At 40.6% G+C, this 72,089-nt stretch overlaps 1 long non-coding RNA gene and 1 other non-coding gene across 2 annotated transcripts; one reads left to right on the top strand and one right to left on the bottom strand.

Moving 5' to 3' along the window:
- The first annotated feature begins 30,268 nt into the window (after window positions 1-30,268).
- Window positions 30,269-30,376, top strand: LOC118531650 (U6 spliceosomal RNA). Its single transcript, XR_004915310.2, has one exon. It is a non-coding gene; the product is annotated as a U6 spliceosomal RNA (small nuclear RNA).
- Window positions 30,377-56,001: 25,625 nt separating this feature from the next.
- On the bottom strand, window positions 56,002-71,748 carry LOC118531649 (uncharacterized). The gene is made up of 3 exons (XR_013447462.1): window positions 71,627-71,748; window positions 70,902-71,034; window positions 56,002-56,133 (listed from the first exon to the last, which is right to left on the bottom strand). It is a non-coding gene; the product is annotated as an uncharacterized LOC118531649 (long non-coding RNA).
- Between the last annotated feature and the right edge of the window lie 341 nt (window positions 71,749-72,089).

Here is a 72,089-nt window from a genome sequence, read left to right as displayed (position 1 = left end):
TGCTTTAAGACACATGAAACAGACAGGCAGCAGATAATTGGCTGTAAAAGGTAGACACGTAGCAGGTTTCCTTAATAACAATCCCCATAAATAAAGTGCAACAGGCAATGTTTAAAAACATTATCTGCAAGCTTGCTAGGAAATGAAATTTTTCATGAAGCCTATGGGCTTAAAGTGCCAATTGTAAGGACAGATAATTACCCACACTTAACTCAAGATGCTGAGTTCCATGAGGACAGGTCTAAGTACTGTCAGTTTATAGAGCTAGCACAGGGCCTGCCTCAGGGAGATGCATCATTAAAATAATCTGAACACATAAATGAAAGAATGAAAAATAGAATGGGATAGATTTTTACTCAAAGCAAATGTGCAGTTGACGTTCTGTCTTTTAGGTGGAGAGTGTATCATACCACCCACTAGGGTTGATAAATACATTTTAATTAACAGATGTATATGTATATACATGCACTTACCTTTCCTAGGGAACCGGGCTACTCAGAGTAATAAATTGAACAAAAAGACATTAAAAGTCAGAAGATGGTAAGAGGCAGATGTTCCAGACTCTTGGGACTAGCAGGAATAAGAAATTCCTGGATCAACGTTGCAATAAATGAGACCTACATGATGCCACACGCAAGGGAGTCATTAACCACCTCTTACATCTGTTGGATAACAAAGCTATTGATCATTAGAGAGTTGCCTAGAGGGAATTCAACCAGGAAAGATACTCTCTGATGAACAGAAGTGTTTGTAGAAATGACAATTCTAACGGGATTGGAATAGAAAATAAATCTCTTAGGCATATAGTACCCAGGATGGCAGAAATGTAGTCATTTATAGATGCTCATTACTATGAACACATGCATCTTCTACAGTCATGACTGGATTTCTTACACATATCTAATCCAGCTAATTATAGGATTCTGGGGTTTACAAGTATACAGAGAGAGCTAAAATGAGAATATAAGACATATGGATATGTAATAATCTTAAGAAATGTGTAACTTTGGCAACTTCTATTGGTGCACTGAAAAAAAACAAAAATAAGCTTCATCATGTTGACATATATGCATTCTGCTTCTTCTTTCAACTCTAAGTCTGCTAAAGAAGAGAAAACTTGAATTTCCTGAAAGGTAGGTAGTGCTATTATTTCGTATAGAAAGTAGACAAGTGTTTATCAGCATAGATATCTCTATCTCCCTACCTGGGATAGTGGAGAGGAGTACATGAAGGACTTTATGAGGTAAATAAGCCCTCTGGGAAACCTAGACACTGGACCAAACATAAAGAGAGGTTGACACCCAATGATCACATACAGCATACTGATAATGAGAACATCTGACATTGTGTTTCCAAGATGATGGGTTAAGATAATTGATTAGCCAAAAATCCCACAAGAAGAGATGACTGCTTCGATGCCATCTTTTCTTTCCTAGGACATGAACACTCTCATGAGATCCATTATAATTGGACACAATGATGACAGTAGTAAGTTGAGGCAGAAAATCCTGAAAGCCAAACTTGATGGGCACAGAGGTAGAGAAGAAGACATTAGGGGAAAAATTTGTGTTGGAGAAGCGAGAAAGACAGAGAGAGAGGGAGAGACGTCATTTCCCTTATATTTGTTATGAACTACACTGTTGAAGCTCTGCCATTCTTGACTTCTTAAGGACTTTCTTAAGAGAAAGACTCTTTTAGATGAGAAGATCACTTGCTTACTTCTATGTGTAGATTACAATTAAATTTCTGGTTTGACATAAATAATTTTAGCAGAATATTATTTAGCTTTGAGAAGGAAAAATTGGGGCAGATACAGTATGTCATTCACAGGTTTAAAGGGACTGAACTTGGAAAAAGAATTTGACATATTCTCCCTGGTCCCAGACAGTAGATCTTGCAGAGTGAAAGATCATGGGAAGACAGATGCTAATGAGATTTAAGAAAAATATCTCTCCATTTTTGTCATAAAGATAATACGAGGCCTCACAATATAAATGAAGAATGTCTCCTTATTTTTTTCTTTTCTCAAGTTATTTTTATGTCATAGAATGTTTAACAAAAATCACGTGTAAACTCATCTGCCATGCTAAAAATTTTGTTTGCATATTTTATGTAAGTGAACAGTTCACCTAGAGCTACCAGTTACTTTACAGTAGCATGATTGCACGTTTTCTTAGAAGGTTGGGACACTACTTGATTAGCTACAACTTCTAGTTGTCAAGTTCACTGAACTTTTCATATTTATTGGCAGGGCATTGCTCACAATATTTCTTTACCTTTTCAATTTCTGCCAATCTGCTCCAATGCCAGGTTTTATATTTCATTTTATGTTTATTTGTTCTCTGTTCATTTTTTCCTTGATCAATCTTAACAGGGATCTATTTCTTTCATCTTTTTAAAAATACAACTTTTGATTTTGTTCTCTTCTCTTTTACAATTTGGGTTTCTGTGTCACTAATTTCTGTTCTTAACTCTATTATTTCATTTTCCTATTTTGTATTTTATTTTGAATTATTTTTCTTAATTTTTAAAATTTGCATGTTTACTCATTCATAAGCCTTTCCTCTTGTTAATATAAGCATTTAGTTCCATACATTTCCCTCAAATGTTCAATTGAGCTGCATCCCACATTTTTAAAATGTATCCTTTCAGGGTGCCTGGATGGCTGAGTCAATTGAGCATCCAACTCCTGATTTCAGCTCAGGTCATGATCTCAGATTCCTCCCACCCCACCCCCGGCATGCATCAGTGCCAAGTCTGCTTGAGATTCTCTCTCTCCCTATGCCTCTGTCCCTCCCCCTGTTCTCACTTGATCTCTCTCCCTCTCAAATAAATAGAAAAATTTAAAAATAAATAATAAATAAATAAATAAATAAATAAAATGCATCCTCTCCTTAATACTTATCTACACTCAATAAATGGTTAGTATTTCTGGTTCATGCATAATTTATTTAGATTATTAATGGTTTTATATAGATACATGTTGATATATAATATATTGCAAGTGTTTAAAATATACGCTATGTTTTGACATGTGTATATACTCACAAATCAATCACCATAACAAGACAGTGAATATACCCATCACACTGAAAAGCGTCCTTGTGGCCCCTTTGTAATCTCTCCACCTGTCTGCTTTGCCACCCCCACTGGCAGGCAACCAGCAATCATCTTCCTATCACTATAGATTAGTTTGCATTTTCTAGGCATATATATAAATGAAATCGTACAAATATTTATGAACAGTTGCCTGGCTTCTTTTCCTCAGCACCATTATTTTGGGATACAACCTTATTGTTGCATAAGCAGTATTCCATTGTGTGAACACACTATAATTTGTTTATGCATTCACTTGTTTATGGACTTTGGGTTATATCCAATTGGGGGCTATTAGAAATAAAGATGTTATGAATATTTGTGTACAGATCTCCTTTTTAATGTATACAAACTTTATCTTGGATAAGTAGGAGTTGAATATGCCTTATAGAGTAGGTGGATGTTAACATTTTAAGAAACTAATATTTCCAAAATAGTTGTAACATTTAAAATTTCTACCAGCTGAAAATGAGAGTTCCCAGTGCTCCATGTACTTGTTAACACTTGGTACATTAGTCTTTTTAATTTTACACATTCTAATCAGTGTACAATGGTATTGATTGTGGATTTAATTTACATTTCCCCAATGACTAATGATATTAAGCATATATTCATGTGTTTATTTGCTATCACTCTTTTCTTTCAGCAAGTGCCTATTCAAATATTTTATTGGATTGTTTTCTTATTATTGAACTTTTGTATCCATTATAAATTCTGCTCCCAAGTCCATTATCAGATATATGCTTTGTAAATATTTTCTCCCAGTCTGTGCTTTTTCATTTCATTGTAACAGTGGTTTTAGAAAACAGAAATTTTATGTTTTTATTAGGTTCATTTTTTTTTTAATTTTATGAATCATGCTGTTGGGAGCATATCTAAGAAATCTTTGCCTAAAACAAGGTCACAAATACTTTCTCCAATATTTCTTCAGGGAGATTTATAATTTTGGATACTACATTTGGGTCTATATTTTGAAATAAATTTTAATATAGTGTGAGGTAAGGATCCAAGTTCATTTCTAAGATAGGGACATCCAACTGTCCCAGCATCACTTATTGAAAAAATTATCTTTCTCCATTAAGTTGAATTTACTTCTCCTGCTTCCTGCTTCCCTGTGCTTAAAATATAGGGTGGGAAGCCAGGATCAATGAATTTAAGGCTCTAATATTCACTTTCATGATTATGATAAGTGGCAAATCACCTGACCCCTCTGAGTCTGTTACAACATATTTAATGGAAAAGTGCACCTCAGGGACCTCAAAGCTACCTTTAATAGCTGAAATTTTCTTTCAACATCAGTTGATGTATTTAATGGTTATTGTGCTTAATTGGTCTCGTCCAAAACTTTGAGAAGCTCTAAGTTTCCTAGCCATCAGAGCCTCCTTATTTTTTTTTTCTTTAACTGTCTTGACTAGGTTAGCTCAATAATCACTTTCATAAAATTAATCATAAACATTCATGTCCATCTTGTGGGATTATAAAAAACTGGATATAATAGGAAATATGTCTTGATATGGTAGAAAAGTCTATATTTAGAACAAAACTTGCTTTATATTTTCAAAGAAATGTTCACATCAAAAAAAAAAATACAGATGTGCCTATTATTAGCCTTCCAATTTAGACAAAGCCAAAGGTACTGGTATTCTATCAGAGGACATAACACAGCACAAAATCTCCGCAACCACTTAATCTTGTTGCAGGCTCAAAGAGGAGCCAACAAGCTGCAGGAAGATCTCATAAGGAGAACACGTCATCAGTTCATGCTGCTACTCCGATCATTGTCCATGAATATAGGAGAGCAGGAGATTGTAAGAAATCACTTTTTTTTTTTTAAAGATTTTTTTATTTTATTTATTTGACACACAGAGAGAGAGACAGCTAGAGAGGGAACACAAGCAGGGGGAGTGGGAGAGGGAAAAGCAGGCTCCTGGCCGAGCAGGGAGCTCGATGCGGGGCTCGATCCCAGGAGACCTGAGCTGAAAGCAGACGCCTAATGACTGAGCCACCCAGGTACCCCAAGAAATCACTTTTAAAAGAAAATTAGCTCTCCTAGAGGGCAACTTAGGATCATCATTTCAGTAACTGTATCTATTGCACTCTTTCTCTGGGTTTGGGGGAAAAAAAAAAAAAAGGTCCAAAATGGTGGCAATTCAACAATCTAAGCCCCAGAGCCTGTTATGAAGTCATGGGCTTCTACTGTTTGACAGAAAGCTGGTGATCAATAGATTAAAATCCCAGCAATACACGGGGCATGGAAAACAAACCAAATGCTTAGCTGGGAATCAGAGAATGTGAGTTTTCCATCAAGCTCTGCCAAGTAATGGCAGCAAGAATGGAGGAGGAGAGGCACAGTGGAAATTAAGGCTTGGGAGCCCAACGATCTTAATTTATGGCCCCACTACTTACCATTGTGTGAGTGCAGGGAAAGTTCATGACAACTACTTGACCCTCAGTTTCTCCATCTATAAAAGAGAATAAATCATACCTGAGAGGGAATAATCAAAACCATTTTCAACCTTGATTCTGCCTTTAGATATGCTTTCAGCTCAAGTCTATATGGGTTGAGCTACTCTTGGTCCCTTCGTCCAAAACAAACCTTTGGTGGGACTCTCTATTTCCACAAGCACACATCAATAATTCCCCTAATTCAAATATCTGTTAAGGCACAGGGGTGGTGTGTTTAGTTAACCACACTAAATAACTATTCAGCAATATTTTTACTAATGGATAAAATCTTTATTGTGTGCCATCCCACAGTTTCAGAAGCTCAGATGGCAAAACAATGGCTGTCAATTATTATGTCTGAGAGTTATCCATTATTCAAAACAATCCAGTATGTAAACTTCCTGCTGAAACAAGTCAGATCAGCAGAAGACTGGATAGTTGACTCCCATAGCTTCCCCCTTCCTGTTTTCTGTTAATGTTGTTTTTGATGAATTGTACATTAATGACAAATCATCATCTTTTTCAAGAGACTCAGTTCCTACGAGAGGCAGTTGAAAGAACTGTGATCAATATTTTTAAAACTTTTTGATGATTGTTAAAAAAAATTAATAGACTTTATTTCTTAGAGCAGTTTCAGGGTTACAGAAAAAAAATGAACAGAAAGTCCAGAGAGTTCCCATAATACTCCTTCTCCTCTGTCCTTTCAATTTCCCCTACTATTAACATCTTGTCTTGATGTGACACATTTGTGACACATATATACATATCACATGTATGTGATACATATAATTAATTAAAAGTTGATACATTATTATCCATAGTTTACATTAGAGCTCTGTGTTGTACAGATCTGTGGGTTTTTCCAAATGCTAATGTCATGTATCCACCATTATTGCATCATAGAAGGGTTTTACTGATATAGAAATACTGTGGTTCCATCTAATCATCCCACCATCCCCCTTAACTCCTAGAACCACTGACTTTTGTACTGTCTCCATAGTTTTGCCTTTTCCAAAAAATTATATAATTGGAATCATACAGTATGTAGCCTTTTGAGATTGGCTTCTTTCACTTAATATTGTGCATTTCACATTCTTCCATATCTTTTCATGGCTTGATAGCACATTTCTCTCTAGTGCAGAATAAATTATATTCCATTGTATGAATGTACCACGGTTTATTTATTCATTTACCTACTGAAGGACATCTTGATTGCTTCCGTGTTTTGGGCAGTTATGAATAAAGCTGCTATAAATTTTGTGTGCAGATTTCTGTGTGGGCACATACTTTCAACTCATTTGGGCAAATGCATGGGAGTGTAATTGCTGGATAACTGTTTTCCTCCTAAAACATCTATATTGTCTAATCTATTAATCCCATCCAGTGTAGTTTCCCACTTAGATACTGTGTTTTCATCTCTAGTAGGTCTGATTTAGGCATTTCATATATTTGTCATGTCTCTACTTGGCATGCATAGTTTTGAGTCTACCTTCTGAACATGCCAGATCATGTTCCACAAGTTATACTGACAGTCTCAATGTCCTGGTCTGCTAATTCTGTCATCTGTGTCATTTCTGGGTTGGTTTCAACTGGCTGTTGTTTCCGTTCAGTGAGCCTCATATTTTCCTGCTCTTTCGCATAAATGGTATTTTTTTATTGGATGCCAGACATGGTGAGTTTTGCCTTGCTGTATGTTGGCTATTTTTGCATCCTAATAAATATTCTTGAACTTTGTTCTAGATTAGCTAATTTGTTGGAAATATTTCTGGGACTTGCTTTTAAGCTTCATTAGGGAGAGTACAATTGAGTCTAAGGCTAATCCTGCATCATTACTGAGACAAAACTTTTCAAAGTCCTCCACTTGATATACCATGAATTATGAATTGTTCCAATCTATGGTGGGAATAGTAACTCAATCCAGGACTGTTTGAGCCTAAGATTTGTCCTCTGTAATCCCTTCAATGGTTCTTTCACTGCCTTCTGATAGATTACTCATACACCTGTGTTACCTATGCTCAGGTGAAGATTCTAAAGAGATCTTCCCCTGGTATCTAGAACTTCCTCACCTCTCTTTAGCCCTCTCCTCTCTGATGCTCTGTCCTGTCCCCTCACACATGAAGACCACCAAGTTCCTTCTGGGTTCCTGTACCTATTTTATGATCTGGAAACTCTCCAGTCAATAAATTGGGGGCAACCATAGGGCTTACTTCATTTGTTTCTCATTCTTAAAGGACTACTGCCCTCCATTATCTGATGTCCAATACTTTAAAAGGCACAGTTTTACATATTTTTTTCACTTTCTCAGTTTGTGGTGTTTTGGTTTTGGTTTTGTTTTTTGGCAGGCTGGTAGACCTATTTCCTTTTATATCATCTTGGATGGAAGGAGAAATTGCAAGTTTTTTTCTTTTTTTTTTTAAAGATTTTATTTATTCATTTGACAGAAAGAGACACAGCGAGAGAGGGAACACAAGCAGGGGGAGTGGGGGAGGGAGAAGCAGGCTTCCAGCTGAGCAGGGAGCCCGATGCGGGGCTCGATCCCAGGACCCTGGGATCATGACCTGAGCCGAAGGCAGACGCTTAACGACTGAGCCACCCAGGCACCCCTGCAAGTTTTTTTCTTAAATAGAGTTCTAAGTGGCATGTTTCTGTAACAGACACAGCTATGTCGGGACAGAGGAGGCATTATGATTAACAGGTACCCAGGATCCCTGATGACGGAGCAGAGTCCGTTCTAGACCAGGTGCTGGGCGCCACAGTAGCAGGTGGTGGCTTGTGATTCTTTACATCACCCTCTCCGCCCCCTGACACTGCAACCCTTCGTGTTCTTACTCAAAACTGATGTGTTCTCATTGTTACATAAAAATAATATAAAATTTTCATTAGACATTTAGTATTTTCATATACCTAACTGGCAACATTAGTAAAGACACCATGCTGATTCAAACACAGCTTCGGTGCACATCTCCCGATACACTAAAAGCCAACGCTGTCACACACAAAAGTGCTGCTTTTAACCCCATTCCTATAGGAATCCTGGAGCCATTACCGTGTTGGTGTCTCTGAGCATTCCTATATTCTATCAGACTTCACCAAGATTTACTCCGGAGCTGGGCAAGGCTGAATCTGGCTGGTGAATCACCACAGTGAAGGCAGTGAAATGAGGTTTGCAAAGGCAGCAGGCAACATTGCAGGAAGATATGTTCACTTTCTTCTCAGTGCAAAGGGGAAAGCTTGCACAGTTCAGTATAAGCTATATAAAATTGTACAATTTATTCTGCTAGTGTTAAGACCCTTAGCACTGAGAATGTAGAAAACTGAAAAACTATGCTGAATACTTTAGAAATTTTTTTTTTTAAGATTTTATTTATTTGAGAGAAGAGCATGAGTGGGGGGTGGGGGAGCAGAGGGAGAGAGAGAAGCAGACTCTCCCCTGATCAGGGAGCCCAGTGCAGGGCTCCATCCCAGGACCCTGGGGTCATGACTGAGCAGAAATCAAGAGTCAGACGCTTAACCAATGGAGCCACCCAGGTGCCTCTACTTTAGAAATTTTATTTTTTTTAAAGATATTATTTATTTATTCATGAGAGACAGACAGAGAGAGAGAGAGAGAGGCAGGTTCCCTGTGAAACAGGGAGCCTGATGCGGGACTCGATCCCAGAACCCCAGGATCACAACCTGAGCCGAAGGCAGACACTTAACTGACTGAGCCACCCAGGTGCCTTCTACTTTAGAAATTTTAAAAGGCATTTTTCTTTGCTGGATTTACAGAAGAGAAAAGCACATGTGAGTCATTCAGCCCCCAAACTTCCAGTCATTGCTGGAGAATGGATCACAGTAACAATGACTATTCATCAACAAATGGAGTTTTTATTTTTATTATCATATTATGCAACCTAAATTATGCATTCCTACTCAGCTAGCACCACACTTCAAAAGACAGATTTTTATAGCTGTCAAGAAAACATGCAAAGAGAAGCCAAATTTGAAATAATCATTGCTTGTCTTTACTTTATAAGCAGGACAAAAGGAATAACAGATTGGGTAATTGATCAGAGTAATGGAATCTGGTACTTATTTAACCATGAAGGAAAGAAAAATGCTTACATGTAAAAGAAGAAATGTTAGACTCTTTGGTTTTCAATTGGAAAGATTAAAGATTCATCAACCAATTATGTACTATTGCTTGATAACATTTATTATTTCTGTAAACTGTGGAGCAAGTCTGTGCCAGTATCCCTTCTCTATACTAGGATCTGAGATGGGTCAAAATCATATGATACATTTAAAAATTTATTTTCAGAGCTGTCCAAAGATTAAATTGGCTACTCTAATTAGAAGCAAGTTCCTTATCCTTGGACATAAGAAAGTAGAGTCTGGATTATCATTTATTTTACAAAGCAAGAGAATAAATGCTTTAGAGACCCGTATCACGATAAAAATAAGAGATACAAGAAAGGCCTAAAAATCTTCTTCACTGATGCTTATTGTACTATCAAGGTTGTGGGGGAGAAGAAGAGAGAGAGGAAGAGAGGAGAAGGAGGAAGAAAAATAGAAGGAGGAGGAAGATGAAGAGAGACAGAACCAATTCAGGGAATGGCATATTTTGGCAAATGCAAATAACAATATACCCTTTCAATTATATCTATTTCAAGCTCAATAAAGCCACAGACACTGACAGTAAGGCTAAAATCTGGCACATTTAGAAAGATGTGAAGGCATCTGTAAACTTTAATTTTGTATTATGTCCTTTCAAAATTATAAAACCAAAAGCAACAAGCAGCATTTACTCATTTAAAAAGCCACCTAAAATATATTGAAATGGACATATAATAGATGATAAATAAATATTGTGTCCTATAAGAATAATTTTATTTAGGTTACATATTAGTATTTTTTTTTATCACTTTTAATTAAAAACTGCTCCAAAATCAATAGCGAAAGAACAGCCATTATTGAATGGAGGAGAAAGAATGAGAGAAGCATGCATGTTAATATTGGATGCAAGGAGAAAACACGTCCTGATCAATACACCATCTGGGGTCCACCTCCCTCTGTGCATATACCCTTCCTCACCTTGGTAATGACCAAACAGTCCACACAGGTATGCAGTTCCACTTGAAGGTTTACCGTCCTGCATGCCTAAGAAAATGAACTGGCCCATGATATATTAAGAGAAGTTATCTCATTGCAAATGGGGAAGATTTATCAGGCTTTTGAGAAGCTGTTTATTCTCAATGGCATTGCGGTGTTTATACCAGAAGAATGAAACATCCTGTCCAACCAATGAACGGCTCTCACACCACAAAGCAAGCCAAAGAATCATTCTGATCGTGGCCATGAGGAAGAGGTGTTAAAAGGGCAGATGATGGGATTCAGCCCAGCATGAGCACCCAGGTACAATCCTCAGTCAGTCACACATGTTATTTCCATGCACACGCACCGCAACGGTACCGGTAGGTCTCAATAAAGTGCCCAATTACCTTTGAGAAAAGTCAGGACACTCCACGTCCCAAGTCAAGACATTCAGGTGGCATGGATTCAAGTAGCCTTGAACACATTTAATTCAGTTTACATGATCTTGGGGGAAATAAAAGAAAACAATAGATACACACTGGAAGAAACACATGCTCATAGTAATGCATGGATCCATCACTTAACATGAATTATTTATAAACAATGTATATTTTCTGATGAATATAGACGTTTGTCAGGATCGAAAATACTAGCTCTGTCAAGAGTTACTTACTCCCTCCAATCACCTCGTTCTTGCCTGATGCAAATCCTGATCATTTTAGAAAAGTACAGAGGTAATTCACATAAGCAGTTAAGACTTGGGATTTATTTGGAGCATTACATTTTATTCTTGATTTTTTTTATGTTAGTGTCCCTTTTCCTGCTATACCTTGAAAGTTTCCACTTTAGGAGACACTCAAAACAGCAACTCAGCAAGTGATCTAAAAACAGCCCTGGCTCATGTGATGATACAGTTAAGACAAGTACACTTTAAGAAGTGCCCATAAAATAGGCTTTCCTTTCTCTCTCACTGGCTCTTTCACACACTCTCTATGATATCAAGGAAGTCAGTGTTGCTATCATATTTTATTATTCCAAACTTTTCAGCCTGCCACATTTTATAGTGTTAATTCTAATTCAATGAGGGGTTTTTTACAATACGCATGTCTCTCTTTGAAAGGCATTTCCTATCCTCATTCAAATATGCATGTTAGTAAAATTGGCATGGTTACTAACAAATTAATTCTTCACTCCGTTATGGTTCAGTTTATCCTTCATGCCTTATTAAAATGTTTCCCAACTTTATAAGGAGAATAGAAATAGTTTGATTTGAATACATTTGTGCCTATTATTCTAAATCACTTTGATTGAAATACAAAAAGAAAAAAATGTTACAATTTGAATTTGGTGGGTTTTAAATACAGAAGCAGTTTCCACAATGAGAAATAAAACAACTTTCTAGACTTTGATTAAAAATAATCCTCATCACTTTAAAAATAATAATCCTGATATCACACATGTAAATAATAATAGATATAATAAATTTGGGGGCAGGGGTTGTATGGACCCTGGCAGCAGAGTGTATTCCTCCAGTCCTTGTGTTGTCCTGGAATGGTTCACAAGGTGACTGGGTGCAGCATGAGGGACACAGGACCTGGCGGAGGAAATTCCAGGTACTGATCACGAATGAGCCACCTGCTGTCCGCATCACTCAGAGAGTTACCGTTAATTACCCTGAATCTCAAATTCCAGGAATAGAATGAAGATGGTGTGTTTGTTTTTGGTGTCACACAAGGCTTTGAGGAAGAGAGAAATTATTTAGGGCAATATAAATACTTTCTGTATTATTAAATAAAAGCTCAGTCTCTGTGTGCATTATCTCTGTATGTGTGCCCATGTGTGTGTGTATGTGTGTGTGTGTATGTGTGTGTGTGTGTATTTCTTGATGCTCAAAAGAAGCCTTCTGCAATTATTGAGACAGGGTCTCTCACTGGAAGGGAAGAAAACTGCAGCGGGGCATCATCATCTATTCATTTCTATTTCTAAGATAACCTTCTTTTTCTTCCTGAAGAATTAAGAGAAAGAAAGAAGGAGAGCAAGAGAGCGAGAGGAAGGAAGGAAGGAAGGAAGGAAAGGAAGGAAGGGAAGAAAGGGAAAACATTGTAAACCTTATTGACAGGCTCCTTCTTATGGGCCACTGTAGGAGATAACACATAAGGGGTGCTATTGGGGTCAGACAAGTCTTCAGGGAAGGACCAAAGTCTAAATAGGAATTTGTGGGGAAGGAACAGGCACAGGAAGTACTGGAACCAGCAGTCTGACTATTGGAGTGGGGGCTGTCCTGGAGCAGCCCCGGGCGGGACACTCTGCAAGGGGACAGTTTGAGTGCACATGCTGTGTTAGATGGTGACTCTGGCCAAGCACCATAACCCAGCATGCGACCACTGAGTGGCCACCTCACAGGAGTGTTTATCATATTAGTGGATCCATCCTCCCTTCCTGAGTATTGACATGTGTCCTTCCAGTCCCCAGATCGAAGAGATGATTCAGCACCGCAGTTCCTAGCTTGGTCTCTGGAGTCAGGTTGTTTGGGTTCAAATCCAAGCTCTGCCACTTATTATTTCTGCAACCTCGTGTGAGCATCTTATCTCTACGGCTCCACTTATGTAGCCCTTGTGACATAGGGCTCTTATGAGAATCAAGTGGGACAACTCACATAGAGTAGACAGTCACTGCCGGTTAAACAGCGTGATTTATTTGGATCAGAAAGCTGCATAGCAGCGTGTGTAAGAGTCATCCTCTCCAAGGTCATCCACCCCCTTCTTCCACTAATCAGCTGTGTGGGTGTGGGATTGCTGTTCAACTTCTTCCATGTGCCTCTGCTTCCTCGTTTGCAAATGGCAACAAAAATACTTGCCTTGTGGCGGTTCTTACCGGGATTAAATAAGACAACAGGCAGAGCAGGGTTTGGCATATAGTGAATGTCCACTGATTAGTAAGCATCCCTGTAACTCTTCCCAAGCAATACAGCAGACCATTTTAAAGTCCAAGTGCATGGCTTCTCAACTGGGTTTTTTGGCCACGTGACCTTAAGCAAGATACTTCGTCTCTCTTTATGCTCCTCAGTGTATTTTTATCTTATGGGACATGATAATAAGTACCTCAAAGGGTGTGGAATGAAATAAAACTATTCCATCAGTATCTGGCACAAAGTAAACATTTGAAAAATATTAGCCATCATTATCACTGTCGTAACGATGTCATAACGATGACGATGAGGATGAGGATGAGATGAGTAAAAACAATGGTATCCAATTGCTTCCAGTTCACACCAGGCACGTAATCTGGCCACCCCATTGGGACAGCTCCCCAAGACACTGCAGGACAGTTTTTAGCCTGCCAGCCACCCAGCAGGTGGGGAGGATGGAACGGTGAAGCCAGCATGGGGCAGGGAAGAAGGACACTTGTCACAGAGTAAAATAAACTACAGTGTGTTGTGACTAAAACCTCTGATCTCTCTAGTGGATCTTTAAGCTCCTAGAAATCAAGGGCTATCTTTTCTTGTCTTTACAGTGATGAGTGATATTGAAAAAAAATAAAAACCGTAAATGGTAGTTAAATATTAGACTGTAGGAAGGAAAGCACTATATTTGTACCTCAACAGGTACTGAAGAGTGGCACTATGTTTTCTCTCTTCTGATATTTATTTGTTAAGTATTTCCTATGTGTCTGGCTTTGCTAGGCTCTGGAGAAATAATCATGAATAAATTAGGCGCAGTCTCTATTTCCAGGAAGTTTAAAATTTGGTGGAAGTTAAGAAAAAATAAACAGAAAATCACTGTATTTGTATTATAATTTCTACCTCTCTCTCTCTCTGTGTCTTCTCTCTCCTAACCCCCTCCCCCCATCTCTCTCTCTCTCTCTCTCTCTCTCTCTCTCTCTCTCATTTCATAAATGATTTTCTCTGGGCACAAATGTAGAATTAGAGTATCTGTAAAAAAGGAATACAGTCCGACTTCTAATACTTTAAAGAAGTCTCTCTAACCAAAAAAAAGTATCTTACAAAACTATAGATATGGAATATACCTTCTAGGCTTAAATTTCTAGGTATCCATCTAGACTAGAAACATAAGATATCTAACAATCTTATGTACATGGGTTTGTGAATTTTGAATTCTAAGAAAGTAATGAAAACCAGAACAATTACTGGAAAACTGAACATTTTAAAGACCATTTTAAGAGATGGTAGGACAAGAGAGGAAAAGAAGCAAACCCACAAAGAGTGAATTAATAAAATCTGAAAAAGAAGTATGTGAATTTATCCCATATAAGATCCAGGAGTTTAGACAGAAAATTGAAAGCCTTTCCCAGGAAATAATAGTAGGTGATGGTGGCTTCATAGTGGCTCAGATATAGGGCTCAGCTTTTAAAGAGGAAATACACATTTTTAAAGAGGAAATATGGGGGCGCCTGGGTGGCTCAGTCAGTTAAGTGTCTGTCTGCCTTCCCCTCAGGTCATGGTCTCAGGGTCGGGAGTCTGCTTCTCCTTCTCCCTCTGTTCCCCCTACTTGTTCTCTCTCTCTCTCTGACAAATAAATAAATAAATAAATAAAATCTTAAAGAGGAAATACAATTATTTTTTAAAGAGAGAGAGAAAATAGATATGTCAATGAGAAAAAGGATGATGTCAGAAAAAATACATGTTAGTAAAAAACACTCATATGTATGTTTGATTCAGACAATGACTATATAGGTAAACTTAGAGAAAACAGAGTTGGAGAGACCCTATATTGGAGACTTCTCTTTCCATATTTACGTAAACTAACAATCAGAAAGATGAAATGACCCCGAGGTCCTGTGATGAGGCAAGAGCCAGCCTAGGACTGCCATCATTGTGCCCAGGTGCTATGCTCCCTGACTGAGATGCTCAGCCTCTATTCCCAACCCATTGGTATTATCTGCAAAGGGCCAAAGGAAACCATGATCTAATCTTGCTGAGACTGAGTCACAGTGGGTCTTAGAGATGGGCATGATGCAGCAAAAAACACCTGGGAGGAGCGGGTTTGGAGCTTCTTTGACATAGGTTGCTCAGTGTTGAACAGGCTTGGTGGACACACAGAAATACTTGGAGGCTCATGGCCATTCACTCAATGGCTTGGTACATGCCAACTTCACTTTTGAGGATAAAAATATAAATCAGCATCCTCAGTCCCTAAGGTATAAGGGATTCCCTGCTTCTCTGGCTACAGCACTAGGTTGAAGATGACAAATGGGCAGGTGGTTCCTGTGTGGCTAATCAGTGTTTCCACTCATTGGCCACAATGACTGCGATGGATATATGACCTAAGCATGGCTAATCTGAGCTCTTCTCCAGAATGATTCCAATTATACCTAAGCATAAGATACTTCATTTCCGGGCCCCTGGTTGTCTCAGTTGGTTAAGTGTCTGACTCTTGGTTTCAGCTCAGGTCATGATCTCATGGGTCGTGGGATTGAGCCCTGTGCTGGGCTCTGTGCTCATCAGGGAATCAGTTTGAACATTCTCTCCCTCTATCCTTCCCCCACTTGTGCTCTCTCTCTCTCAAATAAATAAATAAAATCTTAAAAAAAAAAAAAAAAAAGAAGAAGAAGCTTCATTTCTTTCTTTCTAGCTGTAAACCTTAAAGACCTGAGCCTGGAAGCTAGAAGTGGCCAAGTCCCTACCAAGTGGCAAAAGCAGTAACAGAAGAGAAAGCCAATGAAAGGAATGATGCAAAGATGAGACATGGATTAATTATTGCATGTGGCAGTGAGCCCCTTGATCAAATTGTCTCTTGCTGTGTCTTGCCCTTCACCATTACAAAGCTAACAGACTTCTCATTGTATCTAAGACATTTGAGCTTTGTTTTTTATCAACTTCAGACAATGTGCCTTGTTAAATAATATTGCTAAACCATTAAATAACTTCAATGATGATAATGATTATTATTTGTGAAATTTCTCTATTATTCTTACATTATGAAATGAAGTTTCTTATACTATTAACCTTGTAATTATACAATAAACAGCTACTAGTTATTGAGCACCTATACCATGAAAGTTATATTATCTATTTTATTCCTCACAAAAAGTCTTCAAACAGGGCATGATTTTCACCACTATTCAGATGACAGAACTGATGATTACAGAATATAAGAGGCCTACTCATTGGACTCTTGGCTCTTAAAAAGATCTGTATCCAAACACAAAGATCCCTTTGTTTAAGTCCCTTCAACTGTAAGGGAAGCTACACATGTCAAGAAAGGAGTTTAGTATTTATGCAGAAAGTTAAGGAGACATTATGGGGATTTTTGATACAACATAGACAAGATAAGATTTGATTCACTGTTGAGATTGAAGTAAATACCATTCTTTAATTATTATCATAGCTATCTCATTACATGCCTATGCCTCTAGAAATATCTCATAGAACATGTAGTCTAACCAGTTCAGTATATAGATTAGGGACCTGGGACCCAGAGACATTAAGTGTTCTTCCAAGGTTAAACAGAAAATCATTAATGTAGGGGAGACAAATCTGGTCTACTCGTTGAGTCTTGCCTTTGCTCTATGCGCATGTAATGTCTATTTCTGTTGGCAAGTCTGGACTCTCCCTTGCATTAGTTGATTAAACTTCTTGGCCTAATCATCTATTGTCAATTTATTTTAAATAATAGTATGTATTTTTGCACATCTTTTATGTCTTCAATAAGAACTTTAAAATTAAAAATTTATACCCCTGTCATTAATTTTCATTAACAAATGTTTGATTAAGCTACAACCTTAGAGAAACCGGTCTCTGCTGGAACCTGTCACCAAGAGGCTTAATGTTCTTTCAACAAAGCCAAGAGCTAACAGAACAATTTTCACTATTAAAAAAAATCTTGAAAACATGCACTGTTTCAGTTTAATGGTTGTGAATAGTAGTTTGTTACGGGATTTTAATGGTTCGATTATAACAGCCACTTCTAAAATGAATCACAGTTACTACGTTTTAAGGTATGACATAAATTGTAGATTGTAATTGCTTACAGACTTTTCTAAAACAATAATCCATCTACATCATATCCAGAGCATGTCATTGAAAATAATAATAAACTGGAGGAAGGGCTTTCACAAACCTAAAACAAAAGATGAAATGAAAGAGAAAGGCCGTTGTAATAATGAAGATCTCCCATTTGCTCAAAGTGAAATTTAAACTGACATTAAAATGAAAGAGTAAACAAGTAATTTTTACCTTCAAACTCATCATCTTTACCATATCTCTTTTTGGGTCTGTGAATATATTAAAGTAGAAAGGATGTTTAAAACTGCCTAGGCTAGGGATGCCTGGGTGGTTCAGTCGTTAAGCATCTGCCTTCAGCTCTGGTCATGATCCCAGTGTTCTGAGATCGAGCCCCACATCAGGCTCCCTGCTCGGTGGGAAGCCTGCTTCTCCCTCTCCCTCTGCCCCTACTTGTGTTCCCTCTCTCGCTGTCTCTCTCTCTGTCAAATAAATAAATAAAATCTTTTTAAAAAATTGCTTAGGCTAATGGATTTTAAATATGCTTTTGGCTATGGAGCACTCATGAACAAATTATCGATAGTGTCAACAGAAAAAATATATTAAGAATGGATTTTGATCTGGTTGAATCAAGAGCAAGGGTTTCAGAACTTGTGTCCCTCGATCCTCTTCCCCATCTCTTGAATTGGCTGTGCCTGAGTCACCAACGAACCATAGAGGCGAATCTGTCTACTCATTCAATGACACGATTGGAAAACATTAAAACCAGAAAATGAATATGAATTCCCCAATATCTCAAACCTAATTGGTGGAAAATCTGGGACAGGAAGATAGGTTTCCCGGATTGCTGTACAGAGGATATCCCATTGTCTTGCCTACTGTTCAAGGCTCTCAGGATTTCTCCTACTTTCTCAATGTTCTCCTTAAACTTGCAAGCTCCTACCCTTTTAAATGAATGGTTGGTGGCTCAACCATCCTTTTGCCAAAGAAATGGATTGTAGATAAACTTAAAATCTACCAAAAAGCACCGTTCTAACTAGAAAATAATTTGAAAAAAAAATAAGCATCAATTATTTTTTTACTAAAAAGACACAAAAGTCAAGGGAAATTAACATCTAAAATAGAAATGGCAAAATTCTTGGAAGAGCTATCACAGTACTTTGTTTTTGTTTGTTTGTTTGTTTGCTTGTTTTTTAAAGGTTTTATTTATTTGACAGAGAGAGACACAGCGAGAGAGGGAACACAAGCAGGGGGAGTGGGAGAGGGAGAAGCAGGCTTCCCGCTGAACAGGGAGCCCGATGCAGGGCTCGTCCTGGGATCACGACCTGAGCCGAAGGCAGACGCTTAACGACTGAGCCACCCAGGTGCCCCTATCACAGTACTTTGTAAACCAATATTTTATGACGTTAATAATCTTCACTTAATTAGTTCAAATTCTGGCCTTGTCTATCTATTTACTGAGCAATCACAGATTTGCGGCCCACCTCTGCAGGGTGGAACAGGGTTTTGGGGCTTGACTCTCACCTGAGTTGCCCACAGTTGGTGGTGAATAAAGGTGTCCTTAAGTAGCATAGATCCAGTGCGCATCTGTCTTCCTGAGATTCTGGGCTTTTAGAGGAGTAGTAACCTGCTCAGTAGCACATTTTTAATTACCTTCCTCCCCTTTCCTGTCTCATTTCTCAGCTCCCCTACTGAAGCTTCTTTTAATTCTTTAGATCACCTTACAAATCACCCCCTTGCACACAGATCCTTGTCAAAGGTTCTGCTTCCTAGCTGGGATGACAATATAACTCAGACATTACACACACACCCCCTACACCTCCATTGTCGTTTTAATGACTATATTTTATACACCCAAAATTACTTATTTAATCCAAATTTGTGAAAACGTGAAGTGGCTTTCAGTTTTCCATCTTACAGAATGTCTGTGATAAACACCACTCTGGTCTCTGTCAGTTCACCGTCACCTCAGCTCCCTGCAAGGTCCCTCTGCATCACACATGATTTTCCAGAACCTTCTGCCCACCGTGGCCCCCCACAAGGATCTGCCCATGAGGGGCCTGTGTGGTTTAAAAGGTGGAAGGGAGGAAAGTGGCTGTCCTCTGTTCTCTGCTCAGGCAGAGATGGAGGCAGCTAGGAGCTTTGAATCAGCTTCCGTGCAAACCCTGGAGAACCACCCACTTCACTCTTGTCCACTCGTGGAAACTTCCAAGAGGATAAATAATGCAGGGGTGAAGGAGGTATTATGATGCTGTTAGCTGAATGGACTGGTATCAACTTCCCTGATCTCTGTCCCCGGCTCCCATCAAGGAGGGCCTTATATCCACTCATAGTCCGCATTACATCCTACTGTAGTTGGGATAAATAACATGGCTTCTGCTTTCTTAAACAAACCATTTACTGAGCAGCATTTTGAAATCTATATCTATCTTTTTTCCTATCTATCTATCTATCTATCTATCATCTATCTTTCATCTATCTATCCCTATCACAATTTCCTTAAAGGGGAAAGCAATGAGTTAGATATGACGTGCTCTAAAATAATGTCAATAGATTTTCCTGATTCCTTTCACTGAACACTTGGGCTTCCCTTAGTATTTTCCATTTAAATCCTAATCTTTCTGACTGAATGACAGATTTGTGTTAGCAGTCCAATTATTCAATGGTCTTTGGTAGATGAAAAACAAGTTAGGGTAATAGCATATTCAAGGAAATTCTTTCACTATAATTTTAAACAATTTCCGCTAAGAAACCAGCTCTCCATACATTGCTTCTTCTCCTGGTCTCTATTTCTGATGGGCAACATTCTTGAGTCTCATGCCATTCAGATGTGCCTACCTGTAGTGCTCCCTTTATTAGCCTGTCCTTGATATCAAGGATCACTCTCTCTCTCTTTCTCTCTCTTTCTCTTTCCCTTCCTCCTTCCCTCCCTTCCTCTCCCTCTCCCCCCGCCCCCCGCCCCGCACTTTTCTTTCACTATTAAGAAAAAAACATCAACTAGTGAAAGGGAACTTAAAAACAAATTTGAAAAAGAACTTCTACTCATATACCTTCTGTTTCCCTGCCTGTTTGTTTGATTTGTTTTTGTTTTTGTTTTGGAGGAGGAAAAAGAGGAGGATTATCCAAATATTTCCCAGCCAAAGGCATTTACAAATGCTGGGTTGTGTTTTGTTTTGTTTTGTTTTGTTTTGTTTTGTTTTGTTTTTTTGAAGAAGATAGTGAAACCAATCGCAGCTGGATGAGGATGGCTACCCTCACAGCATGTCCTGACTTGTGACCACTGGCTCCTCAGACAAAGAGGTTTCTTATTTGGGGAGCTGGTGCCCCACTGTGGGCAGGTTCTCTGTCCCCCTGCTCCAGGAGGCTCCCTGCATGACATTCCCTGGGATGCCTTCATTCTTTCCTGACCAGAGAACTCAGGATTCCTGAGTGACAGCATCCCAAATGGAAGGCTTTTCTCTCTTTTATTACCTGCTTTTACTTTTAGCCTCAGCCCTAAGTTTAGGAAATATTTCTAGAATTTGTCAAAGTTTCCATTTACTTTCTACCAATTTCAATATACTCCTTGTAAGGAAAATTATGATTCAGGCTTTGCACCCCTTTCCCTCCTTTCTTTCCTTCCTGGTTTGATCTACGCTATTTCTGGATGTTCTGTTTTATGTGATGGTTGTTTCCCCAATCTCCCAGTGATGAAATTTGTTTATTTATTTTTTAAAGATTTTTATTTGCTTGTCAGGCAGGAGAAACCAAAGACATCTTTTGCCTTTTTTTTTTTTCTTAGAACTACTCATATGTCTTATTTGCCTAATTAGTTTTTCAGTACATTACAGCAAAGATTTAGGGCTGGAGAGAAAAGAGGATGCAGGAAGAAAGAAATTGGATGTCAGGATTTGGTGGCCACCATTAGGAATCTGATAGTCCTTAAAACAAATCTAACCCTCACATACAACATTCTCCAGAAAGTCCATGGAATCCAGCAAGGGCACCAGCCTACGCCTCAGGAATTTTCCAGACGTTCTCTTCCACTAGTCTGTTCGACATACTGTTCCCTGCTATCCCCTTCCTAGTTCGTCAGCCAGCTTTATGTGACTTCTCCTGCTATTTTTGTGAGATCCTTTTTTCTTCTGCTCTTCCTCCCCACTGCTGCCGGCCACAAGGAGGGAAGCTGAGCTGATCAGTCCATCCCAACCTAACATGTCAGACCTGCTGCCCCTGGAAGCAATGGGGATAGAATAGCTAAGCCCCTCACTGGGATGACAAGCCAAGGTTCCACCATCAGGTGACAACTCTGGCACCTGAGCTGGCAGAGCTAGGGCCAGCAGTGGCCTCTGCCAGGCACCACTGACCCCATGATGCCTGGCAGCAGCTGTTATTTTCCAAAGAGATTCCTTGGGGATTCTGCCCCCTTCCCGCTTCATGCTATAGGCAGAGAAATCTGAGTGAGCAGAACTTTCTCATGACTGATCATTTGAGGAGACTGTGTGATGGCTTATTACCCTCTTCCACCAATAAGCATTGTGAAAACAAATTTCCTGACCTCTTCTATCAAGGTGCAGTGAACAAAAATCATTTCCAATTTGGAGATGATTTGATTTGCCCTCAAGCTCAGTTACATGTATCATCTGATGAAAGAAAACATGGCAGAGGTGGACATAAATCCAGGAGACGCTGAGAACATGCTTCATAAGCCATCACCCATGCCCTTGCCTCTGACTGCAAGTTCTCCCACCATTGGTTGCTTCCTGGCTCTTGGCCCTTCAGCCCTTGTCTGTCCTCCCTCACAGGGGCGTTCTCTGAATGCTCAAATCCAGATGCCTTCCTCTGTTCTTTTTCATTTCGTGGCCAACCTCGTTCCTATGCTTGTCAACCCTTCCTGAAGTTTATAATTATTTTGTGTATTTTCTTGACAGCTTGGTCCTGGCTTTTATGCTCTGAAAGAATGCATGCTTCCTGAGAACTGGAGCTGAGTGTGTCTGTCTGTCTTACTCGTGACTTCATCCCCAGATTGTAGATTGTTCTACTTGGTAAGCAACAGGCAATATCTAGGACATCCTGACTGAATGAGTACATGCTACCCCAATCATTTCTTACTCCCTTTTCTCGAATCCCCTGCATATCAGCAACTGTTTGTGATGTAACTTGCTACCCTACCACTTGCTTTTCCTGCCTGGCCTATTCTCTATCAAACCCTCTACCTGGGGCTCCATTAAGTGGCTACCAAATCCTGGGGTGAATGTCAGTGTCCTTGCAGATCCTCTCCTTGTCTGAGCACGGCACCCTATTCTGAAAGCTGGCACTCATCCTGTTTAAAATGCAATTACTTCCTACCTACGGATTCTCTCCCCCTAGCATGGTCAAGCTCTATTGGTTCTTTATGGCTTCCTCTGTTACCATGGAGATAGATGGGTTTTTAGCTATTACTGTCTAGGATCCAGGAATATACAAATGGAAGAGGTGGGAATTAACTTGGACACTCTTTGTGCAATTAGCATCTAATGAATCCATCCTCAGAATAGATTGGCTGCAACCCCATTAGTCCAAAGTCATGGCTGGACAGACTTCATATAATAAGATGTTGAATGACAACGTGCAGCAGGGGGCTCTGAAAAGGGCTTCGAGGGAGAAAATGTTTACTGAATAAATAGTCTGGTCACCAGGGAGAGAATGACTCATTTGTGTTTCCTGTTTTAATGTGTGAAAATGTTTTTCCTCTTGAAAGGGGCTGCATTAAAGAGTTAGGAGGCATTTCACCAGACTCATTTGCGCCGGGGATTAGGATCTGTATAAGATGACAGAATTTCACGTCAAGCATAAAGGGGAGCATGAGTGGGGCAGACAGTTTCTCTTCACTTCTGTGATCATGGTACAAGACTTAGTTTTTATTCAGGTGGGGCAGAGTCCATCAGAGTCTTCCCTTTTACAAAAGAGGCTCAGAGGGGACAAGGGTAGACCAAGATCACGGGGCTAGCAAGTGGCAGAGTGAACCTAACCCTTGGGTATCCTGACTCCTGATGCTTCTCCCTGGTACAGGAAGAGGATAGCTCTCTCCATCTCATATACCCCACACAACCTCTCACACACGAAAAACTATACATCATGACAGGAGAGCCACCCTCTTGACTGAAGATGAAAGGAAAAGTACAGGACCCTCCAGCAGAAAGGGGAAATTACAACAAAGCCTATGGCCAGAAAACAGTATCAGATCAGATCACTGTGTGTCCCTGTTAATTTAAAAAAAAAAAAAAATCTTCCCATTTTTCATGCTTTCTCTATTTCCCCAAATTATGATCCTTTTGTGAGCCTTTTGATTCAAAAGGTGGTGCTTATTCCATTAAATCATATTTCTTTGGACAGAACTTGCATCACCCTAATGGGGTGTGATGGGAAACTTTTATATCCTGTCTCCTTCTGACCCATTCACCATGGCATTAAGCAGAAGTAAGTAAGTGTAGTCCAATGATCCCGGTGTCGAGTACACCATGCTGATCTCACTCTGACTACTCAACAGTGTGCAGCATGAGACAATATGCAGGGTTCTCAGCCCTGGCATGTCACCGACCAATGAGGCACGGGATCCAACACCTCTTCCACCACACCTCACGTAGGTCCTTTGGAGGCATGTTCTAAGCAATTTCTTACAGAGTCTAAGCAAAATTTAGTATAAGTGACCTTCACCAGTAACCAGCTCAATTCTTCATCCCTGGCTTGGCTTTTCTTGCAATCTTGTTTCATTCTTTCCAGATCACCCACTTTTATTCCATGGAATTACTTTCTAAAATAAACTACCTGTGTGCATGTGTTTGCATACACCCTGTCCCGTGAGAAGCTAAGACACAGGCTATTTCCTATGTATTAGTGGATGTATTAGTCTGGGTTCTCCAGAGAAACAGAATCAATACAAGATGATAGATGATAGATAGATAGATAGATAGATAGATAGATAGATAGATAGATGATAGATAAAAGAGAGCTAGAGATGGATAGAGAGATAGATACATACATACAGAGATATAGATGCAGATCATCTATCTATAGATAGATTCATAGATACATAGATAAATATAGAGATAGATACAGATTCAATAAAGATAAATACACATATAGATGAGTATTCATATACATCTATATATCTATAGATATTCTACTATTCAAGATTCAGTATAATTTCTAATTTACTTGCAGGGCTACACTTCCCCTGCTGCCATTTAGAGCTCCAGCTCAGGCAACAGCCAGATCTCCGGGGGATCGGCTATATCTGTTCTATTTCCCAGGAGTGCCACAGAAATCCTATAGTAGCTAAAGGCTCCTCATTATTTTATTTCATGACATATTTAAATAAGAAAATCCTTCCTCAAAGTGTTACCTCTCTCTTCCCTCTCTCTCTACATATCTGTTTCACTCTTTATCTGTCAAGAGATATATAATGAGGGATTGGCTGATGTGATTATGGAGGCTGAGAAGTCCCAATATCTATCTGCAGTCCACAAGTGGAGACCCAAGAGAGGCCACACTATAGTTCCAGCACAAGTTAGAAGGCCCAAGAAGCAGGAAAGACAATGGTGTAACTTCAAGTCTGAATCCAAGTCCAAAGGAGGAGAAGATCGATGCCCCTCACTCAAAGTGAGAGTTCCCTCTTGCTCAGCCTTTTCCTCCTATCCGGGCCTCCAGCTGATTGGATGAGGCCCACCACATTAGGAAGGACCTTCTGCCTGACTCAGTCCCTTGATTCAAATGTTAATCTCACCTCAAAACCCCCTCAGAGACACACCCAGAATAAAGTCTGATCAAAGTCTGGATACTCTGTGCCCTAGTCAAGTTGACACCTAAAATCAACCATCATGGTGGCTAAAATACTGTGCTAAACATAAAAGCAAAATGAATCAAGAACACACTATGTTCCAGAAAGCTTATGTACATTATATTATGAATCCTCAGACAGTCGTTTTTATTTTATTTTATAGAGACTGATGGATTAAATAAAATATCCAAGGTCACATGGCTAGTAACTGAGAAGGATGGATTGAAACCCAGATCAATATAACCCAAATCAAACACTGTCTTTCCAACGAGGTCACAAGATATGTCCCAGGTATTACAATTCCTTGATTTATTTGTTCCTTCAGAACCTAATCACCTTAGGATGTTATCTAAATCCATTAAGATTCAGACACTAATAATTCATCCTTCTTTTTTTCCATTGTTTATCAGAGATTCAGGACCCACAGAATACTCAAGCACATACAGACACACACACACATGTTTGAACACCCTTTACACTAGAGCAAATCCTTGAAGTTCCCCTAAGTATGCCATTTTTTTTGGTCATATTCCAAAGCATTTTACAGATGCTTTCGCAGAGAGAAAGGTGGTGCTGTGGTGTGTTGGCTAAGTCCCTCCTCCCTCAGGTGCCCTACCTTCCCACCTCTACCTGACAATAACTATGAATATTGAAGGTGTAATGTGTAAGCATGAATTTACATTCTTATCTCTGTCTGTCTCTAAGCCTCCATTGATATCCTCACCCATACCCATACCACCACTCCAGTTAACTTGAATATAGGAAAAATGACTACTGTGTTTTCTTTTCAGATGCTTCACTATGGAGTGATGTGATTTTTTTTGAAGGTTGCTTCAGTTTGGGAAGCTCTGAGGGTTGAAAAGTCACATACCTGGTATAGAAAGTGGAATAGGAATTAGATCTTCAATGAATAGGGGAGAATATTCCAGGGAAGATGAATAACAAAAGGTTAACAAAAGCCACTGGATGAGGGCACAGGTGGGAGTACAGAACAACTGAATCTTAGTGAATAAACAGGAACCGTGGGAAGAAAATCTGAAAAGACACGCTGGGCTAGATGGAGAAGAGTCCAGAGGGCCATTTCAAATATTTGTGTCCTATTCTAGATTTGGGTCTGCAGGAGGCTTTCGATCAGAGGGAGAGTGTAAAATACTCAAATCCATACTTTATAGGTCTCTGTAACTAGACAGGGTGATTTTACACCGAACAATCTTTTTTACCACTAATTTCTCATTCATCTATCCTTTTGGCAAGCACTGGGACCTCTTTTATACGCAAGACAAAGTCAAACACCTCTCAGATAGTTGCTGTACAACGAGAGATGAATGTGTTATAGGAGCATCAGGCACCAGCCGTCATTGGAAACACATCATGGTCCCTGCTCCATGCAGCTGAAAACTCAAACTTTGGAATACACCAGACTGAAGGGTGAGTCCTGGAAGGAGCAGGCCACTTCATTCCCTGAAGTTCAGTCTCCTTCTGTTGAATAAAGGTCATAGCATGCATGTCGTAAGCTCTGGAAAGGTTACCACGAGATACGGTATAGAGTTAGACACTTAGTACCATGAGAGCCTCTGTGCTCCCCCTTTCTCTTGCGTGTCTAAGTAATGGTGAACAAAAGGACACCACCTCAGGGCTGCTAACTGCTATCCACATTGGGAGACTGTATCTCTGTCTGGCTCCAGACCCAAATACACAACTGCCTAACAGACACATCCATCTCACTGTTTCTCAGCATACTCAAATTTGGTATGCCCCAACCTGCCAAAGCTCACTCTGTCCTCATGTTTCACTCTGTCCACAGCGGCGTTATTTACTCAGACACTCAAGCAAAATGCCTGAGTTCCACCAAGTTCCTTCCTCAGCCCTCTTCCCCCTAAAATGGCATTCTCACTCACACCCCTGCTTTGCTGTGTGTTCTCTCCCTGGGTGGCCAGACCGACGCTTCCAGGTAGCTCCCACTTGGAACACATCGAGTAAGGTGGCACAGGGTGCGCGCATCAGACATCTGTTCAATAAACAAACCTGTGGTTTTCACGGCTTGGTATGGAGAGTACTGGTAGGTTAAACACAAAGGAAATAAATTACGGTTTGTTGTTAGCCTCCAAAGAGGGAAAGACAGACCAATAGAAATACATTTGGGAAAAAAATAAATAAATAAAGGAGGGGGTGGGGCAGAGCTAAAGAAACCATTTATTCCACTCAAGGGTGATGTTTACAACAGGAATCATAGAACAGGTAATGCTCCTCTACATCTCCGGCGAATGATTTGAACAGAGCTAACTGCAAAGAGAGTGTGCTTCTTCTCCCAATAGGGCTTATGTACAAATTTTAATGAATTCTTTAATTCCAGTAATTCAACCTTAAAGCAGATCTATTCACTTTTCCCTTAACAGCACAATTAGTGCCCAGAAAGTGTATTCCCCTGGATGTTGCTAATGTTTTTAATGGACTAAAACTGGAGAACAGAAGCGAGCAATTCAGAACACACTGGTATGTAACAGAACTTCTTGGGCTCATTTGTTTTTCAGGATGTATAAAGATATATTTTCATTAATTTAAAAAAATGATTTTATCGAGGTATGATTGACACACAAGAACACTGTACGTATTTAATACATATGACTCCACAAAACCATCACCACAGTCTATGCCGTAAACATACCCATCCCCTCCAGAAGTTTCCTCCCACCTTCTTTATTGATTACTATTATTTTGTGTTTGTGAGAAGGTCACTTAACATGAGATCTACCTTCTTAGTGCATTTTTGTGTATACAATAGGATGTAATTAATTACTGGCAAAGTGTTGTACAATAGGTCTCAAGCACTTATTCATCTCATATGACTGAAACTTTGTACCCTTTGACTAATAACTTCCTGTTTCCCCTACCCGCCCCTGCAACCCCTGGCAACTATCATTCTACTCTCTGCTTGTATGAATTTGGCTATTTTAAACTCCCCATATAAGCGGTATCATGTAGTATTTGTCCTTCTCTGTGTGAGTAATTTGGCTTAGCAGAATGTCTTCCGGGTTCATCCATGTTGTCACAAATGGCCAGATTTCTTTCTTCTGTAAGGTTGACAAATATTCCATTGTATGTATATACCACATTTTCTTTGTCAATTCATTCCTTGATGGACATTGATGTTGTTTCTATATATCTCCCATCTTACACCTAACAAGTCCATCTCTTAAGATGATCCTATCTTCAACCTGGTCTTCACTTGATCTCTGCTCTTCCTATCTTATATCGGTGTTGGCCCATGTGATCAAACTATAAAACTGGAGAGGCTTTTTGACACCCCTCTGTTTTGTACCCCCATGCACAATCTTTACTTCAGTGTGCTGATTCTACCTTCCAAACTTGTCTTGGATTTACCCACTTACCTCTGCCTCTCCTGCCACCTCACTCAGTCTAAACCACCACCACCTCTTACCATTAGTACTGAAATACCCCACTCCTTTTCCTCTGCACCCTTGCTTTCACTCCGTTGTATCAATTCTATGCACAGCAGCCTAAATGATATTTTGAAATGTCACTCCTCTTAAGCCAATACTCTGCTTAAATTCCTTTAGGGTATAAACAAACCTGTTTGCACTTAAATTTCAGATCCTTGTGTGGGATCCATATGCCCCCATACCCCATGTATTGCCAACTTTTCCAATCACCTGTTCTCTGGCTTTCTCACTATGAGTCAGGAATAGGAGCTTCCTTCCCCACTGATGTCTTTACCAAATCGATGCATGCTGTTGTTCCAGACTCTTGATATCCTCCTTGCTGACTCCCTGTATGGCTAACCCTTCTCATCCATCCTGTCTCAGCCTATACATCACTTCCTCCAAGAATTCATCCACAACCACCGTATATAAGCAGGTATTTAGCAGAGGAACAATCTCTCCCACTTGTTTCCTTCATAGCATTTATCACAAGGTACATGCTTCCTGAATTTTTCCTTGCTGTCCCTTCTCCTTGGTAAATTGCAAGCTCCATCATGGCAATAAGTATGTGTGTTTCACTTACCAAAGTATATGACTTACAGAGTCTCTGCCATATGGGGGGTACTCAGCATATATCTCAAGAACTACTTACTGGCTTACTGGATGAATGAATAAATGTCTCCCATTAGTTTTGAGAGCTAGCTGCTCTTAAAAAAATTAAAGCCTTTATTCAATAAAAGTTTATTTCATGCTCATAATGTAGTTCAATGTGAGTATTCCAGGTCAAGAGATTGTCCTAGGAAACCCCTTTAGCAGAGGCTCAGTCTTTTTATCTTGTGCTTGCTCCAACCTTGATTCCCAGAGTCCTATCCATGCAGTTGTGTATGGGAAAGACAGCAGAGGTCCACATAGGAGGGCATTATGGGGTGGACCTGGAAATGTCCCCACTGCCCACATTCCTCTGAACACTCATATCAGATGAACCATCACATGTCCTTGCCTAACTGCAAAGGATGCTGGGAAATGTAGTTGAGCTCTGTGCCTGGGATATAGGTAAACAACTTGGTGACCAATCTATCCACCTTTGAAGAATAATCTTAATCTCAGGCATATGAATCCCTGTATTGCACCTCAAATTTTGCTACAATTTCTGAGCTACACTTAATCAATACCATATGAATTCATGGTGTGAAGTAAAATTGTCAGGGAATCATTTGGGTATTTCCAATCATTCATTTAAAAAAAAAGGGGGGGGTGGGGTCACTTGGGTGGCTCAGACAGTTAAGTGTCTGACCCTTGATCTCAGCTCAGGTCTTGATCTCAGGGTGGTGAGTTCAAGCCCTGCTTTGGCCTCTACACTGGGCATGGAACCTACTTAAATAAACAAACAAGCAAACAAATAACAAATAAATAAATAAAAATTAAAAAAATTTTTAAATTTAAAAAAGGGTGTGAGTGCTCGCTTTGGCAGCACAGATACTAAAATTGAAATGATACAGAGAAGATTAGCATAGCTCCTGTGTAAGGATGACACATAGGGGCGCCTAGGTGGCTCAGATGGTTAAGCGTCTGCCTTCGGCTCAGGTCATGATCTCAGGGTCCTAGGATCAAGCCCCGCATCGGGCTCCCTGCTCAGCAGGAGGCCTGCTTCTCTCTCTCCCTCTACTACTCCTCCCTGCTTGTACTCTCTCACTCTGTCGAATAAATAAATAAAATCTTTAAAAAAAAAAAAAAAGGATGACATAAATTCGTGAAGTGTTCCATATTTTTTAAAATAAATAAATAAATAAATAAATAAAATACATAAATTTAGAAAGGGTGTGAAGGACAAGTCATACAGGTATCCAAACACCTGGATGACAGAAAAAAGAAAAATTCTATTTACACTTTACATTTTGTTCTACAGAACACATAGTAAATGAGGAGAATCCTACCATTCTTATGTTCCCAACTCTGATCTGGATAATTTACTGACTGTCAATTATGTAACTCTGCAAATGCAAAGTCCCCTACATGCAAAGATTTCTGGTAATAATTTGAGATAATATCCCACAGTAAAAAGTCTTGACATTTAAAGGGGCAGTGGACAAGTGATTTTTTTTTTATTCTTTCTGGCAAGGGCAACGACTCTGAGCACTATGATGATAATTAAGACTCCCCCTTAAATTCAGAACAAATAGGAGTAATAAAAGGACAGGAGACAAGGGAAGCTAATGAAAGAGCGCATACGTGGAGCTCAGCAAGCATCCTCAGCAGAAGAGGTATGGGAGTGGCATATTAAGGAGGACCTGGAAACTGAGTAAAACGTAATAGAATTAATACTATGCTGGGGGAGATATTTGTGCTGGTAAGAGATTCGGGAAAATGTACTCAGACCTTGGAATGTCCCTTCAAGTTTGTGAAGGGCCAGACTGGAAGGGAGCTGAAGCCTCTGTCCACTCCGAGCATGAGCGAGGGCATGATAGGGATTAGTGAGGCCTGGTGGACGAGTCTGTTCCTCAGGGTCTTCTAATGTTTCGGAATGTTCTGGAAGGAGGTCAACACAGTGGTGCGACCGGGGGCCTGACCTCTGTAGATGTCCTCAGCAGTGCCCACTTAGCATAGCCATGAAGGAGTGTTCTGTCTCCACCTGGAGTGGCGTTCAGGCCAAGACTGTGGTGAGGGCGCTGGGGTGAGCAGGCGATCCCAGCCCAGGCAAGCAGGGGAGAGAACATGGTTGTGAGATGAAATATAAAACACCAGGAAAATCTGAATTCCAGATAAACAACAATTTTCTTTTTCAGTGTCCCCAGTGTTTCATGGAGCATACTTACACTAAAACACGAGCAAACAAAAACACGATGTGGGTTTGTATATATGTGTGATATGTATATATACATACATATGTATTGTGTGTGTGTTGTATTATTCTGTATATGTGTGTGTATTCTTGTTAATCTGAACTTCCGATTTTGGAGGTGTCCTGCACTTATATTGGCCGGATCCGCTAACCCTCAACTAGAAGATACAGAGGATAAGAATTGGACCGTGTCCCTAGAGAGGCCTTCTTCAGGTTAGAAAAACCAGACACAGTAGCAACACACAGAGCCTCACAAGGCTCTCAGCACCTAGACCTAGCGGACATTCCCTGACTTACCCGCACCGCCTAGGTGGCGGCAAGCACATCCTGGTCACAGGCACGGCTCAGAAGTATTCTCCCTCTTCGGGCTCTGCTCTGTGAGCATGTTGCTTCACCAGCAGTTACTGTGCGTGGACCAGACCCTTCCCACCCAGAAAACAGCACCAAATCCCTCCCTATTGGTAGCGGCCAAGGAATCAAAGGCAGAGATGTTTAAAAGAAGGAATCCATTTTATTTGGCGTGGTACTGTTAGCTGTTTCTTACAGGTAGTAAATGTTTCCCTTTCAAATTAAAAATATCACCTCTATAATACCATCTTGGTAGCTCTAATGATAGAGGTTGTGACCCCCTGGAGCCCCACATGCATCTGTGAAAGGTAATTCTCCACAGACACTGTGGGGTTTCATGGGGTGAAACCTTTGGGGTATGACTCGGTCCCTTTCATTAATAGTCTATTACAGACTTTCTTTGAGAGCTGAATTATAGGGATGCAGTTACTAAACTCACAAAATGGGTGGTGGCAGAAATTAACCCAAGAGCTTTAAATTATATCAATTTCTTGATGGATCACTAATCTACTTTTTGGACTTCTTATTGGAATTTAAAAATAGTCCCCTCTTTGGTCTTTTCCATAATCTCATATCAGCCACTTTCCCCCGACTGTGACTTCCTTACAGTAAAGTTATCAGGGTAAGACCCATTAACAACAAATGGATTGAAGCCGGACTCCTGGGTGTTCAATGAGATACACAACAGTAGCACAGAAATGAGAAGACTGGAGAAGGAATGAGTTGGCTTTGGTGGGCAGAGATGCTGTAGGGCAAGGCCATGCATGGTGGCTGCTGGTCCCGGGACTAACTGTGGAGAGAATTTGGAGCACATGAGCCCACAGGGGACATATAGAGACTTACAAGTGTGGGGTTTCCCGCAGGGTCAGTGAGGTCAGACTAAATTGTACAAAGATGAACCAATATTACAAACAACTGGAATCTGCTCAGATATGGTCTGAATATGTATCTAAATACAACATAAAATTTATCATAGGTTTGATCTCTATTTCTATATATTGATTGATAGACATATTGTGGCAGCTTCTGTGAATGCTCAACCTACGTCTCTTCAGCAAATATCATCCCGGACCTCTGAAGGAGTCCTAATGTAAGTACCTATCACCTTCCACATGGGGCTTTCTCTCACTGGGTACCAGCGAACTGGCAGTCCCCATTTCCCATTCCACCCACCTCCCCTCTGGCAACCACCAGTTTGTTCTCTGTAGTTAAGAGTCTGATTTTTTTGTTTGTTTGCCTGTTTTTGTTTGTTTTGTTTCTTAAATTCCACATATGAGTGAAATCATATAGTATTTGCATACATTATACCCTCTAGATCCATCTATGTTGTTGCAAATTATAAGATTTCCTTCTTTTTTATGACTGAGTAATATTCCTGTGTGTGTATACGGGTGTGTGTGTGCATGTGCGCGCGCACAAAAACCACATCTTCCTTATCCACTCATTTATGGATGGACTCTGGGTTTGAGGCATCTTTGATGCTGCTTCCCACAGGTTCCAACAGGGCTGACTGCAGCCCACATAGAGCTCTTGCTCATTAGCACCTGCATCGGCTTTCTCCTCTACCTGCTATCACTTCTCTCCTACCGATGTTTCCAGGGTCACCTTCCAAATAAATCGCTTGTCTAAATTCCTTGTTTAGGAATTGCTTTTGAGAATTCAAACACAGAAAACCATGCTCATGTCTATCTGTCTACCTGTCTCTTTTCTAGATTACCTGTAAAGTGGTCAAATCTTTAAATGTTAACATGCCTTACGGTATGTTATCCTCATTTATGTCCATCTGATTACATCACTTTAACTCTCAATTTTATAGAAAAGGCAGTTATTTGACACTTATGCATTCATGAGAGCTCAGAGCCACGATGTCTACTACATTGTGTACTTCCCCTGAAATTAGGGTTGCCAGGTGTGGCAAATAAAATATATATACCACCAGTTAAATTTGAATTTCATGTAACCAATGATTTTTTTTGTTTGTTTTAAGTATTTCCCATTCAATATCTGGGAAATACTTATTCATATATATTCATCAAATATATGTTCATCTCAAATTCAAATTTTTGGGGGTGTCCTGTATTTTATTTGATGGTCCTAACTGGATGAATATTAGAAACCTGAGACTCCACAGTCTCAAAAATCCTTTCCTATCACTCAAAATAGTCTTTCTACCTCTTTAGACTTATTCACTTTTCCACCATCACCTCAGTTTCCCAGGGTGGAAACTGAGGTCACCTGCTCTGTTTGGTCCTGGATCCCATGTAAGGGAATCATCCCTCCCTACCAGCCATTCACCCAACCCAGGGCCCAGGATTTTGCATACAGAAGGTAAACTCTGATCCACTGCACAATCCACTGATTAACTCACTAAGGTTTTGGACCGACCCTCAATAAGCCCTCCCACCCCCTGAGCCACACTAGATCACCTTTTAGCTGGTTTAGTGAGTATAAAGTCTAGAATCCCATTTTTCAAGCCTCCTTTTTATAGACCCACCCTACTTCTCTGCTTGATGATTTAAGGAATAAGGCCAACATTGCTTCTTTTAAAGCCGTAGAGTCCAGGTCCACCTGCAGCTCCTACAATCTGAGAAAATGCAAATTTATTCAGAAGAGAGGATTACCATGAATGAGAGCCATGTGGAAAAGCAACTTTAAAATATTTTTTCTTAATCTTGAAAACCATCACTGGGTTTGGACTAATTGGGTATCCAAGTACTTCATTATGATGGGAGACAGAATTTCTACATCTTTTTTAAGATTTATTTTTATTTTTATTTATTTGAGAGAGAGAGAGAGAAAGCACGAGTGGGGGGGAGGGGCAAAAGGAGAGGGAAGAGTAGACTCCCTGCTGAGCGTGGAGCCTGATGAAAGACTGGATCCCAGGACCCTGAGATCATGACCTGAGCCTAAGGCAGACACTTAACCGACTGAGGCACCCAGGTGCCCCAGAATTTCTACTTTTTGATCATGGAAGGAAGTAGTTGAAGGAGAGAAAAGCAATCAGTTTTCTTTCTCAGAGGCTGAAGTGAAATCTCATGAAACCTCACATTCAAAGTCACCAAAACTTTACTCTTACATGTAAGGGCAGTGAGTACGGCTTGTCTATCACTCTACCACACAGGGCAGCCAGCAGAGACAGGGGGATGCATAAATTTTTGCTTAAGGAATTGTTCAGCTCTAGTTGCTAAACTTGAAGAGGGCCATTGGCCATCTGGACCATGTCCAGAGGAGATCAACCAGCATGCTGAACGATCTAGAAACAGTTCCAGGTGATGGACCTGGGATATTTAACTTGGTGAAGAGAAGGCACAGGGAGACATAAGAGTGATACACAGATATCTGAAGGACTGCTGTATATATATATATGTATATTTTTATTTTTATAAATCATTTAATTTTCATAATGATTTAAAAGGGGTGGCACATTATCTCTACCATCTGAAGATGAGTAAGCTGAGCTGGAGGGAAGTTAATTGGTCTGCATGGTCATACACCTTAGAGAGAGGATGGGGATTGGATGCAGCGGGAGTCTCTGTCCTTAGCTACCGTGCACACCACCTCGCCATGCATGAGTTTCTACCAAGTGTGGAGCATGTTCTCCCAGGGCAATGAACAACACCAGACTTAACGTAATTCCTATATGAAAGACATTGAGCTGTGACAAGACATGCCATGGCTCACCCTCTTCCCATCATTTACAACAGAGTTCCTAGAGATTTAGCTTCATCCAAAGTAACTCTCTTACAGAATGTGGCAGAATCCAGCAAAATACTGTGACCTGGTCTGTTCCTTTCATCCAATCTCAGAGAGTAGGAATATAGTTTAAAGCCTCAGGATGTTTTTCTGTTTGTTTTGGAGTCAGCTCTATCTGCTCTGGGATCAGATCCTGACTTTGCCACTTCTTAGCTTTTTAATGTGGAGCCAATCACTTCTCTCTGATTCTCTAAGTTCCGCAGAAGTAAGATGGGGATTCTGTTACACATTTATGGAGTTAAGCGGATTACGTGTGTTCACGTACGTAAAGCACTCAGAATGGCACCTGATACAAAAAAACACCGTCTATATGTTTTATTTCATTATCTCATCTGAGGCTGACCCGTAAGCTCATCTCTGCACCTCACCTCTCATCCAATGCCTGTTATCTCTCTCCTTAAATCAAAGGGAGGAGCTTGTCATAGGAAAGGTCCTGTAACTTGCTCAGGTAACAGGATTAGTTAAGGTTTCTCAGGAAAAACTCTGGTTACCTGTGCAAGACAGTCTCTCGGATCTCCTGAATATACTGTTTCAAGGGTATTTAGATAAACTGCAATTTATCACAGGCAGAATGGCTGGCCTGTGTCTTATTAAATACCAGCTCGTGCATGGTTAATAGCCACGTTGCTGAATACAGTTTGTCAATTCTCAGTCTGAATCCTTGCCCACAGCCACATTAGTTAGTATCTGTTCCAGAGTCCTGAATAGGAAACCACAACCAATCAGCCTGTGATGCTTGTCCATGAAAGAGGGGATTGTGGTCTAGCGGGCAACAGTGAAAAGTATGTCTGCCATGTGTCAGCTGCATGACACAAGGCAAGTCGCTCAATCCCTCTAAATGCTAGTTTTCTCAACTGTGAAGGGAGATGCCCGCTACCCCTCGCGGAGGCTTTTGGAGCTCTAGTCACCAGTAAAAACTGTTGGAAAAAAAAAAAAAAGAATAGGATGGATCTCATGCAAAGATTTTCACTCATTAAGCAGAAACGTTTTGGCATGCATTTACATGATCCCTGCCCTTAGAAGTACAAAAACTAGTTGGAGATTCTGATAGATAATTTAACAATTAAAAATCTGAGTGAAATGTGCATTGATATAGCAGTAAAAACCTTGTTCTGTTTTTCTCTCAAAGGTTCAACTCAACTATGACCATGATCTACAGTTCACCTTCATGATTGTTTCAAGAAAAAATAAGGGTTTGGGGTGCCTGGGTGGCTCAGTCGGTTGAGTGACTGTGTCTTGTTTTGCCTCAGGTCTTGCTCACAGGGTTGTGGGATCGAGCCCAGTGTTGGGCTCTGAGCTCAGCAAGGAGTCTGCTTGAGATTCTCTCTCCCTCTGCCCCTCCTGCTTGTGCTCTCTCTCTCAAATAAATAAATAAATCTTTAAACAAAACAGAAAGAAGGAAGGAAGGAAGGGAGGGACGGAGGAGAAAGAAAGAAAGAAAGAAAGAAAGAAAGAAAGAAAGAAAGAAAGAAAGAAAGAAAGAAAGAAAGAAAGAAAGAAAGAAAGAAGAAAGAAAGAAAGAAAGAAAGAAAGAAAAAAGAGAAAGGAAGGAAGGAAGGAGAAAGAAAAAAAGAAAGAAAGAAGAAAGAAAGAAAGAAAGAAAGAAAGAAAGATAGAAAGAAAGAAGAAAGAAAGAAAGAAAGAAAGATAAAAAGAAAGAAGAAAGAAAGAAAGAAAGAAAGAAAGAAAGAAAGAAAGAAAGAAAGAAAAGAAAGAAAGAAAGAAAGAAAGAAAAAGAGAAAGGAAGGAAGGAAGGAAGGAAGGAAGGAGAAAGAAAAAGAAATAAAGAAAGAAAGAAAGAAGAAAGAAAGAAAAAGAAGAAAGAAGAAAGAAAGAAAGAAAGAAAGAAAGAAAGAAAGAAAGAAAGAAAGAAAGAAAGAAAAAGAAAAAGAAAAGAGAAGAGAAAAATGAAGGGTTTGGGTTTTTTCCTACCCTGAATACTGAAAGCAATTCTGGTAACTTTCACATTGTGATTTGTTTAAAATTCACTCTGACTCACTTTGCTTTTTTTTTTTTTTAATAAATTCATTTTGTTTAATGGAAATTATAGCACAAACAATTTAAAAAGAAAAGCTAACCAACCAATAAACCTTGTCAGGATTTTTCCTGGAATGTCAATGACTGTGTGCTTAACAATGTGTGGAGGACTGACTTATTGCTTTTTTTTTTTTTTAGCAAAAGTGTTTCTTTTTTTTTTAATGTTATGTTAATCACCATACATTACATCATTAGTTTTTGATGTAGTGTTCCATGATTCATTATTTGCATATAACACCCAGTGCTCCATGCAGAACATGCCCTCCTTAATATCCATCACCAGGCTAACCCATCCTCCCAACCCCCTCCCCTCTAGAACCCTCAGTTTGTTTTTCAGAGCCTATCATCTCTCATGGTTCATCTCCCCCTCCAATTCCCGCCTTCATTCTTCCCCTCCTGCTATCTTCTTCTTCTTTTTTTTTTTTTAACATATAATGTATTATTTGTTTCAGAGGTACAGATCTGTGATTCAACAGTCTTGCACAATTCACAGAGCTCACCATAGCACATACCCTCCCCAATGTCTATCACCCAGCCACCCCATCCCTCCCACCCCCCACCACTCCAGCAACCCTCAGTTTGTTTCCTGAGATTAAGAATTCCTCATATCAGTGACTCACTTTGCTTTTTTTTTTTTTTAAAGATTTTATTTATTTATTTGACAGAGAGAGACACAGCGAGAGCAGGAACACAAGCAGGGGAGTGGGAGAGGGAGAAGCAGGCTTCCTGCCGAGCAGGGAGCCCGATGTGGGACTTGATCCCAGGACCCTGGGATCATGACCTGAGCCGAAGGCAGACGCTTAAGGACTGAGCCACCCAGGCGCCCTCACTTTGCTTTTTAATGTAAGCAAGGGAAATAACTGGCCATCCTTATCTGATCATCCCTATTATACCAAGACAGAGGACCTCTGTTGTTGCTGTTGTTTGTTTTCTTGTTGCTGTTTTGGATCACCATCACAGAGAGCCAGGAAGGCAGAATGTTTCTATCCCCACAGCAGGTGCAGTCTGAGCCAGGGTGGGAGGGACCGACCACACAGGGTGCAGCTGGGAGGTCAAAGGGCACACCCTTAGGGTTTGGCTAGCATGAAGGAAAATGCCCAATGAAGTAAAGTAAGGAGAGAGGAGGAGACAGTGCAAGTGCAAGGAGAAGCTGCAGCATGCGATGTGGTCCCTCCTGTGTGTGGATTATTTGCAGAAATGATCAGGATGCTGGCCGCTCCCCCAGGTTTGCGCATGGAATGCTAGGGGAATAATCCTGAGCTGGCAGAAACAATATAGACCACACCAGTGAAGCACTGTTAGTGCCCGTGTAGATTGCAGAGCTTTGTTGTTTGAAAGGAAGTGCAGTAACCAAGTGGGATATATCCAATGTTTAAACACATTCCATTTCAGGGGCACCTGGGTGGACTCAGTGCATTAAGTATCGAACTCATGATTTCGGCTCAGGGTTGTGAGATTGATCCCCTTGACTGGCTCAACACTCGGCATGGAGTCTGCTTAAGATTCTCTCCCTCTGCCCCTGCCCCTCCCCTCTCTCTCTCTTTCCCTCTCTAAATAAAATAAAATAATAAATCAACACATTCCATTTCAAATTCCTGCACAGTCTCATGTACGCACATATATCCCCGGGAAGCCTACATTTCCAGAGTAGGTAAATGGTCAAAGGAAAAACTCAGGGTAGGGCATTATATGACTGGAATGTACCTTGGAATCCATTAAGTCCTATTGTTTTACATTTAGATGATAAGACAAGAAGGACCCAGAAAAGTCAAGCTGCTTCCTGAGAACGAGGACTGCTGGTCAATTCCAGAGTCATGGCAAGACCTGGGGTCCCTCCATCTAGAGCTCCCACTGAGCTAGAGATTATTCACCATGGAAGTGTTTTCTTAATCTTTAGCATGCATAGTTCACCTCGAGTACCTAAAGCAGTATGTGATTTCCTTATTTATAATGTACTCGGGACTTTGCCAGGTCAGAGTGATTACAGAGAATGAGGGGCCTCGGGACAGAGAATTATGAGACCTAGATGCCTGGAAGCCAAAGCATTTCAAGCTATAACACCTTGCAGCTGCATCCAGAGGGGGTGGTAGTTACACATAATTTTTTCTCCCCTTTTTGACATCTGTCTCATCTCTCAGGGAAATGCTCCACAGAGCTCGCCAGCCGGTTTTTCAGATGGGATGTGCCACGACTCAGGTGGTACAGTTCAGCAGAAAAAATAAATAAATAAATGAAGCAGTAAACAAGACACAACCTGTCCATCTTTTCACCAAGAACCCAGCACGAAGGGCTGCTACCTACAGGAGTCCCACCAACAACTGAGTTCCACGCCATGCATTCTCCCACCACATGGTGATGTGAAACAGTTAAATAAACTGATGAGAACATCTCATTTATATCCATTACTGGTATTATGGCTGGTTTTCTTAATACGTTAGGGAAATTGCCCATACTACACCTGTCACAGGTGAAAAATCTGCATAGATATGCATAATTCATGAATCCCCAGTCCCAAAGAGAGAATTGCAATGACTTGTTATTGCTCAAATGCCAGTTTTTACAGCAGCCTCTCAGATATAATTGAAGATTCTGGAAAAGGCAACTGTCGGAACCAGCTTTTCCATTTGCTCCGTATCCAAGACTGCTTGCCATTGGCCAAGGTGACGGATGCTTCTCGATTTCATCCCCCCCACCTGCCAGCATTTCAGCAGAGCTGGCGCATCCCTGATTTAAGTAGATGGGATGTGAGGCAACTTGGATTTATGGTAAAAGTTGAAGGGGGTAGAAGCTGGATGGGACTTCATTGGGAGAATATGAGTAATTTGTACACTTAGGTATTTTCCATTGTACCTCACTGCTTCCCTAGAGGAGAAACAAGAGAGGTCACATTATAAACTTTGACCTTTTGCTTACAATGTTCTTGCTGTCTGGAATGTTCTCTTACTCCTCCCTGCACATCTCTGAATATGGCCTTTTTTATTATTTTACTTGCATTAGCTAAAAAATATGTGACATGCAAGAAAATAGTCTCATTATAAAAAATGTGAATGCTGTGGAAATATACACCTTCCCTTCCTTAAGAATTAAACTCTCTTAGGTGTGTATACTCTGTGCATACATTGTTAAACTGTTAGGTGTGTATACTTCTGGGATGTTTTCTATGCATTTGTAATATATATATTACAGGTACAAATGTCATTTACCACATAAGTTATATTGTGTAAATTATTCTTCTCTTTGTTCTATTCCCCCTTTTAATTTGACAAGAGTTTCAGATTTACAGAAAATGTTTCAAAGATAACAAAGAGTCCCCATACACTCCAGACCCAATTTCCCCTGCCTTTAAAATTTTACAGGGTACATTTGTCAAACTAATGAGCCCATATCAGTACACTATTATTAACTAAAGTCCATATTTTACCAGGATTTCCTTAGTTTTCCCTAATGTCCTTTTCCTGTTCCAGTCTGAAGATTGCTTGGGTTCTAATATTAAAATCTTTAGATTATTAGCTGTCCATGACACCGGGATTCAGTTTTCTCGTCAGTAAAATACTAAAACAACAATATCACCTCATATGGTTGTTGTGAGGATTAAAATAAATGTGTGTGAATATGTGTGTATTACTTCTAACAGTTCTTGACATTAATAAAAGGCTAAGCATCAGTATGTTGTTTAACAAACATATTTCCCTCAATAAGTTTTGTGTCCTTGAAAGGCGAGTCGCTATTGTTTCTCACACATGAATTACGGTGCATACCACGTGCAACACCAGCCTTGGACGTAACAGGCTGAAGACAATAGTTTGCCGAGTTGACTTTGTGAACTCTTAGAATTATATAAACTCTTCAGATTTTTTATGAATGTTGGACAAATTTATATGTCTTTTACCCTTTGAATAAGTATGGGAAAATGTTGTTAAAGATACCATTTGATTTGGTCTTGTTTTTGTTTTTAAACAAACATTTATTGTGTGCCTTTTTTGGGATAGGAAGATGAGATGAAAAGAAAAAAAAAGACATCTCTCTTTTTAACAAAAAGCTTATAATTTCTGGAGGAAAACACATGTAGAAGAGCAGCATCAGAGGAGATGTGCATGAGTGATAGAGAGAAAGCATCGGGGAGAAGCTGGGTCTCGCTGGAGGAGCGGGGACTGCTCCAGGAGGTAGACTGTGCTAGGGGAGACTGAAGTTTTCCTTGAGCTGCCAGGGCGTAAAGGATCTGCGTGCAGATCAGACCTGCAGCTGAGCCGACGCAGCTTGTTGGGTAAATAGAGGCACAGGAGCGTACTCCAATAAAGGGAGGACAGTAAGTACAAGAAGTACAGTGTGGTGGGAAAGGAATAGGTTTGGTACGGGATGTACCTTATTCAAATTCTATTTTCAGACTCCTATGAGTTGTTCAATCTTTCTAAGCATGAGCTCTTTTTCACCTGTTAAAAGGAAAAAACAAGATCTACGGGACCAAGGGATCGTCTGAAATAAATGAACTGATATTTTAATTTCTTGGCACATAGTAGATGCTCAATTTGTTTTTGAATTATTTTTCTTCCTGGTTTCACTAATTTGTGGATAGTTCCTATTGACATTGATACCTCAGACTCATGTTCGTATTTAACTTATTATTCCTCTATTTCTCACCTGAGATCTTAGCTGTCTGTGACCATATTCATCTTCGTAATCAGAGCACTGCAGATACAGGGGGTCTGACGTGCAATAAATAATTGATGTTTGGAAAATTAACTTACTAATATCAATTTTTTTTTTCATATTTCAGCAGGTGTTAAGTATGGATAAAATCCTTGCTAACATTTTGTTTCCATATTGCAGCACAGGTCAGGGAGTGCTCATTTTACTTGGAGTATACAAATGAAGAGCCTGAGACAGACAAAGGTGACCCCTGGCTTAGTGCACGCCACTAGGAAGACACAGAATTTAATTCAAAACTCAGTTTAGATCATCGCGTATGTTTGCTGTTGCATATTTGGGGTAATTTTTTTTTAAGATTTTATTTATTTATTTGACAGAGAGAGCACAAGCAGGGGGAGCAGCAGGCAGGAGGAGAGGGAGAAGCAGGGTTCCCATGGAGCAGAGAGCCAGATACGGGGCTAGATTCCAGGACCGCAGGATCATGACCGGAGCTGAAGGCAGATGCTTAACCGACTCAGCCACCCAGGTGCCCTGGGGGTAATTTCAAAACAGGCAATTGGCAGAGAATTACCAGCCCAAATTGAGCCACCCATTTGACTAATTTAGCACTAGTTTTTTCAGAAGTTTGGGAGTAGTGGTTGTTGGGAGGTTTGCAGAAAGTCGAGCCATCACCATTAAGGAGTTAACCTCCAGAGACAGCAAGGCATGCACTCACCATCAACTGGGATGAGCTGGTGCCTCTGAAGGGCACAGCTGGGGAAGGAAGAATTGCAAAGAAAGCCTGGTTTGATATTGTCAGAAAACTCATAAATGTTTCATAAGGGCTACTCACAAGGAGACGAAGATAAAACCTCACCAAATGACCTCTTTTGATTTTCTCATAATGGGAAGATTATAAATCCAGATGAAACATCAGGCCAGAATGAAGACCTGCCTTTTGAAAACCTGAAAATGCCTCGTCAGAATCCATTTTGTCCTATCTGATCCTGCGACGTCCCCCGCTCCTCTGCACTTGAAGAGAAAGGAGGTTATCAGATTGTCACAGCAAGGCTATCTGTGGCGTCCCCCGGGTGGGGGGAGGAAAACCCACCCCAGCCCAGCTGATGGCCTGGCCAGCAGCATGAATCCTCTCTTCACTGAGAAGGACCCACAGGGGCTGGGCCAGACTCCTCTGCGGGCCCGGGCTGGTGGCCCTTTCAGGCTGACACGCGGCCCTCCGTGGTGGCCACCAGAGCTCAGGCAAATGGCATGGGTGTCATACATGTGAGGGACACGCCTGTGTGCTGACATGATTTGGGAGCCGTGTGGCATTGTGCAACATAGTGCTTACAGAGACATAGTTCCCTATTATTTCACTGATAATGCCTTCCCTGTAGAAAGACAGAAAATATAAATAAGCAAAAAGAAAATAAAATTATCATTTATTCAAGAAGCAAACACAGCCTCTTCTGTGTCGAGTGAGAATCTCCCCAAATAACAAGTTTCAGGAAGCTTATCTTTCTCTCCAAAATTCTTTCTTCTCCTGCAATGTCCCTTCTCTTGATTACATGCGGGCAGATGATACCCTCGGACTGTATCTAAATCAACCCAAAGAGAAACATATATACACACAACATGTAATTTCAGTGTGCATGGTTCCATGTAGAAAATATACTTAAATCATATATCTGTGTATGTTTTTGTGTCTATTTTATTCTATAATGTGTTAATATGTACATATGCATATGTGTATGCATATTACAAAGGATATATATAAAATTATATATTATAGATAATATATAAATGTATATATTATATATGTATAATTATATGCAAAGACACACACACTTACACATAGTTTGTACTCAGTATGGTGGCCATTATGCGTACTCCCCAACCCCCGCTATACTCAAAACACTCAAACCCCCAATTCTAGTTTGCTTGAGACCTAAGTGGCCAATGGGCTTTAATGACCTAGCGCGCCTCTTCTCATTGCAGATACACCATCCATTTGGGCCTGAGGTACACCATGAGCCTTAGAGTGTTCTGGGAGCACCTGCCCCCATGAGTACTGCAGCTGCAACAGTGTCCCCCCCTCCTCCATCTGATAAATCCCACCCTAACCCTTGGAGATCAATCCTGCCTTCCATCTCTTCCATGAAGCTTCTCTGAATTTCCTAGACCACAGTGAGTACCCCATTTCTTTGGACTCTTAGGACCACACACATTATGTATATAATCTTATATTTCCTTCTGATAATGCTTGCACAAGAGATTTCAAATTTAGTGCCTCTTCTCTTTCAGAGTTATTGACCCTTGTTCTCAGGATAAGGCTAATTTCTTTTCAGTCAATTAACTTCCCTCTAACTCAGTTTCCTCATCTACAAATGGTGGTGATAGTTTGCTAGCCTTTCTGGATCATTGTGAAGATTAGATGAGTTATAAATTAAGTATATATATATATATATATATATATATATATATATATATATATATATAAAATGATGGATGGAGGGAAAAAGAACTCCAGAACTTAGTACTCACCTAACAAATACCTGTTGAATTATATTAAAATGTGAATACACCCCTGAGCCTATGAGTCACTCACTATTATTATCATTTTTGGTAGTTCTAATAGGAATCTCTCATTCTTAGCTCTATGGCATATGTCCAACACTGGATTCTTAAAAAAAAAAAAAAACTTTCTTCCTTTTGATTAGGTCTCATTTGTACATAAGTTCCCTGTATCCAAAGTTCTCCATACAGTACTCTAAGTTCCCCCAGTGATTCAATGTATAATTTTTCTGTACTCAGGGACACCTGGACCCATTCATTCCTTTCTGGTCTAAGGTGTTTTTACAACTTCTCCTTAACACTTTCAGTAAGACATTTTAACCTCATTGAATTTCTGTTAAGGTGTTTTGTTGTGGTTGTTTGCCAAACTTTCTTTGCATATGTTTTGTAAATGTACCCCTTGCTGCTCTGAAACATTTTCCAGAAAGGGAAAAAAATTGAAAATTGACTAAAGCAGAATGGAGAGAATACCAAATAGCCAATTTTATGCTTTTCTAAAGATTATTATTTTAATTAATAATCTGGGGGCAAATTACATTAGTCATCACTGAAATCATATCAAATTAACCAGGTCTTGCCCATATGAGCTAATTTGCAGGTAAATACTACTGCCCCTGGGTAAGCATGGGGCTCCATCCTTACATGACTTCCCATAGATGAATAAGGGCTGGTGATCACTGGCTTCCCATTCAGCATCCTCTTTTGCTGGGACAACCTCAGAAACAGAAGACCTTTTGCCTCATCAAGGACACATCCTTATTTTTTTTTTACTCCTTCTTTTCTTGTTCCTTTGCTTCTAAACCTGGTATTGGTTAGAGGAGGTGAAATCTTTTCCAGAAGATAAAAATGAATCAGCAAGATGTTCTTCCTTCTGCCTTCATATGAAGCGGGAGAGCGAGGTTCTTGTCTCATTGAGTCAAGGAATGAATCTCACAGACAAAGGTGAGTGAGTAAAGCCATAGAGTTTTATGAAGCAAGGATACAGAAAAGGCTCTCAGGAGTGAGAGGGGTCCCACAGGGTTGCCCCTGAGGGCTTTTAGGGTTGGCCTTTTATTGAAGGCTAACCAGGGAACTTAAATCTTTCTGACTTCTCTACTGACAGCACTTTTGTGTAAGCAGGACTAGTGATAACATCTTTAATGGCTTACTTTTTAGGGTTTGGTTATTCTCTGTTGATCACAGGAGACTGTCTATAAATAAGACTCCCCCCCTTGGACACCTAGGGAAGGGTGGTCTGATGTGTTCCCTTATCTCTGGTTTCCCTACATCTCCACATTTTTGAGACTTCTCTGAGCATGATCCCATAGCCCCCTATCTCTCCCTACCTAGCCCTGCCTGTCCCTTACTCACCTAGTTTCTTTGCTTCTCTTGGACAGGAAGATAAATCTGATTTTCCTCACATCTTTGCATGGCTCTGTCCTTCACAACATCCAGGTTCTGCCTCAATGTCACCTCCTCACAAGTAACCTTCCATAACCAACTGACTTTTCTCTGCTTTAATGTCTTCATGGCATTATTTCAGGTTCCCTCACTAGAATATATGAACTCTGATGGCAATTAATCCAGTTTCCTCACTGCCAAACTTCCCCTGTATATAGTGACAGGCATATAAGAGCCACTGAGAAAAATATCTGTGGAAGGAAGGAGGAAGCGAAAGAAGAAAAGAGAAAGGAAGGAACACTTAACTGGCAACATTTTCACTAGAATGATCTGGACTAGGAAGGCATCTAGAGCTGAAAATGTGCTCCAGGGGGACGATCCCCAAAGGGTGGTTTTTATCTAAGCGCCTAGAGCGCTCGCTAATGGAGCCATTTAAATTCTTTATATAGCCCCAGTTGCCAGAAAAGAAACATGGACTTTAAAGAAGACTTAATCCCCAGAATACAATGTAGATATTTGGCTGAAACAGTTCTGTACTGCCTTTGCCATCCAGGTGTGGTTTACCTGGGAACGCAGAAGACAATACTCCCTGACAGACTGGAGTCCAGCCACAAATAATGGGCTCCTGTAAGAAGAATAGAATAGGGTCTGGGGGAGAGGAAGGCCAAGCCATTTGCTTAGGGCTCAGCTTTTCTTAGCCTTTAAAAGAAAGGCTTCAAAGGTCATCATAGTTGCTGCGTGAAGGAGTTCTTTGATTTAGGAGTATAAAGAGAAATTCAGGGCAAAATCACCAGGACGTTGTGTGATGATGCAGGTACACTTGAGGTGAAAGAGATTTTAAAAAGAGACTTCAAAAATGCTAAAATGTGCCCTAAACACATAATTTAATTAACAGTATTCAAATCTCTATGTAGCCACATACTAATTATCTACCTCAGGTGTTCTCACAGGAGCTTCCTTTCCTCTGAAGGCAGTCCCTTACTCAAAAGCCACTCTTCCTTCCTGCTGGTGAAGATTCAACTCCTCAAGGATCCTGCCACATCAAATATTTGGTTGCATAAGAACAGTTTCTAGACATAATCCTGCTTGAGAGCAGCCCCTTCTGCAGAAAGCAGACACGCTCTGGGAAGCCCCCAGGGGTGTTTCTCTGTGCTCGGTGTATCCTAGGCTGTGAGACAATAACCCACGGCCCCAACCCCTCATGGTCTAATGCAACCAAAACTGATTTCTTGGGCTCGAAGAAATGTCTGTTGCAGGTGCAGTCAGGTTTCCTGCAGGAGGTGGCTCTGTGAGAGGGGAGGCTTCTCAACTATAGCTCTCCTGTCCCCACCATCCTTTCCTGATTGCTGCAGTAAGAGAAAGGAGCGTGGAGCCTGGAGCACCAGCCTGGAAGGGGCACGCATCACTTCCCATTACGAGCAATTGCCAGGAGTGGTGGCGGTTTGACATGGAAGCCGCCGTAAGGAAAGGGGATGAGGAGGGTAGTTGTCCCCGCATGCGGGGAATACCAGAAGCACTAAGAACGTCCACCATAGATCATTAGTAGGATTTCTCGTTCTTTTCTCGGTTCTTCAGCACAGATTTTTATCCCTTAAGATTCAAAACTTTCTCGTGAGCTACAGTTCTGTAGAAGGCAGAGGCTTCAATACCTCAATATTGAGAAGCCCACACAATAAAATACATACCACCTGCTCCTCCCCAAATGCTTCTCTGTCCCATGTTTCTTAGCTCAGGAGATGGGAACTCTGTTTGGCAAGCTTCCTGTGCCTGAAACTCAGAGGTTATCCTTTCTTTGCTCTATCTATTCCCTGAGACTTCCTATCACATCAGTAAGTAAGTCCTGTCAATTCTTAAATGTTCTTTGAATCTAACTTTTATATATTTCCAAGGAACCTGTTTTGATAAGGCCTCACCTGATCCACTGCATATCCATCTCCTACCTCCATCTCTCCCTTCACCCCAGCTTCCTCTCCCCCAGCAACCACACATTATCTCACCATGGCCAAGGTCTCTAAACATCTGCCAATGGGTTCCATCACTCTTAGAGCAAATCTGAATATCTAACATCTGCTGGAAATCCCAGATTGTCCTTTCCACACCTCCAGGCTGTGTCTATGCTCCTTCCTCCCCACACTCCCTGCACAGTGATCACTCAAGAGTAGGAGCCCTCTGTTTTCAACTCCTATGTTGGATTCTGTCTTTGAAGTCCTTCACATCTCATGGGCTATGAATATGGTCCCACAGGAGGTCATAAAGCCAGAACACCAGGGGTCCCAATGCCAGATCACAGAGGGTCATAGAGTGAGATTATCAGGGGTCTAAGAGGGTCACAGAAGGGTTTGATGACAAGTCTTTAGGGTCTCAAACTGCATCCTCTTCCCACTACAAGCTCTTAAGTCAAGAGTACCTCATTAATATTTGTTGGGTAGAACTGCAGAGAAAAGAGTAAATGTACAGAAACCTTTAGGTGAGTTGAGGAAATCTGAGAAGATGTGGTTGGCTGCTTGCAAGCATCTCTTTGGGTGTCTCAGTGTCAATGAGAAATAATTATATTCTTTTCCTAAAGACCACTGAAGGCTTCTGATAGAAAGATAGGGGGCTTTAACAAATGTTATTAGAGCTCCTTGAGACACTCAAAGAACCTTTAAAAATGTGATTCCCACTTTCATCTTTACGGCCAGAAATGTTAAGTACTTAATTAGCATTTTTATCAAATCACTAATTCCTGAAAAAAAGAGTAGAGATCAAGCAGGAAACTTTCTAAAAACAGAACACCAGATCCAGCCTATCACTCCTGTATCTTCTGGGAAATAACCAACAGAACACAGGGAGCTCACTGTTGATATCTTCACACCTGCCACCTCTCACTTCCACCAGGTGTTCCTCTCCTTCCAATGTTGGATATTTGAAAAGTCATGCTAGCTGTGAACTTCAGTCCATCCCCATGGCCTCCAGGGAAAATCATTTAATTGTTTAAGTATTCACAATAAAAGAATCATAGGAGAAAATGAAAGCTGTACCTCAATGCCAGGCTCCATTATGTGATCTGCAAGAAGATCCAAGTAGTAGCCACCAGTCTTTGGCTTGCTGGTTTATGACAGGCTCTGTTCAGGGCTCCATGCAGGCTGCCATATTTACTCCTCTTTGTATTACATATCACAGCTGGATGAGGTAGTTCTGTGCATCTCCAATTTGCAAGTAAGGAACCTAAGACCTGGCAAAGGCTTCATTAACACTTGATAGTGCTTAGTAAGTACTTCCTGTGTCATAGACTGTGCCCTAAGTGCACTAATTTACTAACTTTTTTTAAAGATTTTATTTATTTATTTGAGAGAGAGAGAGAGAGAGAATGAGTGGGGATGTGGCAGAGGGAGAAGCAGACTCCCCACTGAGCAGGGAGCCCAACACGCAATCTCAGGACCCTGAGATCATGACCTGAGCCAAAGGCAAACACTTAACCGACTGAGCCACCCAGGTGCCCCCTAAGTGCACTAATTTAATCATCCAATCCTCATGAGCTCTTGCACTCAGACGCTCTCTGAGGAAGCTGGTCTCTGGCTGCTCACAAAGGAATCTGATCTACCATCCAATAATGTTGCCATCTTAACAGCGAAGTGTTTCCAGCAACAAAGACACGGGAGAGAGAATGTGAGATTAGCAAGGATGTTGCACAGACCTGGCCTGGAAGAGGAGGGCATGATTTCCACCTCCATTTCACTGGACACTACTCAGCATCATGGGCCCACCCTCACTGCAAGAAAGAAACATTCTCTGCAGATGACAAACTAAGAAAAAAGGACCCCAATGTCTATATCATTAGAAACATCAGGTGTGTCTTTTTCTTTCCTAATCCAGCACACAGGTTCTGATGAAGGTTGTATTCTCTTAAAAATGAGGGAACAGGGGTGCCTGGGTGGTTCAGTTGGTTAAGCGTCTGCCTTCAGCTCAGGTCATGGGGTCCTGAGATTGAGCCCCGCATTGGGCTTTGCTCAGTGGGAAGCCTGCTTCTCCCTCTGTTTCTGCTTCTCTCCCTGCTTGTGTTCTCTCTCTCACTCTCTCTCTCTCTCAAATAAATTAATCTTTAAAAAATAGAAAGTAAATAAATTAATAAAAAAAACAATGAGGGAACACACAATTATATAAAGGAAGAGAGTAAAAACATGGGCTTTTGGAGTCATGCAAACCAGGGGTTCTAAATCATTCTCTGCCCTTTGTGAATTCTGTGACTGCTAGCATGTTCTATAATTGTATCATACCTATTTCCTTAGCTATAAAATGGCACATTGTTTTTGTCAATAATTTATTCTTAAAACCAAGATTACTAGGTACTTAGGAAAAAAGAAAAAAGATGAATGAAAATAGATATTCCCTGTTCTCATGAAAGTTATATACTAGCAGAGAAGGCAGACAGTAATAAGATAATCAATAATCATAAAAATAAATGGAAAGTTGTATTAGTTGTGAATCTTAATAAGCATGTGTGCATGATGTCACTAGAATGTATAATGGGATATTTTTCAGAAGAAATTAGGGGAGAAATTTCTGACATGACCATGACTGCTGGGAGCTCTGAAGGAACAGGCAATGGGAAATGGGTGGGCTGAAAAAGGAATGCGAGGGCTCTTTTCAAAGGCATTAAACAAGACCAGAGATTTTTGGACCGCTAGAGGTGAACCCCTGTTTTCCTTACACAAATAGATGCAATGAAGACAGTAAAAGTTATGAGTGGTTTTTACACTGTGTAAACAAAGAAAAGATACTACTGCACATCCTACCTGCCCGACTCACACAAAAGCTGAAATAAACAAAAACAAAAACCTCTCTTCCCTGAAAGGCAGTAAGTGAATCTTGTGTTGGCAATGATGATCACTAGTGTGCCTCTGTTGTTCTCCTTGGTAATTCACTGCAGGACATCTCGCACTGGGGTGCAGACTCAAGCCTAAGAAATCTGTGATTTATGAGTTGTTACTTATGTGTTCTGTTAAACCAGTCTGCCCTTTGTCCCTGAGAGTTGAATCAAACCTCAACTGTTCTTTGCACCAAAATAGTGGCACGGTGGCCACTATACAGTCAGTGCTCAATACGTGTTAGTTTTGGCCCTTGATCTCCACAGCCCTAGAGACTGAGACAGGTGTAGCACTCCATCTCTGTGCAGCCTACGCTTATCAGCTGCATGCAGATGTCAACTAGCATGTTTCCAATATGTCTCTGAGAAGCTAGAGGTCATATGTCCCTTGATGACACATCTGAATATTTCAGGAGAGCTTGTCTTATTGGGCTGTATGACATAATCATGGGTTCCTAATCACCATCTACAACCTGCTGGACCTTGGCTTGGAGAATCATCATGCCCCAAATCTGAAGAACCTAAGTCCCGTCCACAGTGTCCTATGTGGTTACTAAGATTCATTCTAATTGAGAAAGAACATTAAGTTAAGAAGGAATGAGGCACATTTGATACTTAATATGTTTATTTTCTTCTTATTTTATTATTTTTTTCAAATTCCAGGTAAGAATTATAAATTAAGAGTGAGTTGGCCTTTTCATAAGAGCTGAAGTGTGTATTCCATCAGATAGTTGATTACACCAGTTTCTGGGTGAGCAGACACCTGTATTCTGGCCTCCTCCTTGCTACTCCTCAGGAGAGGAGATTCAGAGAGCAATACACAGGAATAGTGGCTTTGCCACTTACGTGACTGTTAACATGTTTAAATAGCATGGTATGTATAAAGCATCCAGCACAATATCAACCAGAGACCAAGGCGGGACAGTGGATACATTGACTTGTATGCCTTACTCCATTTGTTTACTGGTCATATAGTCTTGCCTGAAAGGTTCTATATAAAATTTGGAAGCTGCATCTGGGTTCTGCAGAGAAAAGCCATGATGAATTGATGTCTACCAGGGTCATGGGAAGGAAAGGTGATGAGGGGGCATGTAACATCCTCAGGCTTACTTATCTATCATCCCTGTAAAAGGCAGTTACTATGACTTCCCACACTCCACAATGTCCCTTGGCATCAGTGGCCTCATCAGTCTAATGGGTACAGTCAGACCGACCATATGTGCATCCCAGGGAGATAGGAACTGCAGCTGAGTTGATGTCTGAGAAAACTCTTAGCAAGGTCAGTGGTTGAAAAACATCATTTGAATGATTATTTTTCATTATTTAATCATTCACAGATCCTAGAGTGGCTTATAGAACTTTATAATTTTATTGCATCACAAAGCCTCAGTTTAGAAATGCAAAATTAGAACAAATATTGTCTTGGAATTCAAATAAGTGTATTCTGACTCCATTGCCCCCTCCCCAGGATCCAGACTCCTTGTCCTAGCAGAAATTCATGACATTATCTAGCACCAGTCTGTACCCAGGAATACATCTTCCAGAACTCTACCTCGTGTTGTCATATTTCTGCCTATAATAAACACAGAAGCTTCCTAAACATAGGAGCCTTGTCTGATGTGTTCCTGGCAGGATCCCTCAGGCTCAGAGAGTCTGGTACATCGTAAGCCCATAAGAAAGATTTTGTATAGTCCTCCTGGGAGTCAGCCCTATAAGGAAGCAGTTGCCCTAGGACACAAAGCTTTGCTGTCGTGGGCAAAAAGATTCTACTTGCCCACAATGTACATGCAGGTGGGTGCAGTGTGGTAATGGGGAGTTTGACAGATTGTGTGCAGCCAGGGGTTTGGGCTAGCTCTACACTCTCCTCTGGTCTATCAATGGGCACACAGGAAGACTCCTTCCATGCTAGAGATGGGAAGCCAGATCCAGCCTCCTGATTCAGGGAACCTTGCTAATGAGTTCATGTGTCAAGACCCCAGGGGACAACGGATGACTAATTGAACTCTACATTAGAAACTAATGATACACTGTATGTTAACCAACTGAATTTAAGTTAAATAAACAAATAAATAGATAAATAAATAAATGAATGAATAAAATAAGTTTTAAAAAAAATCCCAAAAAATGATGATTTCTAAGTAAAAATGCAGCCTAGGGTAATGATGACTACTTCACAGCAAGTGGGCAGGTTCTTGGTGAGGGAGAAAAGGTAGACACCCTGACCTAACAGCCCCCACACTGAACTTATTCCAGATGTCTTTCCTGACTCACGTTTATCTATTCACCCCATTGCAATCTCTGGAATCATTTTAAAACATAAAACGATTGAATGCCTCACTTGTTTGTTTCTTAAAGTTCTTCAGTGGCTTCTCATTGCAAATAGAGTAAAATACAAAATACTTACAAGTTTTAGACTCTAGGAGATAATTCATAGTCTGACACTCCCTGCCTAACTTCCCCATGCTTTCCCTCTCATACCCTATAACAGCCTCCAGGGCTTTATTTCCATTTGTGAAGCTCTTCCCACGTGATGTGTTGGCATTTAACTTTCTCTGCTTCAGGTTCTCTTTCCCCTACACTGTATGAGTCTGGCCCCTTTCATCTTCTTTTCTCATTTTAAATATCGTTCTCTCCCACCATCCTGTTGAAATCGGTGCCCTACGCTGTTCTCTATTAGGGACACTGTTTTCTTCCTATCACTGACAGCAATGTTTTATTATCTATTCATTGCTTTGTTCGTATTTTATTAACTGTCATCTTTACTGGACTGGAAGCTTAAAAGCAAAGACCATATGGTTTGGTCTTCTTCTGGATACAAGTATCTGCAATTGAATCTTGCCTAAACCATTGTTGAATGCACATTGTAGGTCTTAATAAAATTTGTAGGAGGAAGGACAGGAGCTGGGAAGGAAGGAAGGAGGGAGGGAGGGAGGGAGAGAAGGACGGAAGGGAAGGGGCAGGAAGTGGACAAGTTCATGATGTCAGCGAGGGCTATGAATTCACTAGCATGTAGGAAGAACCACATCAAGTTCAACTGACATCTCTATGAAACCATCCCTGGTGCCCATGGGTAGGATTGAGTGCTCCCTTCTCTATGTTCCCATCACACGCATTCTGTATCTTTGGAAAGAAAAAACAAAACAAGAGTTACAATCCTATGTGATGCCACTCCCACCACAAACACCCAGATGACAGAGAGCGCTAGCGCACTGTGTGGGGCTGGTGCGTAATAGTCCGACAATAAAACTAACTGTGGTTGTTAATACTAGCTTCAGTGGTAGTATCATAAATAAACTCTGTACTTTCTGTGTAAACTAAATTCAACTTTGTCCTCTCCAAGCCCATGTCTGTTGGTGTCAGGCTTATTACTCAGGACATGAGCCTCAGGCTGAGGTTTTTTTGGGGCTTCTGACCCCTTTATGTCCCAGCATCAGTAAAGGCTATGCCTCCCACATGTGCGTTATAGCAGCTCTTCTTCAATTTAATGTACAGACAGAATACCTGGGGATCTTGTCAGAGCGCAAAGTCTGATTCAGTATATCTGGGGTGGTCCAAGCCTCTGCCTGTCTAACAATTCTAATACACAGACCACACCGAGCAGCAAGGCTCTATAACACATTTGAATCCAGACCGTCAACATAAAAGCACGTTATCAACCTCAGGAGGAATTTTCTTGTCTGTTGACAAAAACCCCCCGGTAAGCCTAGAGCCATAATTCAGTGTCAAAACTAATTTCAGATAAATTGAATGGTAATGGTGATCACATAAACCACTCGTTATTGGTTGGCCACGCATAACACGGGATTAGTGTTTACCTTGTATTGATGGAGGCTCTTGAGTCAAGTCACTTGGGTTCTCACCTTGCTGTGCTATTTGCTAGTTATGGGACCCTGGCAAGCTATGAACCTCTGATCTCCTTATCTGTGAGGTGGGCATAGTAAAAATATCTCTCCAATAGAGTCTAGGCAGGAAATAAGACACAGCACACTGCTCTTAGCACAGTGCCAGCAAAATTTAAGTGCACTATATATTTTATCTGTTTTTTTTATTGGCAGATTTCCTGTTCTGGGAAGCCATTCCCAATTCTCACTGGTGAGAGTCACTTATTCTTAACTCAGTGTTGCCAAAAGAGCATTGGCTGATAATGATCTGTCCCAGTTCCCTGTTTCAAATAGATATCTACATGTCTTCATCCCAATGGGCTACAGTCTTACTGGCAGACGAGTGGGGTTTGTATATCTGTTGGAGGAGGTCCTCAAGAAGGCATGACTGCTGGTTGACCCTCAAGTTGGACCCGGAGAATCAGAGGCTCCTCACCTCCTCCCCTGTCCTTGGAGCATTCATTCTGTCCCCACCCCCATCCCCACAGTGAGAGCCACTTCCAAGGACACAGCCCGGAGAGAGCAATGTGTTGTTGAGACCATCTGGATGGTGTATGTAACTGAACGTCATCTAGGCCTCTCTATAAACTTTTAAGATGCTGGCAGGAGGTGCAGAGATCTTCTCACCTAGCACCCAAGACAAACCTCATATGTACGCTCCCTTGCTCGGAAAACTGCCACCTACCCATCCGAAGTGGTCTGCCTCTTTCTTCCATCTCCCTCTGCCCTCCATGTATGGGGGCCAATTTTTGAACCAACAATATCACAGGTAGGTCATTTTATTCTGATTTTGATTACTTGACTTTTTTGGATAATTCAAAGTGGTGTTTCTACCACTGGCAGGTACCAGGCATTTTCAAAAGTTCCCTACTCACTAAAATATCTCTTTACAATCCATCTACCCCTGTTGTCAAGGCCCAGCCAAACCAGCTTCTTCAGGGCAGCCATTCCTGATACTCCCGGGAAGTTCCTCTTCATGTTCAGAATCAGCAGCATCATATGTGAGTCTCCTCATGGCACAGTTGAGGTGGTTCCCCTGCAAGATTAGCTTCCATGTCACATGTGTATATATTGTTTTTCTTTTAGTCCTAATGTGAACTTGGTTAACATTAATAAAAAATAATATCTAGTCTAAGGGAGGTGATATAGTCCCTCTCTTTATTGATAAGGTCCTGCCAGGGCAATCGAATTCCATGCTAATCACTGGACTCTATAAAGTCAGATAGACCCACAGGAGAACATACAGACTTAAATAGAGTTTTGAAGAGAGTCCAAATCATATTGTATCAGCAAGAGAAGAAGGGACAGGCAAGTGGAAAATCATGTTGGCATGACTGAACATTTCCTTGTGAAAGAGCAGGCAGACTTCCCATAATGTTTCAAAGAGAACTGTGTACTGAAATAAATCATGACATCATTCATAAAATATTTTCTAATGATCCAAGTTGTGCAAAGCATGACATGGACTGACATAGCAGTAATGAGTTCTTCACTTGAGATGTCCGATCCCAGGCTAAATGGCCATTAAATGAGGTTCTTAGCTCTGCTACACAAGCATCAGATGATTGTGGATCCTCAAAAAGTACAGACTTGAATAAATAAATTAGACCTGTTTCATCCCAGACCACAGGGAATAACAATAAAGCTAAAGAGGTGAGGAGCCTCTGATTCTCCGGGTCCAGCTTGAGGGTCAACCACAGGGATTTAGAGTACCAGCTATCTGGCAGGTACCCTAAATCTATCTGTTGACTAACCAATACCAAAACAAAACTTTAGGAGCCTTCTGGGTAGTGAATTCGCTTTCAACAGCCAGAAAAGTTTGAACTAAGAAGATTCCTTACCCTAAATTTCCCATTCTAATTGTGAAGACACAAGCAATAAATGTAATTACCTTGTATTCACATTCATGTCATAACTATTTCTTACCCAGTGTCTGTAACTATCTCAATTATCTGGAATGGTTTAATACCACCGTCAAAAATAGGGTAGAGTTGGCAATAACAATAAAGCTAAAGAGGGTCCTGGCTACTTTATGACTCTGTGGAGCCATTATGTTCCTCAGCATCCAAGTGAGGCAGATAACAAGAGGAAATTAAAATTTTAGCATCCTCAAACAACAGTATGGTTATTGCTTATTAATTATACCAAAGGAACACAACTAATGAGTTTAATAGGTAGCATTATGCATGCCAGCGACAGATCGGAGGAAGGCAGTGGACCATATAAAATTCTTTAGGGGAACAACTAGCACCATCTATTACCAGTTACTCAGCACACCCAAGACAAATGGAAATAAACCATGAAAGGCTGGGAGAGACCTTGATTCATGGCCTTTTCATTTTGAGTGTAGATTACAATTTGTGCGTTGTAACAATCATTTTCACAGGGATTATTTTTTTTCCCTTCAAAGAAAACTAGCAATAATTTTGAATCTTTTTTTTTTTCTTATCTCTTTTCTTCTCCCAGTGAGAGTAAGGGCAGAGGAAGCAGAGGGTGGGAGAGAAACGTCTGCATGTTTGAGAAGTGTACCTATCACGAAAAGTAATTTATAGATCAAAAGGTAAACATATTTTGAATTCACGAGATGATGCTGTGTTGTTTTCCAAAAGCACTTCTGAAATTTGTATTCTTATCTTCATGCATTAGTGAACATACTTCTCCACCACAAGGTGATCATTTTAATTTTTTTGTGTATTTTTTAAATCCCCTATCTAATGTAAAATTGTATCTGATAGTTCTTTAATTTGTATCTCTTTAGTTTCTAGTGCATTTTTCATTATGTCAAGTGTCTGTCATTTATTCTCCTATAAATTACCCATTCCTCTCATTAACAATTATTTTATTAAGTTGTTTTTCCTGTTAATGTGGAAACTATTTATATATTCTGGGTATTGGTCAATAAAAACCCACAGATGTTGGGATGATCAGACAAGGACATTAAAACCTTGATAAGGAACATGTTTAAGGAAATGAAGTTAAATATAGTTATGATGAATAAACAAATGAAAAATCTCACAAGAAATGGAAATTATTAAAAAGAAGCAAATTAATGCAAGTAATAAATACAGTAACTGAAATTCACTTGGATGGATGAATGGATGGATGTATGAATGGATACTTAGATATATTTAGAATCCTAGATTATATGGATTTAGAATCCCAGAAAGAGAGGAAAAAGAGAATTGGAAACAATATTTGAAGGTATATTTTGGAAGCTATACATTTGCCATCATCCCCTTAATAAATCATTTCCCAGGAACTGACTTCTCCACTCCTAGACACCCTCCATTGCAAAGACCCTGCGTTCCACCCAACTTAGACAGTTCACTCTGTGAGCTAACCCTGTATCACACCATCACAGCATGAACATCTCCTAGACAATCTTCTCTTTAGTATCCTATTTTCTGACCACTATCTCCCTCTCCTCAAGATGACTACATCTTGGAAACCGAAGACAACAATATTTGTATCTTCTGAGGCCTTCCATTTGCCAACACCATCACTTTTTCACTGTCTCTCATCTCGTGCTGTCTGTATTTCCTCCATCTACAGATATGGAAATCCGTTATCTCTAGCAATCCCTTCCAAAATCCTCAGTTCCCTTGCCCTACTCCTACTCTGAAACTCCAGACCAATCATTTGCCTTGTGTCTGTGGACTCTGTTGGAGAATGCTCAGAACCATGTTAACTGGTTATACTTTAAATTGATGTCCATAACTCCAATATTAATATCACCTACCAAACATTTCCTGGAAGTTTATTTTTCAGCCTCTGAAGACATTATATATATTGTGGTCTCTACTCAAACCTCTAGCATCTTTCCTCCAATCTAGCCAACCAATCACTTTCCCCAACTCATTGTTCAAAAAAGAACACTCACTGAAAGGAGCTCACTCATCGTCCCTCTAATAAATAAATCAACAAACTTTTTTTTCTTTGCATCTGGACCCAGGTGCTCTGTCTTCTCCACTATTAAAATGGAAAATGAAAAATGTATTGAATTTTACCAAGGCTACTCAACCAACTTGTGTTTGAGCACCTTGTGTTCTATCCCCAATTACCTGCTTGAGTGTTTCCCTCAGGTGGTTGTCTTCTTTCTCCAGCTCTGTCAATGTCTAAGTCACCACTGGGATTGTATCAGTAACATAGCAAAAATTTGTTAGAAGGGTGTTTATGGTCAAGACCCTACTTGCCTGTGTACTATGCAGCCACTCTGCTGTAATTTCCTCTGCTCCTCTAGGACTCCCTCCCAGCCCTTTATCCACCCTACTCCTGCTACCTACTCTACCGACACATTTTTCTTATCATAATAAATGGCTCCATTTTTCTGCCAGTTGCTTAAACAGGAAACCTAAGACTTACCTTTTACCCCTATCTTTCCCTCTTCCCCAGTATCCATTCCACTAGGACGTCCCAGAAGTTCTAGATCTAACTACACTTTGACTGTGTTCTCTCCTTCTACCATCACTGTTACTCTGGTCAAAATGATCATCATTTCCACATGGAAGACACAGCGATCTCCTAACCCACCTTTCCTCTCCCCATCCTAATACCCACAATTCCTTATTCCCTAGAGTGATCTTCCCTAAACAAACATTGTATCTTGGCACTTTTTTTGTTTAAAATTATTCCATGGCTTTCATGCTAACAGTAAAATACAAAGCCCTTGCCCTGCCTACTAAGCCCCACATGATCTAGCCCCACGTGTGCTCTCGACCTCAGCTCTAAGTATTCTCCCATTTTCCCACAACAATCTCAACAACCTCGCTTCCTTTCTGCTCCTTGGACACAGCAAGGTAATCCTTGTATTAGAGACACTGTGATAGATTTTCCCCATGTTCTTTTGTTCCAGCTCTTCAAATAGCCATCTTCCTCATTTTTCAAATAACAACCCAATTTTCACCCTTAGACAGATTCTTTCTTTGCGTAAAGTCACACACACACACACACACACACACATATGCGCATATATTTCCTTTTCAAAACTTAGTGTGGTTTGAAATTATCGTTTATTTAATGTCTCTTCCTCCCACATGTAAGATTGATGAGAACGGCAATCCTGTCTGACTTCTTTACCGCTGTATTCACATTGCTAAGAATGACCCTGAGTACAGAGTAGGCACTCAATAAATGTTTATAAAATGAATAAACAAACAAATGGGAGAGCAAATAAAATATTAAGCTAAGCTAGCTTCAAATGCCTTCTGTTCCCATTAGCTTATGAACAGAGATAGGAGATGGCATTATAGTGGTTAATATTTATGAATTCAATTCTGGATAGTAGGGTGGCTCAGTTACAGGGATGTCGTTTTGATGTCAATGCTTGCTTATTGGGCATACAGAAATATGTATTGCTTCTAAATTTAGGTTACTCTCTAAGAACTGGGAAAGGATGCAGTAAAAATCAGGATACATCAACTCTGATGGAAGACACATGTGATAGTAAAAAAAATATGAGTTAGAACAGTTGCCTCTTAAAAAGGAAGTCAGTATTTTATAAATGACCTTGAGAAAGTTTCAATTTTTTTACCTGTAAATAGATTGTATTAAATCTTATTTAAAGTTCATTGTAGAACTCACTTTCCATGCTCTATGATTGAGTATGTCCAAGTTGAAATCCAGGGAGAAAGCATGTGGGCACGGGACATCTGAATGTGGAAAGATATCCAAATTGGAAAACAGGGATAGCTAATATCTGTATCTATATATGAATCTGTCTCTATGTCTATATCTGTATCTATATTCCATGTCTATCATATATGTCAATATCCTTACTGATTCAGGAAAATGGAGCATCAAATAAGAACTCTTAGCTTACTGTAACTTGTTATCTGTCATTTCCTTTCTCTCAGTCTTTGTTATTTCATTTCTAAAGTGAGGGAATTGATAACATCCAACACAGTTGCTATTTTAAGTAAATCGTATACAAAAGTCTAAAACCTCTATAGAGTCTAAAACCATCTGTATGTGATAACTGTTTGCCTTTGCACAAATTTACAGAAATAGGGGAAAAACATGTTTGTTCCGATAAAACACAGAGGGTGATTACACTGCCTATGATTCAGGTTTATTATTGTTTGTGTTACTGTTGTTGATATTATCATTGTTGTTGTTTATTTAGCTAACATTTTCGAGTGTTTACCATGTGCCAAACACTGAGTGAAACACTTTATAAACTCTTTAAATCACATCAAATTTTGTCAAGTGAGTGTTAATGGAATTCTAATTTTATAGATGAGGATACTGAACTTTTCAGAGTACTCAAGTAATTTCCCCATTGCAATGAACATCTGATAAATACTAGCACCAGAAGAAAAATCCGTGCCCTTGGACACCACACGTCACAGTCTCACGAGCAGAATATTAACAAGGGTTAACTCAGAAAGTCAGCTACAATGAACCAGAACTGCCTCCCTCTTTCAAGGTAGGTGTACTAGATCTACTACAGTTGCCTTGACCTTGCATGACTAGGAAAGGTTATGATGTACAACACAGGATGTCCAAAATTCTTAGTTTCCATACATAGCGCACAGATCCCAGATACCATCCCGTGCCCTCTTTGCTGACTGACCACCCCTTGTTCAATGACACCCCTGTAACCACAGCCGCAAGCACATTCTATAACATCCATTTACCCATCATATTACCTTTGCCCATAACACTGTCCATCCACACTATTATCTGGGAATGGAGAGCAGGAGCTTGGACCTGCGTATGTTTGCTATTGATGTGCAGATAATTTCTGGGATGTCCCAGCTGCTGTTGGCCCATTCTATTCAGCCCAGATGTCTATCTGTCTGAACTAAAGCCATCCTTGCCTCTCCTGCCCAGCACTCCCCCACTTCCCTTCGAATACAGAATATTAACCACATTAAGAAGCCCTTGACCAGAAACCGCCATTTTATTGATATCAACATTTTGGGTTTAACACACTTTAAAAACCTCTATCTTACCTCCCCAACATATTGAACTTAAGATGTTTTGAAAACCAAGTTCTCTAATTTAACTACTTAATTGTTGTGTGTGTTTTTTTAAGTGCATCACATGGTATGAAACCAACTTGACAATATGTAATGTAAAATTTAGACCAATATAAAATGACAACTAAAATATGTGATTCTGGACAAATTTGTCCTGGCTCTATTTCTACATTTACTATGGTGAGAGATTCACCAGTTGGTAGGCAGGGACAGATGGTAGAAGGTTCAATGTTAGGTTGACCTCACAGCTACTTCCTAATAATATCTTCCTTTGTAGTACTCTGGAGCCTCAAAAGCAAGAAAATAATAATTTTAAAAAACCAGTTCACATGCATCAAGCACATTTCACTTTACAAATCACAAAATATCTATTTCAATCCTCACCTGAAACTGGGAAACATATATTATTAGTATCTCCAATTACAGAGACCTAGATGATTATGTGGCTTTACCAAGGCCACATTTTAGAATAAAAACAAAGCTATTACTTGAATATATTTTTTTCCTAACTTCTAGTTATATATTTTCTCTATCTCACTCTGGCAGTCCTGCCAATATTTAAAAATAATTAGCATCCCAACTGTCTTCTCTGTACCAAACTAAAATCCCTTGGTTAATGTTTGGAGGTAAACTGATTAATGTAAACAGTGTCCCAAGCAAAGGACTGCTATCCCCCTTTGCTAATGTTCTACTTGGGTTTGGGGTTTAGTCTGGTGCTACTTGCTAAGAGCAAATTTGAGGAGAGTGGCAATTTGTTAAGGGGTACAGAAACTGTCATATGAGGATTAACAGGATATCTGTAGATATTTCATCTATAAGAGAGGGAATGGCATTTGCCTTCAAGTGTTTGAACAATTTTTGAAAATTATTTTTTTTTTTAAGATTTTATTTGTCAGAGCAGCAGGGAGTAGCAGAGGGAGAGGGAGGAGCAGACTCCCCCCTGAGCAGGGAGCCAGACGTGGGGCTCGATCCCAGGACCCTGGGATCATGATCTGAGCTGAAGGCAGTCACTTAACTGACTGAGCCACCCAGGCACCCCAATTTTTGAAAATTCTATGCATTTTGTGTAGTTCCAGAAGCTAAATTAAGATAGCAGATGCATGTTAGAGGGAAACTAACTTCAGTCCATTCTACCTTGTCTAGGTCAAGTCTAATATTTCATTGTATCCTGAGTCCTTCTGATGAATGAACATATGAATTAATGAGGAAGATATTTTAGAAGTCACAACTTTCTAACTTGAAAATTGACTGCTTTACAGGCATGATCCAACCTAACTCTCAAACCCTTACATGAAACACTTTTTTCATGACCCAGGTATTCATCCGCTGCTCTGTACCCTTGGTCCCCATTTTCTATTTTAAACCCCCATTATGGGGCGCCTGGGTGGCTCAGTCAGTTAAGTGTCTGCCTTCAGCTCAGGTCATGATCCTGGGGTCCTGGGATTGAGTCCCATGTTGGGCTCCCTGCTCAGCGGGGAGTCTGCTTCTCCCTCTGCCCACCCACCCCACCCTGGGCGCACACTCTCTCTCTCTCTCTCTCTCTCTCAAAAATAAATAAATAATTTTTTAAAAAGTTTTAAACCCCCATTATGTCCCCAATGGATCTCAGAAATAAATCAGTTAAGAATGCTTTCAGCTGCAAGTTAGTAGAATACTTGACTAAAAGTGCACGTTGTGGAATTTTAGAGTTCACGCAGAGTCAATGCCACAAAATGTAAGACTGGAAGTGCCAATGGCATAACATAGTGAGCCGGACATCACTGGAAGAAACTGAGTTACTAGACTCCAACAAAAATGCCATAGAGGGGATTTCCACAGTGAGTAGGAGATTGGTCCCAAGCAGCATTTGTTGACATGGGATCTGATGGCCATCTGGATCACACAGACACACTCTACAATCCATAAAATTGGCTGTTGTGATTATGTTGTAGAAAAGATCACTCTGGATATTCTATCATGAACAGATAGCTGCAGAACAAAAGCAGAAGCAAAGAGACTGCACATTTTTCTATTGCTGCAGGTAGGAGAGGAGAGCTCACAGGAAGTAGAGACATGCATACGTCATCAGATAGACATCTACATCCTAGCATTCTGAGGATCTATAGGAAGGCCACACCCAACACAACATCTTTACCTTTGAAGATAAACTTAGTCTGACCTACTTTTTCTGGGTGTCGGGAAGATGAACCACCTGTTTGTGAAGTTCTCTAAAAATACAGAGAATATCCTGTATTTATTTTTTAATATGTACTCCCCCAGCTCCAATAGAGGCATCAGCCCATTAGGAGTCCTCAGTACATAACCTCCCAAACTCCCACCAACAACCGGATACCATAGTTATTTGCAGTAAATTTTAGAAACATGTCAGCCATTTAGGTAAATCTTCTCTAGATTCATTTAAATTTAATTGTATTGATGAATGTGGAGGCTAGTCATTTGGAATTGATTTCTATTGATTTGTGTCTAATTGAATTCTATTAAGCCCCAGTGATTTGCATTGAACAAATTACATTGCACAGACTAATTGGATTGAAGGCAATCTCACTGAGATGGAGAGCATTCATGGTGATAAGCCCACTGTGATATGGCTTTAATATAGGCTCCTAGGATGACAGTTATTGGGAAATTATTAAGATTCAACAAATGTTTCAATTATTAAGAACACATTTTACAGAAAGATGAACTGCATAGGTCTTGTCCTTACATTGAACTCTTTGGCTTCCTAATCTGTAAATAGTTTAAAATTGATTCTAAGTGCTGCTCTTCTAATGGCATTTGAACTTACTTATAAGATATAAGGAATGTCTGCAGAGAAAAGAGGAGAGAAGGAAGCTAACACTTATACAACCCTGGGTGATTCTTTTGTGCCTTTGTTTTTGAACATTAATACTCAGAATATACCCGCAAAGCGTTGCTTGCTTTGAATGCACCTTAACATTTAATATCCGCCCAGCATTATCTCTTCCTTATTCCTACCAGCACTACAGTGACCTGTACTGCAAGGTGTCCTCTGACAATATCCCACCTCAGATCCTTGTCAGTCTTACTTATCCCCTGGGGCTTTGTTGACAATACTGTAAGAAACATCACAAGAATCCACAGGGAGGCTATTACATGCAAATTAGAAATGCAGGATAGTTAATATCCCAAGGAGTGAAACTTTGAGTAAAGATGAGTGGGAGCTATTATGAACTGAACGTTTGTATCCTTCAAAATTCATTTGTTGAAGCCCTAACCGCCAAAGTGATGGTTTTTAAGAGTAAGGCTTTTGGAGGTTATTAAATTTGGATGAGTTCATGAGGGTGAGGCCCTTGTGATAAGATTAGTGCCCTTAAAAAAAGAAGCAAGACAACTATCTATCTCTTTCTTTGCCACATGAGAACTTGTCAAGAGGGCCATCTGTAAACCAGAAAGAGGGCCCTCACCAGGAATCAAAACCTTGATCTTGAATTCCCCAGTCTCCAGAACTCTGAGAAATAAATGTCTGCTGCTTAAGCCACCTAATTGATAGTATTTTGTTATAGCAGCCTGAGCAGACTAATATAGTAATTAATGGATGAATATTTTTCCCATTTCTTCTTTCAAATGGAGATCCTGAGGTGCTTTCCTTAAGGCTTTTAAAGTGTTTACAAGGGACCAGTCGTTCAACTCCATAATACATCTTTGCTTTGGCTTTTCCTATTTCAGAGCTTGGCTCCTATACTTACCCTGCTCCCAAAATAAAGTATACTTGAGCCTTTGTTTCAGGTTCTATTTCTGGGAAACCCAAGCTAAGCCAATGTAGTTGTCTTAGATTTGCAGATAAAGAATATGAAGCTTATACAGATAATATTTAGCAAATATTTCACAGCACAAAATTCATTGAACCTGAATTCAAATCAAGAATGTGTTATCCTATACCTCACAAGAGGAGAAGCCCATCAGCTGGACTCCTTGCTCATCCACAGGGACATATGTGATTTCTGACCTGTTCCTTGGTGCTCCTGTTTTGCCCTGGATTTTGCTTTTATCAGCTCTCCAAAATTGGATTGACTGACATCCATCTATCTGACTAAGTTTCTAATGCAATCAGGAGAGATTCAGGAGGTATTTCAGAACTGTCAATCTTAAAATTAATCTCTGATACTCAACACTCCAAATGATGTGTGTAAGGAATGGGACCCAGGTGACTCTGTACACCTTGGCTGCTGCATATCACGCTCCCCATTTTGTTGGTGTTGGATTCTTCTTAAATGTCCCAGTGCTAACTGACTAAGGATCACTGCAGTCCCCTGACCATTGTCACTGGGGTCCCAGCATGCTCTGTGCCCTAGCAGGTTCCCATTTTCCTTGGAGCACTTTCCTAATTTGGGTTAGTGCCTGATACACTTTGGCTCCCTAATAACTGTTAGAAGCAAAGGTAGAGAATAGGGATGGAGGTCCAAAGTCAGGTGACAGAGAATGGGTAATTAGTTCAGAGGCTATCCAACCATATATGCTTTCTTATTCCTGCACAAGAGTTGGTTTTAGAACTAGTGGATCCTTCCTTGGGATCTGCCCTGGAAATATTGTAATAGACAGCCACTAAAAAAGATAAGACTCCATGCTTGAGCTCATGACGTATTTGTCAGCACTTATGGGCATAGGCTCAATGTCTTCAGGGAGTATTTTTCTGATGCTCACACTCTCAGTGTACTCATTGAGCATTTTGATAGCACTTTATTTATGATTTTGGAACACAGGACCCCACATTTTCATTTTGCACCAGGGCGGGTAAATTATGTAGCCAGTCTTGGGTAAGTTATTGGGAAGTTAATAAAGCTTAAACTTCATGTAAGGCTTCAGAAGAGCCTTAGCAAGGTATTCACATGGTTCCTGTTTTGAGACAATTTGGAAAATGTATATTGTAACAATTAAGGCTTGTTCCTCATTACACATTTTTGTAGTACTTCTGGGAATATGACCTTATCACATCCACAAAGCAAACAAGGGAGATTCTTCGGGGAGACATTTTAAACCCCAAACCAGGTTAAGGGCCATTTGGAGTTCCCACAGAATTGTGTTTTCCTTTCTTTTAACAGTTAGCAGGCTACAGTCTGTCGGGATCCCTCTTCTATAGCAAATCACAAGCTCCTGGAGGATGGCATTCATGTGTTATTAACCTTTGTCACCCCAGCTCCTGGCATGGAGCTGAGCACTTAACAGAGCATCCTAAATGTTTCTTTATCTGAAGTTAAAACATTTGCAAGACTTTCTGGATATCACTACATAAGGCAGTATTGTCTCCTTAAAAAAGTGATGATAATTTTCTTTCTCCCCCTCCCCCCCATTTACCCTTCCACCACAGAAAACTGAAGGGCAACAGGAATCAAAGGACAGACAAAGCAAAATATTTTGAAAACCTTTTAAGAAATTGTGATCCAAACATTTTGCCTACTGAGACATCTGTGCCATCCTGGGTACCGAGCTCATTCTGCCTGGTAACTAAGGAGGTAGCCCTGTACCAGCAGGTCAGAAATTCATCCATATGTTCACAGTTTTCAGTAGCATCTGGGCAGTTCTCCTTTGAATACTAGAATTTCAGAGCCAGAAAGGAGCTCGGAGAGCATCTGTTCGAGAACCACATTTCATGTTCCAGAAATTTGGATCCAGCAAGGACTTGAGGGTATGCCCAAGACCACACGGCACATCAGAGTCCAAGCCAGAACCAGAACCATCATCCTCTGGGTGACAGTCTCTTTCCGTCTAGTTTTAAGTTTTCAGTCCTTGTCACTGTCCCTTTCCCTTCCTCTTGCTCAAAAGAACAACATGAAAGAACTAAAAGCAGCAAAATATTTCCAATGCTCCTACCTGGGTGTAGGACTGACTGAAATATATCTATACATTCTCCTTCAAATTGTGGGGGGCATGGCTTTTTCCAACCTTATAATTCAAGTCAGACAAAAACAAGATCACAAAGCTGCAAGAAATGTGACTGAAATTTTGAAGTTCTCAACGAGGAGGCAGGACTGGGACTGAATCCCCAGATACTACTGGCTCCCATTTGTTAACATCATTAGTTCTGGTTTGGAGCCCTGGAGCCCATGACAACAGAGGTCACCTTACCTTCTCAACTTTTGCCAATCCCTAGGAAGGTGGCCAAAGGCTAACGTCGACCACCTGGCCCCAAGGAGGCATGTTTATGGGGAGAAGAAATATTCCAATAGGCTTCAAAGCTTTGTCCCAGATAAACTCCACTCCACAGCCAGATCTGGCCTCTGTCTACTCCACTGGACACAGCTTTCCATTCCTTCCTGCTCATCTCCCCTCACACCTGTCCAGCCTACCCTACCTCTGTGCAGTGCACTATCCGTTCACCGTCTCATCTTTCTGATTTTTCTTTGCCCGGGCACCTTTAGACTCCCCCTTCTGTACCTGACCTCTGATGGGGACCTTTCTGTTACAAAGGCTTCAGACACACAGTTTGCAATTCCCCAATGTGCCAACCTCCCTCTCAGCTCCACCCCACCCTCATGCCTCTCGTCCCCACCTCCTGTGTCCCCTCTCCACCCAGAAGCATGGACCCCCTTCTGTTTTGGTTTCGACCTCAGGGCTCTCAACTTTGTTCCTCTCCACACCCCCTACCTCTCCCACATTCAGACACATGTACAGATCATTCCCTCTCTCCCCTCAGGTCTCTGCTCACATGTCACCTTATCAGAAAGCTTCTCCAGCCCTCCTATTAGATGGGCATCTGCCCACCTATAAAACTGCAATGCTCCTACTGCATCACTCTCTGCATACTTCCTCCACCTCACTATCATTGTGACAACACAGTACACAATTACAAAATTACAATGTTATGTATATTTACCCTGTGACAACATAGTATACAAGTATTTATGTTCTCTCATCCCCATAACTCTATGAAGACAGGCACCTCCTTTTGTGTGTGTTTGTTTTTGTCCCCCTTTTTTGATACTGTATTCTGCATAGTATGACCTTGAAAAATATTTCTTAAAGTAGATAGAGGTTGTAAGCATACTTTTTTTTAGAGAGAGAGCACGCACTTGTGCAAGTGGTGGGGGGAGGGGTAGAGGGAGAAAGAGAGAGAGAATCTTAAGCACGCAGCTCGATCCCACAACCCTGAGATCATGACCTGAGCCAAAACCAAGACTCAGACACTCAACCGGCTGAGCCACCCAGGTATCCGAGGCTGTAAGCAATTTTAATAAATGAAATTTATTTTATAATAAATTTAATAAATGAAATATAAAGTGTTTTAATGTTTTATGTAAACTCTTAAGCCCTCCCTGCATGAAGCAACCATGACTAAACATGAACCAGCCTGCATTTCACAATCTCTAGACAGGGCAATGGACTGTCTTCAGCTCCTGTGTTCTGTCTTTTGCTTCTCCCAGGGTTCTCTCTGTTTTCCAATGTCAGACTTTTAAGCTTTCCAACCTTCCTCCCAGACAGACAGCTCGTAGAAATTGGTATGAGAACCATTGATTCACCCCTTGGTGTGCATTTATGCCTGTCATGGGAATAAATGCATTATACAACTTAGATTCAGTGTGATAAAAAATACTCTGTGCTCTGATACAGGATTTTCTTCTTTTGGGGGGATGGGGCGAGGTTGTTTTGTTTTGTTTCAGGTAGCAGCAGCAGGTTGGATAAGTTTATTTAGGACTAGGAAAATACCTACTTTCCTACAAATGCTCATATAGGAAAGGGTGTGATGAATGGGAAGAACCCAGGCCTGGGGACCTAGGAACTATCCTCCTCAAGGCAAGGACACAAGGGCGAGCAGTTCATTTGGAAGACGGGGCAAGCAAGGATAGGGCAGTGAGAACAAGAAGAGTCAGCTAGTAAAGGATGAGTTCTCCAGTCACTGTGGGTGACTGGACATGGGGAAATCCCATGGGGAGTCTCTGGGAAATACCTGGGAGTTATCCCACCTGAGGGCCAAGCAACTGGATGTTTTATACACCGACTCTTCCGTGCCCTTGCTTGGGGCAGCTAGGGGTCCATCATGCTTATAGCTTGCCCCCTTCCCCCAGCTCTGGAGAAGTCCCCCAACCACGAAATTCAGTTACTGATATTTGGAAGTCCTCGAGGGCACCTGGCGTGGTAGAGCCTGGAAGATAGGAGCAGGACAGGGATCGCATCTGGGACGAAGAGCGCTCAGGAAAACAACCACACAAATCTCCCATCTCTGCAAGTGTGTCAGCATTAGGATTTCTCATGCATCATCTCAAAGCCTCCTAACCACCCTATAGGTGAGTATGGTTTTCCTCATTTACAGATAAGAAAATTGAATCTTAGGGGTAGTGAGGTGGCTTTCCTAGAGTCTTTCCCTAGAAATGATGAGATTAAGTCAAGATCAGGGTTTCTGTCACTAGATCCCTTAACCTCTTTTACTATTAAAAAAAAAAAAAAATGTGTCTTGCAGAGAAAATATGAGAAGAGGAAGCTAAAGCCCTTGCTCCAGACAAATACTGTGTCCAGTGAGTCTGTCATGTTGAGGGACAGGGGGTTAATCTGAAAACTGCCCCCAGGTCAAATCAATCACCCCAAGGCAGACTATGAAGTAGAACATTGTCCCTATTGACATCTTTCCCCAGTCATTTCATAGGTTCCTTCCAAAATATCCAAATATCCAAAATTCTGCATGGTAAAGATTTAACTGCTATTCCCGCTGGGAAAGCAGTTAACAAAATAAAATGAGCTTGAGGAAATTACAAGGTTTACATAGTTCTTATAGTTGCTACCTTTGGTCGACAACAATAGAATAAATTAGAATAGAGGCATTAAAATATTTAAAGATCATGGTCTAAATGGCAAGAACAACTAGGCACTTTACTTCAATTAGTCCCAAGTTCTCCCATCAGCTCTTCACAATGGTGTGGCAGTCATTTTAGTTGAGACTTGTCCGCCAATTTGCATGCTAATTTTGTCCTGGTCCGTGCCAAGCCCTTGGCAAGGTGAACTACACCCTGAAAAAAAAAAAAAAAGGTGATTGCAGAGAGTTACCTTGTATCACTTCATACCAACAGAATACTGGTTTTGAGATTGCGTTTTGCTATCTTTACAAGCAGTTAGCCTGTTACTATTTCATGAATGTTCCCAGCAGACACAAGCTGCCTGAGTTGGAGGTGAAGGACTTCATCACCCACAGGAAAGCAAGTAGCGTTATCCTCAGCACATTAGCCTTGTTCCTCTTGCCCTCAATCCCATGGGGAGGTGAGCATCATATGGTCCAGATTATGGCTACACATGCAGTGGGTTTGCTTCACATCCAGGGAATACCTGGTTTGGAAATTCTATTACTTTTAGAGCAGGGTGTAAACTAGACTGCTGTTTGTGCCAGAGGAAATGTTAACCTCATCTCTCAAGGTCACCAGCTACAAAAACAACACTGAGAAATGGCTGAGTAAAAGCATTCCTAGCCCTCCACCCCGGCACACCTTGAAGAACCTGGAAGACTACAAGAAGCCCAAAGAGGACTGACTTTCTAAGAGACACCTGCCCCCCATGTTCACTGCAGCATTGTTCAAAAAGCCAAGCTCAGAACAACCCAAATCCTACCGTTTGTGACAACATGGATGATCCCAGAGGACATTATGCTGTGAAATAAGTCAGTCGCAGAAGACAAACATTACATGATTCCATTTATAGGAGGAATCGAAATTAGACAAACTCACAGAAGCAGAGAATAGAATGGTGGTTGCCAGGGGCTACGAGGAAATGGGGAGTTACAAAGCAGGAGGCATAAAGTTTCAGTTAAACAAAATGAAAACATTGTCCAGAGATCTGCCATACAACATTGTATCGATCCTTAACAACAAACCATCAGCCTCTTTAAAGTACATTAGGTGGTGGGGCGCCTGGCCTGGCTGGCTCATTCGGTGGAGCATGGGACTCTTGATCTCAAGGTTGTGAATTTAAGCCCCAGGTTGGGTATAGAGATTATTTTTTAAAAAATAAAATCTTTTTATTTAAGATTTTATTTATTTATTTGAGAGAGAGCACGCTAAAGAGAAAGAGCAAG

Source organism: Halichoerus grypus, chromosome 5 (assembly GCF_964656455.1).
Source record: "Halichoerus grypus chromosome 5, mHalGry1.hap1.1, whole genome shotgun sequence".
NCBI classification, from domain to species: Eukaryota; Metazoa; Chordata; class Mammalia; order Carnivora; family Phocidae; genus Halichoerus; species Halichoerus grypus.
Note: the sequence above shows the minus strand (reverse complement) of the source record. Positions and strands in the feature narration are given on the sequence as shown.